Source organism: Cygnus olor, chromosome 20 (assembly GCF_009769625.2).
Source record: "Cygnus olor isolate bCygOlo1 chromosome 20, bCygOlo1.pri.v2, whole genome shotgun sequence".
Lineage (NCBI taxonomy): Eukaryota > Metazoa > Chordata > Aves > Anseriformes > Anatidae > Cygnus > Cygnus olor.
The window spans coordinates 2,617,490-2,678,437 of record NC_049188.1 but is presented as its reverse complement, the minus strand read 5'-3'; the positions used below and the strand labels follow the sequence as shown (position 1 = coordinate 2,678,437).

General features: G+C 45.8%; 2 long non-coding RNA genes across 4 annotated transcripts; one reads left to right on the top strand and one right to left on the bottom strand.

The window, feature by feature from the left end:
• Nucleotides 1–11,337: 11,337 nt before the first annotated feature.
• LOC121057900 lies at nt 11,338–13,463 on the bottom strand. The gene is made up of 3 exons (XR_005814011.1): nt 13,368–13,463; nt 12,763–13,096; nt 11,338–11,558 (listed from the first exon to the last, which is right to left on the bottom strand). It is a non-coding gene; the product is annotated as an uncharacterized LOC121057900 (long non-coding RNA).
• Nucleotides 13,464–14,415: 952 nt separating this feature from the next.
• Nucleotides 14,416–33,857, top strand: LOC121057899. Of its 3 annotated transcripts, XR_005814009.1 has the most exons (5): nt 14,416–14,685; nt 16,755–17,232; nt 18,277–18,438; nt 31,303–31,410; nt 33,753–33,857. It is a non-coding gene; the product is annotated as an uncharacterized LOC121057899 (long non-coding RNA). The 3 variants fall into 3 exon arrangements; XR_005814008.1 differs by lacking the exon at nt 33,753–33,857 and having other exon boundaries at nt 31,303–31,914; XR_005814010.1 differs by lacking the exons at nt 16,755–17,232; nt 33,753–33,857 and having other exon boundaries at nt 31,303–31,914.
• Nucleotides 33,858–60,948: the final 27,091 nt, after the last annotated feature.

The window sequence follows — 60,948 nt, the reverse complement described above, 5'->3', positions numbered from 1 at the left end:
TCCGTAACTGCTATCAGGTACACTGCGGTGTGAAGTGCTGCCCTGGTAAAACATGACAGCTCTTCCCCAGTGCTTTCAGGGCTTCAGATGGAAGAAGATGGAGAATTAAAAAGTGATCTCATTATCCTCTATTGTGCATTAACAAAACCCTGGCACTAACACAGCGAATACAGATGGATGTGAAAATAATTGCTTGGTGCAAGTCGGATTTGGATTTTTTCGCTCACTTTATTATCTGGATGCTGAGGGGAATATTAGTGAATTATGACATGGGAAAGTAGGTCAACATCAAACCTGGAATGGAGGGGGAATGTGGTTGAATAGTACAAGACTGACCTGCTTGTAGATAGGCAGTTGAAAGGCGTACTGAATTGCCACCAGAACGATCCAACGTCGCTGACTCTGCTTGTGCTTTTGAAGAGCTTGGCAGTGAAGCAGTTGTGTAGACATATGTCCTTTAAAAAAAAAAAGAGGAAGGAACCCAGTATTGATTTAGACAGAAAAGTCAAATGTTTCTGCTGCAACTGTGGCAATAAATTCAAAAATAATTCAAGAGCTTTTGGCTCTCAACATGACAGGCCAAGGGGATATGCCTCCTGGAGTAGAACCTCCCCCAGGGGTGGCAGAGAGCAGTGGGAGAGGATTAATGACTGCACTGCTGAACCATGCACAATGCACAACATTAGGAGGGCTTTGCTATAATGAAACCTTCAGCCTTCAGCTGCCTTGCAGACTCTCTGAATAGCAGCTGCCAGCACTGTGGAGGAGCTCGGCACAATAGAAAAAGGGTCAGACCGAAAAAGTGGAGCTGGAGCTAAAAACTAGTAAAGAGATAAGGGAAAAGTAAGTGTGAAGAGAAAGAGGATTTTTTTTTCTTTCCCTTTCCTTTTTTTTTTTTTTTTTCCTGTGGAAGCAGCTGATTGCAGCATTCCTTGATGAGACAGCCATCGTCCTGGGAGATGAGGTTTACATGCAGGGATCCCCATGATTTCTCCCAGCGACTGGCCAGACAGTTTTACAACCTGCTTTTAATGGCTAGAGTGAAGTGCCGTAGCTAATCCATCTTACTCATTGTCTTATCTTTATTTCTGGGCCTGCAGTGATGAAGTGGAGCCTCATCATGTGTGGTGCCATACCACCACAGACTAAACACACTCTTCCTGCTCCAAGATGCTTACAATGTCAGCGTCAGAGGAGGCAAAGGAAAGCTCAAGGAAGAAATGAGGTGAGGAGCTGTTATACCACTTGTCCTCCTTGATGTTAATAGCAAAGAGAAAGCTGCTCCTAAAACACATCAGACTCCTTGCTTTCTTTAAACCACGCTTTTCTACAGTTAAAATGGATTAGAAAAAGAGAAAAGTGTCATCTCACAGGTGATGTAACTGAGTGTTGACTTGGTTGACTGCAATTTGGAGCAGCCTTGGTGTGATTTAGCTTTGGGGAGCAGGTAAGAACATAAGGGAAATTTTGGACCAAGCCATTATGAACCCCTTCAGCCTCGTCAGGAAACTGGAAGGGAGTTTTCCCATGGCAAACCTGATAAATGAGGTGGTGCTCAGATGGTGCCGTAGTCTTTGAGATCCAAAGTCTGTTCTGTTACAGGTGCATTGATGTGCAAAACCACAGGAAAATTAGGATTTTTGAACAAAAGGGAAAAAAAAAAAGAATAAAGAATAGTTGTTAGGAGACATGGCTGCTGCATTTGCTTATTACATCTTGTTGAACATTTTTAACAATCCTCACAAGTATCTCAGGCTATTATGGCAAGGGCATTGCATGACTTGTAAAGCCTAAGAAATAGCTAAAAAAAATGCGCACACACTTCTCTAAACAGAGAGGTGAAACCCGGGAAACCTTTGGTTTCATGGCTTGATGCAATCAGGGAGCAGACAAATTTTCCTGCCCTTAAATGCAATGGCTTTCACTGGTCTGGTATTTAAGGGAATAACCTTTGACACAAGGCTGCTGCATTGCCCTGATAATAATCTATCTGCATAATCTCCTGAGGGTTTTTTAGGTTCAGCATGTTTTGCTTTGTAGGAGTCGCAGTTCTGTCTGTCTTTTAAATAACCACCTGTGTGCTCATCCCCTTGGGTAAGCACTGCGGTACTGCCCCTGAGCCAGACCCCCTCTTACCTCCTTCTTCACCTTAGTTCCTTGTCCTGTGGGATGGGAATGCCACCATACCTCTAGAAAAGTGTTTGTCATGTCCTGCGGATTTGGTGACAGTGTGTTGTGAAGCCAGCTGAAGTGCAGGTTACCAGGGTGTTGTTGGAGTGTTACCTCAATACATGCATTTTTTTTGTCTTCATATGGCTAATTGATGCTGGAAGAAGCACTAATCTGAAATAAAGTGATACAAATTTCTTATGGCTTCCTGGACAGCACCAGTGTTGCTCTAGCTTTTGCCTTACACAACAGAGATCAGAATAGGGCTTGTTCTGCACTTCAAAGAGGAGCATGATCATGTGGAGCATGGATTGCATCGGTTTAGTTTGGTTTGGATAGGATGGGATTGGTTTTCCTCCCAGCTGTGCCTAACAAAGGCAACTTTATACGGTTACATTGCATGGCAAGTTGGAATTCAATTTTGTGGACTTGACAAAGATTTCATTCAGCACAGGGATTTGCATAAAATGGCTAATGGTTTGTGCTGTAGTGATACAAAAGTCAATAACAACGTCAGGGGAAATAGGACAGATCAGTGTAAAATGAGAATGCCAACCAGGATGCTGGCAGCGTGGAGACAAGGCTGAGAAAACGCCAGCATAGACGAACAAAGGAGTCCCTCGCTGCTGGCACGGAGCACAACCCCAAACAGCACAGCAGAAAGCAGCTACCTGCAAAGCGAGCGGTGGCTACATGCCACCCCGAGGAGAGGGCATGGCACGTGGGGACATTGGGAAGCATTTAGAAAAGAAAAGTAAGATGTTTTATCTGAATACTAAGGCAGAAAGCTTCAGCTTATTTATCTGCTTTTGAATTTTAATGATCAGTTCGAGTGATAATTACAGAATTTCTATATTTATATAAAACCAGCACATAAAATAGCACAATTTGATATTTATGAAGTGCCAGTTTTCCATAAATACAGAGATTTGTTAATGAGCGCTGGGAACTATTCATTAAAATTCAGAAGTAGATAAATAATGAATAGGAATAGCTGTTTATTCATTAAAATTCTCCAAAAAAAAAAAGAAAAGAAAAGAAAAAATATCTCCTCACGTATTGTTGATGAATCCAGCCTGTTTTATAAGCGTTTTGTTTTAATTAATGCCATTTGACACTATTAGTGCCAAAATAGCAGAGTCATTTGCACATTGCAGGCTCTAAGTAGGGCTGCATTAAAGCTGCCCAAGGCCCTAGGATTTAACAAATCTGGGCCCAATTTGAGCGTCCATGACTGCTGTAGGTTCATCCCCACTGGGGTTGGAGGGGTCACACAGTGCCTGTGTGTGCAGTGCGGGGTCCTGTGCCTCCTCATGGGGCTTCTGCCCTGCCTCTGAAGGAGGTTTTATCCTTCTCCAAATGAATGCTTTGCTGATAAAATTTCTACAGAACAGTCAATTTCAGAGTACAAGTTAGAGGTTTTGTGTCAAGCTATCTGCAAACTCATCCAAAGACAAATATGTGCTATATTTGGGTCCTTGGTTTTCAAGCCTCACCCCTGTGCTCTCTAACTGACAGCTGGGCTTCTCAGGAGGGTGGACCTTGACCCAGGTCCTGGGCACAACATTTTTCTTTGGGCCCCTCGCCCTGCTTTGGGAGGGTGGTGAGCATCTCGGACAGGCATCTGTCCTTGGAGCTGTGCAAGGGCACTGCAAGGGGGTCAGGGGTTGTGGTGCCATCTGGGTCGAGCCCTGTGTACTTCAGGTTGTCCGGGGGCACACCCAGTGGAGTGCTGTTGGTAAGCAAATGGATAGATGTGTCAGAAAACGGACAGATGTTTGAAACATCCCTCCACACCATACACAGGCGCCTCTGGAGCAGGCTTTGTCTTAGCAAGGTTAGTTTGGTTCAGTGTAATTGCCAAGTTTGGAAGAGCTTTGCTGGGTCTGGAAGCCTGCATATTTATATAACACATAACAATGCATAAGCTGACCATCAGCTTAACATTCAGACCAGTGAAAAATCTGGAGCAGCGTCATGTTGTGAGCTAGGCCCGGGCTTTCAGGAAGGAAACTTTCAGACAAAGCCCTCTGGGTTAAAGTATTGCCCTTTTCTTCCTCCCTACCCGTGGCCGCCTTTTGTGCTCCCTTTCATTGCCTTGTTCCATATATACATTTGCTTCTAGGCTCTTTGAAGTGTCCTCCATGCCACAGAAGCTGCTGCTCTGAATACCGATGAGCGTCTGCCAAAGCCTGGCAACGTTTTGTTGGTTCTGGGCCCTCCAGGAGAGCTCACCTGCTTCACCGCAGCTGGCACAGGAGCCTGGGGTTGGAGCCGAGGGGGTTTCTCCCCATTGCCTTCGGGGGCACTGGGTCAGGCCCCGCGGGGAGCTGGCGATCTCATTTCTGGCTCTGGCTGTGGAGCACAAGAGGAAAAGTAACACTGTCAGTTGTGCAGCTGTCAAGAACACAAGGTAAAGGGTTGTCAGGAAGGACATGGAATTGGAAATGAGGATTCAGGGGCCCCTTTAAGAGAGCTCTTGTCTTTTTTTTTTTGAAATGAAGACAGACAAAATGGATCTTAGTATATTAAAAAAGGTCTTAACGGTATTTGGCTTGTAAAAGGTTCCCTTTCCACCTTTCATTCCTTCTGTCTCCCCTTGACCTCTTGCCTTTCCCTGAAAGTTGGATATAAAACAATAAAATGTGGGGTTTTATGTAGAATACCAAATCGGCTCCTGTGGGGAACAGAATTAATTCTACTCAGGAGCAGAAAACGAAACCCAGAAGCATCAAAGCGTAGACATAAATTCAATATCCCACTGAGCCCATCACTTAGGATACTTCACCCTTTCCTGCATGTCTATCTTTCAATCAAATGTAGATGTAGGGAAGGGGTTTATTTTAGTTTAGCCTGGTGTTACAAAAGCGGAAGGGAAAGAGCAGCAGCAGTTGCTGTCTGTTTGCAGTGTGAGGTTTATAATTTCACAAATGCCAAATGCATTAATCCAACCTGTCATGTTGCAGCTCTGTTTGTAGATCAAATGGGATTAAAAGATTTAGTTGAAGCTTTCTTGATACATTTAAATAATATGACTAGAAATCTAATATTCAGAGAAATGAATATTTTAGAAGTGCAATTTGAAACACCTGATACATTAACACCCACTGTATTAAAAAGGAGCAGAAGGGAGGTTGACCCAATCCTTGAAAACACGTCAATAATGCACACCATTTTTAGCATCGGGAAACTGGCCTGGCTCCTGCTCTAACATCACTGGGTTCATCCACCTCTGGAAATCCAAGCAGGATGCTTTAGTGCAATTACTCCTGTGCAGGGCTCAGCAGTAAACATATGCTTACACACTTTGCTGGACAGGACCTTTAAAAATTTCTACTAAGCTTGTTTTTTCCCTTTATTTTTTCCCATCATACCCATCGTTTGTTTATTCTGTATGAGGGAGAACTGGCCTAATCTTTTGTCTTTTTTCACTCCGTGACATCTGATTAAAAGAAAATGAAATGTGTCTTTTAAGTGGTGTTAAGTGCCTCTCTTCGTCCCAGAGGCAGAAAGTCTGGCACACAAGTCTTGTTAGCAGGAGCAGTAGGGGCTGTCTGAATGGATAAAGTGTTGGTGTAAAACACCTATTCAGGACTAGTTCTGCACCCAGGACATCTGGTTGCGGTGTGAGTAGACGTATACAGAGCTGCTCAGGCTTTCGTCTTGCGCTCATAAGTGGGCATCGGTGGCTGGAATTCAGCTCAGACTGTGCAGTTCCTGGACTGTAGGCAGTCCATGGTGGTTCATGTCAATGGATTGCAACATCGTGCCAGCTTGAAAAAAAAATATTGAGGATTTAGAGCTTGTTTTGAAGGAAGTAAGGTTTATGATCTGGAGAGAAATAAGGACACATCACACGGCCCTACCTGTAGTAGATGTACTGGCTTTCAGTAGCAGTTTTTGGTTAGGCAGCTGCATCTCAGTGGACCTGATCTGCCTGAATTTCTATAAAGAATGTAATAAAACAATGCAAGATATTACACACTCACACAGGTACGCTAAGCAAATAAAGGGAGAAGGCAGATTACAAATCTTTCAAGGGCTGATACTGGGGTTTATGATTTTACTATTGTCTTGTCCAAAAAGTAGATGTGAACCAACTGGCGATACAACCTTGGAGTGGGCATCAGCAATCCCAAGGTACCAGCAGCAGAGAAACATCTGGATGAAACTGGGTGAACTTGGGGATGGGAGTAAAAAAACAAGTAAAATTTAACGACACAAAGGGCCTGGTCATGCTGACAGTAAGAGGTTATTTTTAAAAATATACATTTTTCTGTTAGGCACAACAGAGTGAGAGAGACAGCTGAGTGCATTAGGCCAAAACTAGGCTAGGAAACTACAAAGTGTGGTGGGAGACATGACCCAGAGCAGTCTGAGGCAGTTCTCAGCCCGAGGGAAGCACTGGCCTCGCTGCACAAAGCCAAGGTGGGACTCTGAGGGAAATGATGCACTGTTAGAGCTCCCTGTGCTGCAGAGGGATGAACCCGCCCTGGAAGAGCTGGAGATGGGCTGTGAAGGGTGATCAAGAAGATGAAGAGCTTCACTCAGACAGAGAGCTTTGGTAGCGTGGCTGAGCAGAGATACAGTTGCTCTTTCTAAGCCCACAGGGAGGAAGGGAGTTTATGCTGCAATGGAGAAGAGCTATTGAAGAGAACAAATAGGCACAGACTGGCCATCAATAACCTGGAAACCTCGAGCTGTCACGGGGAGGAAGTTCTGGAGCAGCCTCTGTATAGCAGGAGGAGGGGGGCAAACTTACCCAGTTTTATTACAGATCCTCTTTGGGGTTTGTTTGACAGGGCTGCTTCCTGCAGTCACAGGAGACCAGACCCCCTCAGCACGGCTAGGGATGCTGACAGCAGTGATGCTAATGGTAATTAACCAAGCCCGGTCGACTCGGACTCTGGCCAGCTGAAGGTCAGTTACATTGCCAGGGGCACAGGTTTGCTAGAAGTGGCTGGAGGGTAAGAAGAGACAGTCTGGAGGGTGGGGGAGGTTTCTGCAGTGCTGGGCACTGAGCTGGGAGGGGTAAAAAGCAGAGATTTGGGTAGTGTTGCTGAATGTCATGGGAGCTGAGAAGAGAACTGCTGCACCTTCATGTTCATGGCTGTATGTTATTCTGCAGTGTTCCAGAAACTTCTAAAAGCATCAACAGTGTCCTTACCAGGAACCGAGTGCAGCTGATGCCAACTTAACATAAATACTGATGTCTTTGGAAGAATCTTAATTTGTTGGCTATTCACTCTGCCAGTCTGTCCATTTGAGACAGGCCAGTCGAGAATGAAAGAGGGTTAAAATGCTTGCTAGCTGCTTTTGTTTGAAGAAAACATATGAAGCTTTGGACAGAAAATCATTGCCATGTTAACATCTCCTTTTTCAAAATGCAGTGTAGTAGTTAATAGAACCATTGCATGTATATTTGCCAAATCAGCAGCTAGTTTAGCAGGGACCCTGCTTCTGTGTCATTTTGAAGTTTGTGTGATGTTTTTGTCCTCTGTCCCAAACTGTCCTAACGTGTCTTCCAAAGCACAGGCATTCATTATGTCATTTACCATCTCATTGCACAGTCTTGTACCTTATAAGCTTCCTGTCTTTTAAACTATGTTATATATATGCAAAGGAAATTCCCTTCTGCCTTCTGTTCTTAACCAAGAAAATAAATCACAACCAAACTTACAGACACCATCTCTTGCATGGCACAGAATAGTTCCATGTTGTCTCTTCTGCTTTTTCCCCACCTATCTGAAATTCTCTTACCTCCTGACACACTGAGAACTGCATGCTGTGGAAAATCACAGTGTCTCTGTTAGATATTTCTGACAAGCCCTGGTATTATCCAGGGAACAATCCGTTACTTATATATCAAGAAGTGAGAGCATGTGCCTTTAACTCATGTTATCTCACTGTGATTTCAAATATAAACACTTCTCAGAAGTGGGAGAATAAAACTGAAGGCTTTAGGATACTGTCATGTCCAGTTACAGTCAAGCTTCACATTGCAGCCTGCTTTTGAAAGTAAGAAATGGTGGGGTTTTTGGTCCATGCATTTTTGGCTTAGCTAAGCAGATGTTTTGTTGTTGAAATGTTTCGAAGCAGTGGTTTCTTTGCAAAATATTTTTCAGGGGTGAAATATCCGTCCAGGTCTTATAAGAAAATTCTAGATCTTAAGCTAGGTCCAGTCATAGAGTGTCTGGTACCTGGGGCCAGTTGTGGTTAAGCAGCTAGGACTAACGCTGGAAATGCCTAGGTGGATTTCTGGAGACGCTCAGATGGCCACTTCTCTGGTGAACTTAGAGCCTGTTTTCTCAAGATGGGGATGGAGGGGAGTTTCCATAATTTAACTGTAGGCACCGAGATTAGCAAGGCTGAGGTTACAGGGATGCTGAGAACTCACCTGCCCTGGCCAGAGCTGTAGGTGGGGTCCCCTCCTCTGCCAGCGCCACCTGGGGCTGGGCTGCTTGCTCCCGACAGCAGTGTGGCCTTGCTCGTAGCCAGCACTGTGAGGGCACGGGCTGCTGAGAGCCCTGTGGGCCTCATAAAGCACCCAGCTTGTGTTTAAAAGGCTAGTTGCCCTGAACTCCTCTTACCCTAAATGGACCCGAAGCACTCTCAGCTCTGAACGGAGCCGTCCTAAGGCAAATGGGCTCGGAAGCCCAGCACGTGCGTTGGATTTCAGAAGCAAAGAGGACAGATTCCCCTGCCATTGCCTCTGAGGATTTCAGCCTAAGCACCTTTGCTCTTTTGGAATTCCACCTAGCATCCAAATGCCTTTACGTCTCTGATCACTATTTCAGGAGAAAATGAGTGCTGTGGGCCAGCAAGCCCTGGACCTGCCTATTTGTACTCATAAAGCCTTCTGGGTTTGATGCACTGCTCACATGCAGAAGGTTCCTGATGCACATATGTACTCACAGGAGTAAGACCCAAAGCAAATCGAGTTATGCATGACATCAAGACACACTTGCAAAAACAATTTTAATCAATTACAACTACAATCGCATGCTGTACAAGCCACAACTGGATTGTCTTATGTACCAGCCGATCATATTGGGCATGTAAGATTAAATTAAAGTTTTCTAATTGCGTTTAGGAACATACAAAATGCTACAGTCTAAAGTGTAGCAAATTAATTCTTCAGGCATAGCCTAATTGGATGGAAATTGATTTATCATGTTTGGACCAAATGAGCCAGTAAGGCATGACTAGTAACCGTGAGGTAAGGAGAGCACCATGCGTGTGTCAGTGCTGGTTAGAGAAGAGAGTATGTCCAGAAGAAATGAAGGGTGTTACGTTGGAAAGTCTCTCTGAAGGGGGAAGAAGTGACATATTCACGGTCTCTTGTTCATCTGTACAAAGTGACTGAAAAGCCTTTGATTACTTCTGAAACTCTAGGATACAGCTAGGTCAGTAAGGGAAGGAGAACATTATTTTCTTAGCCTCTGTAAATATTATTCTGCAAAAGGAGGATTTCAGCTGTTACACTAATGCACTGAAGAAATGGGTATAAAATTTTTCCTTTGTAAGAGTCATGCAGAATTTTTGGGCGGCCAAGCAATAGGGCCAGGGCCAAAGGCATCCACGTAAAAGGTCTCATCCTCTATAGCAGGCAGCCTGTTTTAGAGTTGGTGTTGTGTCTGTTTAAACTCCCTGTAGACCTGGTTAAACTCGGTAGCACTATCCGATAGTGATGGCACAGCAAGCTTTTATTGCTTGTGGGATATTTGGGCAGAGCGATGGTGGGGGAATATGGTGCTTCCACCATATCATATGCTGTTCTGTGCCTGTCGTGCCTCATCCCGTGCATTATTGAATGCTTTGCATTGCACAAAACTTTGTGACTTAACATCCTTTTGTGGAGGCTGATGATGAGGTGGTCTGCTGGGAGAAAAAGCGTTTTGTAACCAAAGCCTGGACCCCGGCTGTGGGAGGGTGTGACCGTGGGCTTCGTGATGGCTTAGAGACAGGATGGAAGTGCTTGAAAATAATCTTTGTGAATTCAGGACAGAGCCTTTTTTATTCATTGCTTGTATTTTCTGAAGCAAGTGGAATACCAGCGTTATTTTTAAGAAATGAATGGGCCTGGTAATGACCCCCTCTCCTAAGGGTCAGTGTCACCTGCTCAGTACATCTTCACTTCTCCATTTATGAAAGACTGAATGTTTTCCATTTACCCCAGTCTTATATCAGAAAGGAGGATTTTTGAACCAAACTAACTGTTTCAGATTGCCTACTATACATGTTCAAGAGATGCCTAGTATTATTAATAATACAAGTAAAATTAAATTTGCTTTATCACTGTGAGAGGAAGAAGAATAAAGTTTATTAAATCTCCCCCCAAAAATGCTGACTTACTGAAAATAACAGGTCTCCATTAAGAAGAAGCTAATTTGCCATAAAGAATTGCTTTACTTATGTAAAGGGACCAATTGCTCTAATTGTGGGCAGCACACAAAATGTTTCCCGGAGAAGAGAAGAACTGTGCATTCTTGGATTTTAACTGCACAGGTTCTTGGAGTTCTGCTTTCCCCAAAGTGAAAAGCAAGCTTTAATCATCTGGAAAATTAGACGATGGCATTTGGGGTGTAAACAAAAACCTGAGGAGAGATGCTGCTTGCTTCCCAGTGAGAGTCCAGCTTTCACAGTAACTAAAAGGGATGTTTCTCTTGTGACTTACAGGGTGAACCTGCTGAAAAACTCACTGCTGCTCAGTATCCCTAGAGGTTAATTTTGAGGGCGAACAGTTTTGAGTGAAGAAAATCCTCAGTCGGTAAAGGATGTATCCACCTTTGATCAGAGCCTTGCAGTTACTCACAGCTGGGCTGCCTGTCCCAAAGCCTGTGTGGGAGGGAACACTATGATGGCTTTCTGTTCGCTCCTCTTCTTCTGAAGAGGACACGACACATCCAAGGCAGGGAATCTTGTTTCCTGGGCAGGTTCTTCTCACCACAGGTGTTAACCTACTCCCAAAGTCTGCTCTGATCTCACAGCTCACACTAGGTTCATTTACCCTGTCAAGCAGGGATTGGGTAGCAGAGCAGAGGAGCGGGGTGCATTGGTTTTACTTTCATTTCTTGTTGGCTTTTCCCCTGTCTGGGGGTTTCCAGAGGAATTTTAGGCAAAGCAAGTCTTTTCTTCTAGCTTCGTGGAGCACCAAAACTCTGGGTTTTATGAGGGCAATGAAGGATGCAGAGAGATCTGGTATGTCTAATGTGAAAAACCTCTACAGAGCTATCGCACCTGCATGCTGATATACTTTAAGTCTGTTTATTAAGCGTGTCGATGTCCCAACCCGTGCACTGTTGCACACAGAGGAAAGGTGGGATATCCCCCTTCTCACTTTATCACCTCTGCAGGGGTGACATTTTTCCATTGACTCCAGAGAGAACCTGTAGATAGAGATAAAAGAGGGTGGGCCTCGGGCCCCTGGCACTGCTGGTAGCTGGCAGAGGCAGTGGCATTCTCTGACAAAATTACAGTAACTCTATGTACAGCTTCACATCCAATTAAAAAAAAAAAGTCTTCGATATTCAGTGCGCCATTTTCCTTTGCTCATGGGCTAGCAGTGTTTAGCCACAGTTTAGATTTGAACAAGTGAACATTTATAAGGTATGCATTTAAAAATTTCAGTCAGTGCTCTCAAACACCCAGTATCAATTGGTAGCATTGATTTATATGTCGCTGCATGTGGCTAGAGGGCAAAACCGATTTCAGCCACGCCGTGGCTTGGAAATAGGACATGTCCTGCCCGGCCCCAGTTGTGGCTGGTGGGGAAGCAGCCGTGCAGCTCTGCAAGCTGAGGACCCAGCATGGGTATGACTGCGTGGCTTCATTGAAGCCACCAGATCTGCTCTGGTTTTTATCAGTTGCGGATCAGCCTCAGAGCCTTACAGTGTTCATCTGAGTGACTTTAAGCACATTCCCTCCTCTGGTGGATGCAGGCCAGAATGGAAATTGAAAAATGGGAGGAAAAGGCCAGAGACAGACACACTCCTGAGCAATCCAGTGCCATAAAAGTAAATCCCTGTGGAGGCTTCTGGGATTATTTAAAGGAGGTGGTAAATGACTCAGAATAAAAATATAACATAGTCCAGAATCACCAGCTGTGTTTTCCTTCCAATGGTTTAACAGTGATTGTGTGCTATGTCTAACAATGAAAACAGAGTAAAACTCTTCTGCTGGAGTTCACAGGCTGCCAGATTTCTGGGCAATGAGACACTCCTGAAAGAGAAACTACGCTTCAGACAGGGGAGAGAGACCTCCTGCTGGATTGCTTCTAAGCAGCCTAATTGGGGCTCAGTAAGCCCCAAGGATTAACATCCTTTGTAAGGAGATTCATGGTAGTGATAGTTTTATAAATGGTTAGTAGTAGCTATTTCAGAGGTGATAAATATATGTTACATCAGGTGGTTATAGGCATATCAGTAGTTAATATTGTAAGGTGTTCATAAGCAACTTATACATCTACTGGTCTCATAATAATCTGTACAAATTGATTAACTATTTATCCAAACATCCTTTAAACAACCCTTCAGAAGCCTTTTATAAATACACCCCTAATACAAAACATTCTCACTCAGCTGTTTTCCTGACCTTGGGCACAGTGCAAGAAGAATCAAGCGCATTAATTCCTCAGAAGTCCAGCTAGTGATAACCGTAAGATTGAATCTGTGTGTGGATCAGTGCGTGATTCAGTGAGGTTTCCCTAGGACCAGTAGCTGGCTGTATGTGCAATTGCTCCTGGCCCACACGCATCGCTGCACACCAGCGCGGGGCTGCTCTGGTGCAGAAAATAGGGCAGGACGCTCCCGGTAGCACACTGCTTCTCCCAGGGGCTTCACAGCGCTCGCATTGCGCTGCAGGGGGATGTCTGTCTGCTGGCACTCTGGGCTTGTTTCTGAAGCACCAGGACTGGGAATCAAGACATCTGAGAACAACACAAGAGTATGGTGTGATGCACTGACCCTTCTGCCAGTTCTCCTTGTGCTGAGACGTAGCAGTGCACTTGCTCTATCGGCTCAGCCTCCCTCTCGTCCCCCTGACCCTAATTCTAGGGTGTCCCCAGTTCCCTCTGACCATCAGTCCCTTTTCTCAGCTTTGTCAACACCCCCTGAGCAGAGTTTAGCTGTATTTATCTCCATTTCATACACTTCCCCCATCCCAACACTGCCTTTGCTGCAGCCCTCGGTGAGACTCACCGTGTCCAAACCAGTGCCATGGTGCCAGTGGTGATGGTGACGGCTGAGTCCGTACTGGGTCCAGTCCTGTTCAGCGTAGTCATCAATGACCTGGATGATGGAACAGAGCGCACCCTCAGCAGGTCTGCTGATGACACAAAGCTGGGAGGAGTGGCTGATACCCCAGAGGGCTGTGCTGCCATTCTGAGGTACCTCGACGGGCTGGAGGGCTGGGCTAGGAGGAACCTCCTGAAGTTCAACAAAGGCAAGTGCAGGGCCCTGCACCTAGGGAGGAATAACCCCAAGCACCAGTACAGGCTGGGGGTGACCTGCTGGAGAGCAGCTCTGCAGAGAAGGACCTGGGAGTCCTGGTGGACAGCAGGCTGACCGGGAGGCGGCAGTGTGCCCTTGTGGCCAAGAAGGCTGAGGGGATGCTAGGCTGCATTTGGACGAGTGTTGCCAGCAGGTCAAGGGAGGTGATCCTGCCCCTCTGCTCAGCCCTGGTGAGGCCTCACATGGAGTACTGTGCCCAGTTCTGGGCTCCCCAGTACCAGAAGGACATGGGGCTGCTGGACCGAGTCCAGAGGAGGGCTACTGAGATGGCTGGGGAGTGGAGCACCTGTCCTACGAGGAGAGGCTGAGAGAGCTGGGCCTGTTCAGCCTGGAAAAGAGAGTACTGAGGGGAGACCTCATCGATGTGTATAAATATCTGAGGGGAAGGTGTCGAGTGGTTGGAGCCGGTCTCTTTTCAGTTGTGCCCAGCGACAGGACAAGAGGCAACGGGCACAAACTGAAGCACAGGAGGTTCCGGCTCAATATGAGGGGACACTTCTTTACTGGGAGGGTGGCAGAGCACTGGGACAGGCTGTCCAGAGAGGTTAAGTCTCATCTGGAGATATTCAAAACCCACCTGGATGCCATCCTGCACAATGTGCTGTGAAGTGACCCTGCTCAGCAGATCTCCAGGCAATCTCCAGGGCCCCTTCCACCCTCAGCCATGCTGTGATGCTGTCGTTCTGTGAGTTTAGGCAAACTGCAGCTGTAATGGTCCATACTCCTCAGTGAGACAGGGGCCAGCACCACCACCCCATGTGCTTCTGTGGAAACCATGCCTATGGCTGTTCTTTGTATTTTACACTGACCTGTTTTATTATCTGATTCTGGCTGAACAGAGTGAGCTTGAAGCACGTGCATTTAACACTGGTGGGAGCACACGCAGAGCTGAATCTTCCCCTAGTGTGCATCAGTCTGGCAACACTGCCTCCTTGAGCTGTGGGAGCTCCCGTCATTTACATCAGCTGAAAATCTGTTCCAGCAGCTACACTGAAGGCTCTTGAAGGTGTGGTTTCTACTCATGGCTTCCTTTTATTTTTGCTGAGGCATCTCCATGTTCCATAGGATGGTGTTCATGCCTAGGGGAGATACTGAGCAGCGGGCTCTAGTGTGAGCTTAAAGCTCATTTCTTTTAGATACCATGAGTCATGTGGTAATAATGGCTGGAATTTGCCAGAGTGTGCAGCGTACATATATATGGTGACTATATTTTGAAACAAATACAGGGTAGAAGAAAAAGGAACTGAAAGTATTTTAATGTTAAAGGATACTATTAAAAATAAACAAACACCACACCTTAATTAAAAGACTATCCATGAATTTCAACCAGCTCTATAAACTGCTTCTGCAAAACAGCAGGAGGATTTTACTCATAACAAATTATTTTCATCAGAGATGCACAGAAATTTTATCATTTCTAGTTTTTAATAGCTCCACTGATGCAGGTGGTTCATTTAAAAACAGGCCATAACAAAGCTGTTTCAAAGACATTTCTTATAATTTTAATAGTGATTACTGCAAAAAATCACAATTATTAGTCACTTAAACTCTTTTCAGAAATCTGTCTGTGTTTTCTGTGGAGATGCTTCAGTATTGTAACACAATAGTCTCCATGTTGTCAGTTGTAGATCTTGCCTATCAAGGATAATTCTGCCTCGTTTCTGTGCTTCCCTTTACATGTGTCTGAAACCAGCCCCTGTGCTGGTATTGATTCCTTCTTCCTATTCTCAGGACTTAACTAAATAAACCAGGTTGGTCTTGACTCCTTGACATCTGTTTCCCCTCTTGCAAGAATAACCACACAGTGGCAAACCGTCTGTGATCGGCCAAGATTTATTGTTTCAGTGATTCCTGGAACTGAAAATATTAATGATGTAAAATATTGATCTGAAAAAACAAACCTCAGAGTTGTTTGGTGAGCCTCTCGTTCAGGCACAATGCTGAGATGTCCATCCATTTTCCACATTCATATTTATTGGTAAGTGAAAAATCAGGCATGTCAAGCTTTTCAATTTCTAAAGTGAAGTACTTCTCTCCCTCAGATGCACATGAATAATTCTCATTAACCTTCAAGGGATTAATGCAGTTTCTTGCAAATGGCTGCAATATACAGTATTTAATATTTATGCTTTCCATATGGCTAGTGCTGTCATACATTCTTGTCAAACATGCTGCACAGTTAATGATATTTTAACTAAATGTGGTCCAGAAGACCTGGATGTTTGAGGGACACTTGTGCCCATCTCCATTTTTATTGGTGCTATTCGAACCTCATAACAGAATTCCCAAAGAGATTAAATCAGCTGCCCTACTGAAACATAACGTTCAGCTGGCCTTAAAGCAAAGCTAAATGAAATGTTGTCAGATGGCACACTGAGACCTAGCTATATACTGTGCAGACATCCAAGTGCCTAAAAGACATAGGATAGAAAACGAAATGGGAAGACTATTCAGGTTGGAAAACAGAATAATAGAGGAGAAAAGTAACTTGATCAAAGGCCCAGCAAATCAAGTGCCAGAGACTGGAAAAAAACAGCGGTCTGATCTGTCCCCTGGTAAGACCATGCTGTCCACAGGGTATCCACCTGTGCAATACGCTGCCTTTGTCTGTTTGAATTGCCTGAGATGCTGAAGTTGCCATAGGGTCATATTCATCACTGGGACTAAGTGGGAAGATGGCGTTGTACTCATATCGAGCCCATGGGCTAAGGCTGTATCAGTCTGTCTTCAGCGTGTAGATCAGGCTGAGGGATGCCAAACGCACATATATCAGAGATGATGCATTTTTAAGCTTTTTTTTTTTTTAAATAATTGTTTGATAACCTTTTAAAAAATGTAGACATAGATTTTATATGAACAAGTTCCTTGGGACTTTTCAAAATGAACTGGGAAATTCATTGCAGTCTTCCCATTTCAAGTTTCCGTATAATCTGCTGCATATTCCCTTATGGAGAGACATCTCACTTTGTCTTTCTTCCCTTCTCTTGTCATCCCTTCCCCCAGAAATAAACATACTGAAAATTCCTATTCAGTGTCAAGGCAAATGTCAAGATTTTCACTGTCAGTTTTGACTAGGTCTGCTCAGGAGCCTTGTGCATCAATTTTTTGCTGAGGAAACCAGATGCAGCTGGGAAGCATTCTCTGGATACTTTATTTACGTGTCCATGTGTTGCTTCAGAAGGAGAGATGGTCACAGACTGCAGGCAGGAAACCTCCTACTCCTGGGATCTCAGCCCAAACACTTCTTCCTGGTTCCCATGGAACAGTTCTGCCCAATAATTCAGTCTGGTAAAGCAATCAAAATGGAACCCAAATGGCTTGTGATGGTTTCCTACTTGGTGGACTAAAATCCTCTAGCAGTAAGAACGGCAGCATTTATTCCAAAATTAAAACCTTGTACTCATGTAAAGGGAATGGACCTGTAAATCTCCTGCCCCCGCAGTCATTGGTAGGGCAGGGCCATGGATTGCAAGGACACATTACAGCACAGAGCGAGGACTGCCTGCTGCCGCAGAGATAAGTGCAAATTGGCACGACAGGATTGTCATCGCATGTGAGGATGTCTCCTGTTCCATAATAACTCAACCATTCATCTTTCAAGCCTAAAGCAGACGGACAATACAAATAGATGGGAACAGACAAAAGGGTGAAGAGGTATCCTGAGATGAGATCTACAGAAAAGGCTGAAGACTGAATTTGAGTCAGGGCCGTGGAGCTGTAGTGCTGATACAACTGGATGCTGGTGATTTCTGGCCCACCCAAAGCATCTGGAGTGTTATTTTTTCTTGGTTATAATTATAGACACACTTCTATTTTAGGTCATCCAGTGCCAAGCAGGGTCATCACAGCTTATTAAAGCAAAATTAGCTTCCCCATCTTTGCCCTTCTTGCACCAAACAAAAAATCCTGCCTGTAATGGTGCAGTATGTGGCCTGTGAGTGTGCCCATAATTAAAAGGTTGAGCTACTCTTGTAAACAAATTACCATGAACAAAGGGGTTTACAAATGCCGGCTAATTAGTTTGGATTCCCTAAAGCTTTTAGCTGTTTTTTAATTCAATAACACAGTGTAAATTCTCTAGCCTGAAAAGTCTAATAGGAATTGGCAGAAAACTAAATAATTGATATTGTCAGCGATTGCAGCAGCAAGCCCTCGAATGTTATTGTCTGCCAGTAAGCAGGACTGCCGTGATTTCCTGAGAGGATAAAGAACTGGTTTTAATGAATTAACAATATAAATGGTAGACAGCTGGCTTTCAGCAGCAGCTCAGGAAGCAACATTTAAAGTTGAGGCTGTGGACCAGCAAAAAAGATGGAGACTTGATGAAAGACGAGCTGCTCACCCCTCCACAAAGGGGGGCCAAAATCCCTTTTGCTTTATTCTCTGTAGCTGCCCCATTGAAGTTACCCTGTTTGTTTCCAAGGCTGGAGGGAACAGGAGCCATCTCTGCACCTGAGCAGATACCAAAGCGCTGGTGGAGAAAGGGAAGGATGCTTCAACCCCACACGAGCTGCAGCTGTTGGATGTGTGAGAGGAACAGATGGCATCAGGAGCAGAGGTGTGCTAACAAGGATGTCTTGTGTGTGCTCCCCAGGAGGTCCCTAGGCTGGTGCCTTGTTAAGGTCCCGTGAGCGCTTCCTAAGGAACCCCAAGCAGTCACACAATACCATGCCATGCTGCTTGCTGAGAAAGGGGTTTGAGAAAGGAAGCTGGGCTGCTGGGATCTGTGCATGGCCATGCTGCTCTTCTCCTAGTCAAGGTATTTCTCCTGTTTTTTTGTTTCTTCGTTGGCTTTTGTACTTGTTCTAAAGCACAGTGAACTGATTAAAGTCCCTCAGAGTGTAACATGGCCACATCATGTGTCTACATGTGACTTAATCCAAATCACCCACCTGTATCTTAACCCCATTGGAAACCAGCAATCTGTAGGACTCTTCACAGGCTACCTTAAGGTGTCCTGCCCCTCCTAGGTTTTCTGAGGCTGCATCCCTTTGTAGCCTTATCAAAGTACCAAAAAACAGCATCCTGACAACCTCTGTGTCACGTGTGTACTTTTTTCATGCAAAAGTGAAGTGTTTATGTTTAGTCTCTGAATGAATGAATGCTTGTCTTGGATCAGTTCCTGTGAACAGCAGCTTGCCCATGTGCCCTCTGTGATCAGCCCCACAATCTCTTTCATCAAGCACTTTCTTGTTTGTCACCAAAGCAGCCTGCCCATTAAGAGCAGAAGGTGTGAGGACGGGTTCTCAATCCATTCCTCTGACCTATCCCCAAAGAAGAGCTCACAGCACATCAGCTTAGTCTCCACCAAAAGCTTTTGTTTTAAAAGTATCATTTAGTAGCAGCTAGATCTCGACCTCGCTTCTTACTTTGATGCAAAGAAAACTATTGACTCTCAAGGAGGCGAGCTGTTAGTGTCTCTTCCAAAGAAGGTCAGAGAGATGAAACATCAAGAAAAATCAGCAAACAGTGAGGCCACTGCTCAGCTGAGTTAATGGCAAGTGAGCATGTGACAGGGAGCTGAAGTGGGCTTGAATATGTAGGGCCAAAGCCCATGCTGGTGTAATCTAGTTATGCTTTGTTGAAGGCAGTGACCTGATCCTGTGTATAGTGCTGGAGGGTCCAACCTGGAGCAGCTTTGCTAGAGAGCTGCAAGTCCTTGTCATTGCTAGTAACAATGGCAGAAAGAAAAGAGAACTCTTTATTTCTGTTTGTTTGTTGAAAAGGGATTGGCTTCCACTGGAGAAGGCTAAAATAACTTCATACAGTGAACTGGAAGCCTGGAATGTATCTCTTAATAGCCAATGTGAAGCACAACAAAAAAGGTCTGCCTATTTACAGAGCATAATGCACAGCAATGTTGCTCAGAGAGCACTTTAACACAAGTCATGAGTTCCACGGCGTTTTAACCACACAAAACGTGGTCCCATCTCATAAATGGTCTGAGACCAGTCCTCTCTAACCATTACTGAGACATACTAGAAAGCTTTCCATCATCCTTGGGAGAGGACAGTAACTCCGCATGCCTCTCCTAGTTGACTACTCTCCTGGATTCACACCTTCTCTGGTAGAAGATCAGTATGAGTAGGAAGAGAAGGAGCAAATCCTTGTAGGCTGTTTAGTTTGCAGGTGGTGATGCACCTCCCTTACAAGCCCTTTTCCCACCAAACCCAGAAGAGTGACCAAACTAACCAGTTAGTTTGCTAGCAATATGAGCACTTAAAATACATTTAGATTCTGCAGAATGCTGAGATCATGATGTCTTTGGTATTATTTCTTGTTGCTGTCACTGCTGCTCTGAAAGATGTGTGGTCTAGTCCACGAGTTGTTTTCAGTGGTATAATATTTGGCTACCTCTTAGTAGCAATTCATAACAATTATGAAAAAAGTATCTTTGAGAGGTTGGTGAACAGGTTCCTTAACTGGAGGTTGTGGATGTTTGTGCTTCTAGTTCATGAAGGAAGGAGAAGTTTGCTGGGAAGGACTCGGGTGAGTCCTCATAGCTTATCAGCGAGAGGAGCCAGGAACACTTTGAGGTGTGTGTGGTTACAAAGATGGGACAAAGCTTGGAAGTAGGTAGTGCTGAAACCTGAATCTTCCCTGGCCATCCTCCTCCCTGTGAGCCCCTTATCGCTGCAGCCCACGGGTTTAACACGGAGCAGAGGCAGTATGGCACCTGGACTGGATTTACGATGGAAGTGGTGCAAGCTGTCATTCAGAGTGAAGGCTTAAAAGCTGACGTCTGAGGTTCTCTTAATCAGGAAAAAAGTGGCTTCTCAATTAAGAAGCTCAACTTACAGTCAAATAAGGTTTGCACAGAACACTGAGTTTTTGTTAACTGCAGAAGTACAGCTTTGGGGCCTGCTGAATACCCTCTGCTCCCATTGCAAGAATTCTCCACACTTTGCAGACTTGCAGCCTAGTGGAACAACAGTTAAACTGAACTTTATTCATACAGAAAACAAATAAGCCTTTTTTTCCTTAGCAACTTGACAAGCTGCAGATTTATTCACCTTGTCTAGACATAGGGGCTTCGGTTCCCCACCAATGCTCGTGAGCCACCCCAAATGCTGCAGAACATAAATACTTTCTCTGCCATGAGACAGGGGATGTTTGTTTCAAGGTTTTAGTGACCTGAGCTGTTTGTGTTCCTGTTGTAAGATCCCATCCAAATGTTATGATCTGAGAGCAGAAGAATGCAGATCTGATTCAGATTCTCAGCTGATGTAAACTGGAGTAACTCCGCTGTCCTCAGTGGAGACATGGGCTCTGCAGCTGGGAGTCTGACCAGGTCAGGCCCTGCAATTTTCTCAGGTCATTTTCTGGGGTCCTTATATCCCATCCATCTTGTCTGAAGCAGGCACAGCCAGTTCAGAAGGCACTGGAGGCACATTATGGTTTCTCTCAGAAACAGTGTTTGAGTATGGCAGAGTGACGACTGATGGCGTAAGCAAGACCATGGTTTAATGCTCCTGGGGAACTAAATCTTGTCTGATGGAGTCTGGCACTTCTGCTGTGGACAAATGCTTTCATTTTTATCCTCCTTTATTTATACTGCTGTAAAGTTCTGAGCTTTCCCTGGCCAGGATTTAGGTTTTGTGCATGTAGCTGTCTTTATAGGGAGTGAACTGATTCATCCAGAATGGAAGGACTCAATCTCTGGGGCTAAACTGCCCTCCATTCCCTACGTGCAAGCTTCTCTTACACTCTGCTGATCAGCATGGGTGGATTAACAGATGCTCCAGGCTAGAGCTCCACATGATAGGCAGGCTGCAGATTCCCCAAAGACCTAGCTATATTGCTAGGTGACCATAACTAATACTCTTGTTCTTGCAATAGGTCTCACAGGGGAAAGCATGGCACAGGAGGTCTGGACGTCAGAGAAAACAGCAGCACTGCACTGTCAGCTTGTTCCCTTGGTTTTAGATTGCAGCTAGAGATATCTTAATGGGTTTGCTTGAATGTGTTAGCAAGGCAGGATATTCTTTCTGCTTGCTTTTATGGAGACTGTAAAAGAGAGCACACAAATGGTGAGTCTACAGGCAAGCTTACAAAATGACTAAGCAGAGGCTGGATGGACTATAAGATCCATCTGATGCCCCCGAAGAATAATGTTCACTTGCATGGCAGTGACATTTAGAGGGTCACACTGTCATTTATTTGGTATATGCACATCTGTCCAGTGTGTCCGACTCTGTCCAGGCTCTGGTTCACTGAGCTGACAGCCATACTGCTGAACAGATAAAGCAGTATGCTCCCCGTTTTTGCAGAAGGGGAATTGGAGTTCACAGATACTTAATTTCCTGCCCAAGGTTATACAGAAAGATAGTCTCAGGACCAGAACTGAACACAGACCTTGGATTCCCAAAGCTGTGCTTTAAAGAGAATGGACATATGGTTAAAATGGTAGACATAATAATAATCAGGCTGGACGCAGCCTCCCGGGTCTTAGGTGGTGCTGAGCAGAATCCGAGAAGTGCCTGGGAGAGCGGAGGAGACCCAGGTGAGAGCTGGGCTGAGCCCAGCAGCCAGCTCGGTAGTTCTTGCACCATCATCCTGGGGACTTTTCCTGAGAAAATACAGCACAAATCTGCCCGGCCCTAACCGATCCTTCCAGCAGCGCTCCTTCTGCTTCTGAGATTATATTACTTTTATGGGTGCCCTGGTGTGCTTTCAGCTAGGAAAGACAACATGCTGCTCACAACTAAAATGTCTCTTCAGACACCCTACTAACATTTCGGTGTATTGGGTTGCAAGCAAAATACTGCTGCCGCAGTGAGCTTGCGACTGAAAATAGCCCACCCAGGCACAGGAAGGAGGTTTGAAAATGGTTTGCATTTCGGGGAAACTCCACCTCTAGGCAGCTTTTAAAATAGCAGCGCTTTGCTCAGCCTGGAGAAGCAAGGGCTGGCATCTCCCCATGCTGGGATCACCTCCTGCCCACCGGCGGCTGGGTTGATAGGAAAGCATCTGAAAGGAGTTCTTAGTTTTGTTGCGTGCTGTCTGGGGAGGGAACATCTGCTTGCTGGCAAGGAAATGGCGGGATTTGATGTGCGGCACGGGAGAGACCCTCTGGCCTCCTCCGTGACCTGCTGGGTCCTTGCGCTTGGAGAAGGGGAACTGCTGAGGGGGAGGGCATGCATGGGGCAGTTGTGGGGTGGCAGAACAAAAAGGGTCAGGGAAGGATAATGGGGCATAACCAGATACGTAATCTTATGTAGAAGTGTGTGCATCAGGTGTGGGGTGAGGGACAAGGAAGGCTGCAAAAATCTCCATTGGCCAGAGCTGCTATCTTCTGACTGCTCCAAATCCACGTGGCCGGTTCCCCCGTATGTCCTGAGCAGTGACGTGTTGTTCCAGGAGATGTCTCAGATCACTTTCTTAGAGCCTTTCTTTTGGCCCAAGTGAAATGGGCGTGGAGGAGCAAGAGACCTTTGTTGTCTTCACAAGCCTCCCTTCAGTCTTGTCCATGCCAGCTGTATGGATTTATGAATTATTCGCTAAGCTAAGTTACCTTTCTTTCAAGAAGCCGTTTCTGAAACATCCTGATGTGTGATATGCTCTGGAGGTTTGTTGTTAGATTTTGCTCTTAAGGCATTAGGGGTTTGGGTGGTTCTTTCATTTGAGACATGGCTTTCCTGCTCGCCCAAGAGCTTAGAGCCAAATGAAGGCTTCCAAATCAAAATGCACTTTCAGTAGTAGCTGCAAGCAAAAGGAGAGTTTTGCCTATAGATAGAGTCTAGATGAATTCTGAATTTGATAGCTAAATTTGCATAAGGAATTTAAGGGAAACTAATAGATTTTTTTCTATAAATACTTTTTTGAGGGGCTAAAGATTTACATCATTCTTCAGAATGAACACTGTTTTACTGAAAATTCAACTTTCAGTTTATTTTTCCTCCAGAAGATCAAAAGAAATGCATGAGGGTTTTTCTTTTATGTTTGTTTGAGAGTCAGAGGGCAAACCCCATCGCTAGTATGGAAGAGCGTCCTGTTGGCTTTGAATTTGTTCTGTTGCCTCAGCAGGCAGAAGGTGGGAGCCTGACGTTATTGCAGGTAGTGGTAATTCATCCTTGTAGCTCTGAAGGTGAAGGTGACTGTGTCAGCAGAGATTGTGGCTATCATGAATATGCATAGCAATAGATGATATCTGTTCCAAGTAGCTAATAGTCAAGGTTAAAATGTCAGCCACGTAAAATAAATAAAATTAAATTAAAAACTGTTTTAAAGGACCAGAAAAGCACCTTGCTCCTGTACTTGCCAAAGGAGGCACAGAGAAGCAACAAACCAATATTCCCTAGAGGATAACACGTCTCTGGGTGTAGTATCCTCTAGGATAACGCCAGCCTTGCTCTGGGATGGTATGGGAGCTCCCCATATAGTTGGTGTCACCACCTGCCGTCCCGTGGTGTCCCTGTCTGCATCCTGCAGGATCTGCTGCAACTCTGTTCAGGTTCATTTGGGTGTTTGGCTTCGATCCTAAGACCACTGTGTTCATTTGGCCTTACGTGTGGGGTGTTTGGGAGCCATGATGAGGAGCCTTCACAAATGGGAGCTTCCCATGGTGCAAGTGGAAGCAGCCCACTTGCTGTGCAGTGAAGGTTCCTGAGGGGCAGCATGGGGCCTTCCTGGCACTTGGACCTGGGAGGGAGCGGAGCGATGAGGAATGCTGGTGTTGGGATCTGGCAGCCCCCTGGGAAGGCTGGCATCAACTCCATGTGCAGGGAACGAAGTAAAGAGCCTCCATCGTGTGGGCTGCCAACTGCAGAGCAACCAGCTCCATTATCTGCCACAAAAAAAAACACATTTCCTGTCCCATTACCAGAAAATTTGGGTTAAAGAGGGCATATCTCTGTGGGAAAAACCCTTAATATTGAGTTGAAAGCGTGGAAAATTCCTCTGGAAATCTAACGTGGGGCAAATTCCCATAATGATATGCAGTTATTTTTGCAAGGAAGTAGGCTGATTGTTTTTTTTCCTGCTGATTTTCCAAGGGACTGCGCCTCTGTTCTGGAGAACTATTGTATCTCCCAGTGAGCTTTATCTGAAAGGACATGAGAAGCACTCATAATGAGAATTAATAAGTTTCTGCTGATTAGGAAGAGATACTCAGTACTTGTCGAACACAGTGGAATTAGTAACAAGTTAATCCATCAAATCTGAGGCGAGCACCCCTAGCTGACTCTTCCAGACGGGGACACAGGAAGATTAAGAATAATTTGCTGAAGGCCGTGGAACAAGACAGGAGCAGAGCTAGGATTTTCATGTAGGAGGCAGAGGATCCTCAAAATACTTCCACTTGCTGTAAAACAGGAGTAATTCATGGCTAGTTATGACAGATCTGCAGTGGTGCAGAGACATAGATGAGAGCCATCACCACAGTTCTGGCTTGGGAGCTTTTGTTTGAGCTGTAGCATTCCATGATTTAGGCTGTAGGGACTGTGATTTGGGCATTTAAGTGCAGCTCCCAGGTCTGTGCTGTGTTGTGGCTGACAGCAGGACGGTGCTGGGCCATCTTGTCCTGTGGGCAGGCCCAGCTGCCACCACACCCCTGCTCACTGAGGCATTCCTTCGTCACATCTCGGGGCTCTCGGTCCGGTGTCAGTATGCAACTCACAGCATTAGGAAGTCTGACCAAGGCCCTCAGGTGTGTGTGTCTTTCATAGGTATTTCAGAGCTCCTCTGCAACTGATTTCCAAGGGCGTTAGGTGCTCAAGTGCCTTTTGAGAACATGAGGATATGTCTCTCTTTTCCTCATATGTGAAATGGAAGTAAGAGCACTTCATCACTCTCCTGTGTGCAGGCTGCATTAAAGACATCAAATGCTACAGGAATAAAGGGCAATAAATAACAACTTTGGCTTTTTGTTATGACACCAGCAGGGACCAGCAGCAGCAACTGGCTCTGCGTTTCAGACGTCCCCTGGGGTCAGGGTTTCTGGCTTACTTCCAGTTTTTAACAATTATTTGGTCAGTTTTACCTGTCTGGCCTTTTGTGTGTTTGATGGGAAACACAGAGGACTCCTGCTCTCCATTTGATGTGTGCGTGTGGGTAAGCTGTGTTTGATCAATGCAACATCGCTGTGCACACACTTCTGCCCTTTTAAACCAAATCCAAAAACTTGTGTTACTCCACACTGTTATTGTGCTCACGTATTGTCTAAGAGAAGAACAGAGGCAAAGCTTTTCAGTTCTTGTATTTACTGCTCTTTCTTGGTGAAGAATAGCAGGCGTCCTTTGGCTGTGCATGGTTTGAGGCAGCCTCAGATTGGATATACAGCCAGGAATCACAAAGTGTGTGCAAAACAATTTTAATATAATGACATGATAAAATAAAATGGCTAGTTAGAGGGCAAACCATGTCAACAAATACAGGTGAAGTCAGAACAGTCTCCCTGTTGTTGGAAAGTTTTGGTTTCCTTGCAGAGGAGATGTAAATGCTCCTACTCTTGTTATATTTATACCCAGAACAATTGTCTGTTGTGCTAAGAGTGTGCGCAGACAGCCAAGAGAATTCCTGCCTGTAACCACAGCAAAGGGAAAAAACCCTGGTGTGGGGCTGCAGCTGGGGAGGCAGGTCCCCGTGCGTTTCTCAGGAAGCTCTGGCACTGCACTGGGACTGCCTGACCTGCCGGTTTTGCAGCGAGGGAGCGTGGAAGAGCATCTCACAAGAAAAGGATCACAAAACCATCTCTGTCCCCTGGCAAATCTGCTCTGGACACCCACTTTATCTCACAGGGATGAAAATTTCCAAAAACGGAAGATAGCAGAATGGGTAGAAAGGAGAAAAAAAGAACCGTTATTGTCAAGGCAGAGCTGGCATTAATTTGCATTTGCAGTTTCATCTCACAACTGGCTCTTGGGGGTAATGGGTTACCTGAGTCAGAACCCTATTGAGGACAGAAATTGTTTTTAATTATAATGCAGAGTAGACTGAATGGCTTGAAGGAGGTGCCCTTTTACTTCTTGTCTGCTGGAAGCAAATCAGAATTCCGGGTGGCATCTCTATAAATATTGTGGTTTGCAGCAACGATGTGAAGCTGTTAGGTTTCTTCCATTCGAGAGCAGCAGCTATCAGTCTCCATTTGGCACTGCCTCACCTGCAGCTCTGAACTCGCTTCAGCCCCTCCCTGCCTGCTTGCTTTCCTCTGGAGGAGATTCTTCGTGACGCTCAAACTACCTGAATGGTATTTAACACCTATGCAGAGGAGATGCAGGACCAAAAAAAAAGTAATCTCGGAGAGCCAGAAAATGAACCAGGTTTAGCACCAGTGGTAAAGGTTGTGACCCTCTGAAGATGTTCGTAAGTTGCAATGCTGGAAATGTCCATTTTCTGAGCAAGGAAATAAATGTTTCATCACCAGTGGAGCAAGGACCTTCAGATCCTTACAGGAGATGTTCCAGCTTTCTGGGAAGATCTACTCTCTAAGTATTGAGGGATTCCTCTTTTGGCTGTGGGAATGCAGACACAACCAGCCTGGATTCCAAGGGTGATGTGTTGGTCAGTGGTCACCAGTGCCAAAACCACACAAACTGAACTCTGCATGACCGTGCAATCCTGTTCAGAAAGACTTTAAAAACAGCATGGAGTCAGCGAAAGTACTTCTTGTGACAGGAGTCATCCTTCCTAGCCAGGCTGTGGCAGATGATCAGTTCCTGCTGTTTTTTCTCCCCTAGGCCAGGCAGATGTGGAAAGGACTGCCACGCTCACAGTCTCCCCCTCTCTGGGGTGTTGACCAGTGGGCAGCACTGCTGTTGCCTGTAGACTTGGTGCCATTCAAGACGTCCTGCCTGGCTCCCAGCTATTACTTCCAAGGATGCAGGTCTCTCTAGGATGTCACATCCATCAAGCCCCTGCAGGTGGTTGGGACCCCTTGCAGTGTCAGAACTGAGACTAGATGTGTTCTTCAGGATCTCACATCCCTGCCTTTGTATAGTTAATCATTTCCACTCAGACCTTGTTGGCTCCTATGATTTTGTGACCCCATTCTGCTTGTACTGTGGAGGTTTACCTGAAACCTTTGCTGACTAAAAGCTTAGAAGATGAGTCTGCAGTCTGAGCACACTCAAGTGTTTGGGAGAGTCAGGTTTTCTCTGCCACCAAAGACAAGAGGAACCTAGGAGAAGGATTGGGGTCCTGGCACAGGGATGTAGGAGCTGCTCTCCTGGAATAATGATGGAAAGGAGTTCACTACATGTGCAGCATCAGAGTATTTTGTGTTCTTTCATAACTATGTGCAGCAAATGAAACATTTCATCAAGTTATTTTAATCCATTAGCAATGGATTTCAGGAAAACACCGGTAATGTATGTAACATGCACCCAGGAGAAACAACAAATGGTTGGTTAGAGAATTTAGATTTTAATTAAGTAGATAACGTATGCTTGCATTTAGTCTTATAAAGGAAAATGTATTCACTGTAGAGTAGCTGGGTTCTATTAGGTCTCCCTGAACATAAAGAGAAGGGTTGATTATTACTGATTACTGAACTATTAGAGGGTTGTGCCTTGAGCTGCTTGATTGTAGCTCTGTTTGCTTCTGTTGCTAAAAGGGCTCTTGTCTGCTACCCAGATGTGTGTGAAATAGGCAGCGTTTGGACTCAATTTGAAAATTAATTCTAGGTTACAAACCTTAGAAAATGATACAAATAATAGTGCTGGTTACTTCTCTCTGGTCATAACAGCAGGTTTTCATGGCTTGTGGAGGCTTGTAGCAGGGATGCTGCACATCACTCCCACTCCCAAGAGGCCAAGGTGAATATGCTGCTAAAAGGAGGGGTCACTGCAAGAAAAGAGCTCTTGGAAGTAAAAAGCAGACTCGGAGTTCTCCCAGGGTATTCCTGTGCTCTGTGATGTCTCTTTTGCATGGCAACATCAAAAGATTACAAGCTACGCAATACATTTATAAAACTGCTTTATCTCTGGATGCCTTGTGAATGTTAATTTGATAAGCCCAGCAACATCTTAGGAGGTATCCAAACATTACAGTGATTTAGCAGTAGGGAGACTGAGGCACAGGGTTGTTAAGTGATTTACCTTTGAAGAAAGCTATGGGAGATCCCATCATACGATGCAAATATCCCGCCTCCAGCCACCAGCTCTGCCTCTTTAGTGTGCTATTAATCCATGCCATTGTATGCACCAGCACGCAACCAAATGTTGTTCTTCTCTCTATTTCTGAGGCCAGTGATGATGCATTAAATGAAACGCGAGGTTTCGGGAGCTCCCATGATACACAGGACCCAGGTTTCAGAGCTGTCCCGGCCACTTTCACGCTGAGAGCAGTCGGAAAGCTGGGGGCTCTGCTTCACACCCGAGGTGATCTCTTTTGGTGGGTAATTGCCTGGGGGAAGGGCTTGCCCAAGAAGACGTGCAACCAGATGATACCCAGCTGTACAAGTGGCACTTTGGGCTACACCAGATGGAAATAAGTTAGGAGAGTTTCACACTACTGTGATTTGCTGGACACCAGGCAGTGGCCTCTGGCCTTGGGAGGATGGGAAGGAAAATATATCTTATTTTCTTGAATAAAATAAAACTTATTTTCTTAAAACATATTTTATTTTTCTAGTTCAGTGTAGTTTAGCCAGACTACAACTTCTAGACCAAAGTTATCTGTTTACATGCATGTTGTTATTCTTTCTTGAGCTCTTATCATTTATCCTCATCATCTCAAATTGCATTCAGAGTTCTGCCTCTGCCATGCTTCTCCAACCACCCAAGGAGGATCTCAGTTCCTGCCATCACCTTGAAGGATGCTGTTACCCCAGAAAATGCGTTACCAAAACTGTTATCTCAAGCAACAAACCACACATGTTCAGAGAGATTCATCTTCCAAAGAAAGCTTGTTCACATTTTACTTGATGGCAAAACCTGAAGGAAGTGACCATGGAAAAGTGGAAATAGTCCAAGACCTCTTCTGTCTGTGGTTCTGGCACTGTCTGAATATCCAGAGGAATGACTTCTTAAGAATTTCCATTAATGAAGGGCAAACTTCTTAAACTACTTCCATTTTTGATGGAACTCTGTTAACTTAGCTATGTTTCAGTGAATTTACTCTTTGGAGATTAATGATGTATTTGGAGCTGCAGATACTTATAAGGGACTTAGGAGAGCTCCGTCTGCTCACTTGCTCTGTAACAGGCTTACCTGGGTGCGTGAAGCGTTGACACCCCACCTCTCGGAGAGGATCGAGGCTGCAGTCAACAGAGCTGTGTTGCGTCTTGGCATCTATAAAACTGGGGATATTCACCACTGGGTATGTATATGGGGCTGAGTAAGTCTAGTCCGATGGATGTTCAGTAGACATTTGCATCCTATGATGATGACTTGTCAGGAAAATGAATACACATAAGGAGCTCTGGAAAAGATTTTGCCTTCTCTCGTCTGTTCTTGTTGAGTATGTAGGTGAGAGCATAGCTGACCTCGGAGCTCTTCATTCAGCATGTTTCACCTTCTCTTGCATTTGTGCTTCCTGTTGGGGAAAAAAAGTGAAAGATTTGGGGGAATTTTTGCCTTTGTGTATTTAGGATTGGGGGGGGAGGGGGAGTGACTGAAATTGTTAAAAGGCTGATAGTCTTCTGAGGGGCGGCCTTTCAGGAGGGAAAGGAAAACATTGTGCAGGACAAAGGCAGCGTCTGAGCCTCTAGCTGAGCGGAGAACAAAGCCTCCGCTCCTGTTACGGCGTGGCTGCGCCTGGCACCATCCCTTAATAAAGTGATATAATGCCTGAAACGAACAAAAACCCAGCGGAGTGCCCGCAGTCCCTCCCAAAGGCAGCGGTACTGCGGCTGCATTGTCCGTGTGGAGCAGGCTATCGGGTGCTGGCAGGCTGGGCCTTTTGCAGCGAGGTGCCTCAGTAATAACCCACGTGCTAGTTTGCAGCCATTCACCGTGATGATAATGGTGTGTATTATTCAGGCTTTTTAGCTTCTTGTAACAATGAAACCTTCCTCCTACCCTTCTCTTTCCTTCAATGCTGGCCCATGTGTCCAATCCACTTAAATAAGCCAGGAAAGTAACCATTAATGTCAAAGTTCCGTAATTAAATGCTAACTGACTCACCACTCACTCTTGGAACATTGTACTGTAATTTTTAAAGAATATCCAAGTTGACATTAGACTTTTTAAACAGATTAATTAGTCACATTTCATTTTAAGTGGCGCTGACTTAATAGGTACTGCCAATATACAGTATGTATTTACTTAAAGCCATTATAACATAATATTTACAGGATACTTAACGTGTATTAATTACTGTATAATGAACCTTGTGACTACAATATCACCATTCTTGCATGGCTGTAAAAGTTTTATCTTGTGAGGGGGGAGGGAAATTAAAATAAATTGCACGCACATTGAATACTTATTTTTAATAGGAAACGTGCAAATTATAAGAAAATGTAAAACAGGGGCCCCAGTAAATCACAAACAGCTAACAAATGCTCTGAGACATGCTATAATGTTTTTATGAGCGTGTTTTACAACCCATTCATTACGCTGTCTGTCCTTCTGAAAGCTGGTTATTAGGCTGACTGTGCAAAGTAACATGTGCATATCTGTGCAACTAGCCATGAAATCACAACTAAGTTGATCACTTTTATTTTCCCTTTTTAGCCTGGAAGAGGTCCTGAAATCTTTGCCCCAGTATGGCGGCTCCATGACGCGTGGCAGCGCAGTTTGTGCCTTGCAGCAGAGGTGGTGCCAGGGAGCAGCATGGAGCTGGTGCAGAGGTATGTGCTCCTGCAGACCTCATATACCGGGCTTGGTCTCTTTTTCCTGGGGACAAATAACAGTGGCTGGTGCAGACAGAGCTGAACTGTGGCCTCAGGTGTTCCTCAGATCTCTTGTGCCTGTGTTTCGGTGCAATCCGCCCTGGGAGCTGCTGCAGCACTGAAGGGTTTCTGTGGCTCACTGCTGCAGAAGGGATGGGAGCCTGCGAGGTGGCTCAGCATGGCAGGAGTGTCCGCATGGGACCTGCCTGCTGGAAACGACGATAATATCATTGCTCAAGGCAAGGGGTCACTTGAGTTTGTCAGCTGAGAGGGAATATTTGCTCTGCACTGCGTGTCAGCCGTCTGGGGGATGGCTGCAGGTTGGGCTGTCTGTCAGGGAGAGGTTAAAGGTGTACTTAAACTTGGATGCTGGAGGAAATAAATGCTCAAGGACCTCTCTGACTGCTCCTTTTTCATTATGTGTCTGATGTGCAAAATAATGGAAGCAGATAACCCTAGAGACCCTGCTGTCGACCCCGCAGACTCTTGTAAAGTGAGCACACAACACGCTGTAATAGGCACAAAGGGAAAAGCACAGGCGTTTGACAGCCAAGTAACGCTGGCGTTCTGTAATTTCCCTTCCACTGCGACATTACAAACAGCTTCATATTCAAATGGCTGCCTGTCTATGATTGTCCAATTATTCACTGCATTCTTTCTTTGATGGCACAGATGTTCTCAATTTCTTGTAGTAGTTTTTTCATCTAAAAAGTCGTTCCGCCTCAGAAATGCAAAATTCTCCACAGTTCACCAGGTTCTCTGATGGGTTTGCATAATTGGTCCTCAATTTGCCTATATTGTTTTGTAATAGAAAGCCTATGTTTAATTTCATTTTTGTAAACCTGTAGGAAGAGCAGAACATTCTGCCATTTAAGTCATTCTCCTCATTAGGATCTGAGCGGGTTGCAAACATTTAGGCTTGATTATAAGGCACAGATTGTGCTGAAAGGAACACATGCTTTCCTCTGCCATTGTTTTAAACACATTATGAGGCTGATCCAGGAAGATGTTAAACATGCTTGGCTCTCTTTGTACCTTTGTAAGAGGTGCTTAGCTCCTGGCAGGGCTAAGCTGGTAGTTTCCAGGTGTGCTGGCATGCCAGGGGTGGCAGCCCAGGTCCATTGCAAGGAGGAATTGTTCAAATCATGGACGTGGGTGGCTGTATAATTTAATTTCCTGGGAAGGGATATTTTGATCATTTCTGAGTGATGGCTGGGAGGTTTTCAAGGAGGGGGTGTCACGCTTCCCCAGTGGCTCGGTTTCTTTTTGTGTAATGGATGTCATCATAAACACACCTGTGTGGATAAACTGTTTATCAGCATCTGTGAAAGAACTTGAACTTCTTGAAAAGGGAGAGATTCATTTATATGTTGTTCTAAGATGGTATGGCAAGGTAGAGATGTGTGATACAAATGTCGGAAGTGCTACAGAACAGAGAAAGGTGTTTCTAAAATTTCCTAGGAACAACAGCAGGAAAACCCTAGCAAAACCTTGCGCTGAACGCAGCTAATGGGGAGCCCTGGGGGTGAATCTTAGCAAATCAAATCCTGGGAAATAAAAAAGGAAATTGTAAAAGATTAGAGACTTGCCAGGGTAATTCAAAAGAGATAAAGGGATGACCCAGGGAATTACAGCTTCACAGCAATCCTACGTAAAAGGATTAGTTTAGGGCCCCAGCAGCCAAGACGAGAGGACCAGCAGCAAAGTTGTTCTGATTATCCCAGTACCAGGTATAGTGGCACCCTTCACTGTCACAGAGAAATACCCTAAGATTTGTTTTGTCCCCCTAGGCATTTAGTGCAGAGCCATAAAAGGTTATTGCAACAGCTACTGACGCCTCCCTTGCGTGCCCAGGAATGCAGAAACAGTGTGGAAGGCACCAGCACACGATACTGGTGTGGCCATGCTGCATACTGCTCAGCCAGGATACCCTAATTCTCCTAAGATGCTCACTGCAGTGTCCCAGAACAGCTTTAGAGAGGCTCAGCTTCCTGCAGATGCTGAAGAAAATGTCAAGTGTGGTGCTCCCCTTGCACAGCAAAGGTGGGACCTGGCAAAGCCTGAGCAAAACCTATCACCATTTAATCCTGACAGAAAAGTAACCAGCCTTACCCTGTAATGGCTAGTTTGGAGCATGCTGTGATACCAGCAGTGGGGACAGGTCTGTCCCAGTCCGGGAAGGGATCAGTCCCTTCTGGCGGGCAGTGCATGGGTCCTGGAGCGAGGCATCCTGCACCTGCTGCTGCCAGCTTGTGTTCCTGAGCCAGGAGAGGCCGACTCCTACCCCCCTGATGTGCTAGGTGAAAATGAAACCCCAGAACAGCTTACCTGAAGGGAACCTGCTCTCTGGCATAGCGGACCTGGAAGAAAGCAGAGGAGGACCTCAGTGACATGAAATACCAACACCTGGGAGGTCTGTACATTTGTCTCCAGCCTTGTTCCCTGTATCAGATAAACTGATGCCTCAGAAACACCCCTTGTGCTATCCATCTTAGAAGGCAGTCGTGAATAGATTTACCCAGCTACATGCATGTTCTCTGAGAAGATAACAACTGCCTCCCTCAACAATACATCAAATGGCTATGTTCTGAGATGGGAAGGCGCAGGCACTACCCAAACCTCTACATCAAAGCCCAGCAGATTTCCCCCTCGGCACTGGGATTTCCAGTCAAAGTTGCAACGAACTGACAGTTGCTTTGTGTTAGATCTCAGGTGCACTGCCCAGACACAGAGCCAAAAAGCAGGCAAGCTGTCTTGTGGGTCAGGAGGATGAGTTGGTTCACTGACAGCACACACTTCCTCTTATGCTATTATCTATATCAAAGCCCCATACTTCTTTTGTGTTAGTTTAAAAATGAAGGGCGATGCTGCTGCTTTGTTTTACTTTCTTCTACCTTTAAATAAAAAATTTCTCTTCCAAACCTATCTGCTCTTTGGAGAAGAAATTTGATATTTTCCAGTCCCTAGCACAACAGATAGTTTTGTAGACCAGCTCATAGAAATTCCAGCTTTGTCATTGCTAAATGCTGGTTTGGGATCGTTTTTTCCCCAGCACAGCCCCCTTCTGAGCTTGCTGGAAAGAGCAGGGAAGAAGAAGACCAGAATGTGAGTCCTTATTTCAGGACTGAGGGGCAGTCTCACAAGGCAAAAGTGAGTCCCTGGCCCACGAATCCATGGAGAAGTTGGTGTTAGTGGTAGAAGGCAGGTCCCCAGAAGGCACCATCCCTAGAGAGCAGGTCCGATATTTTGACTATCACAACAGCTTCTTTCTCCTCACTGAAAGCTTATCACCCCACGATGGGAAGTGTGGAGTGTAAGCCTCCTATCTCTGACAGCAGCCTCCTATCTCTGAGCAGCTTGGCCAGGGTGAGTTTGGCAGAGCCAGGCTGTGGCTCCGTGGCATCGTCCCCTTCCCTCCGCGGCATCACCCTCTTCCTGTGGCTGGGGCCCTGCTCCACCTCCCCTCTCCCACCACAGGACCCAGCCCTGGGGCAGCAGCCCCTGCTCGGAGCCCAGGCCCTGCTCTGCCGATGTTTCTGCTGGGACGAGGGACAGCAGGAGCAGGGCTGGAGGGAGCCTCTTGCCCCCTGACCTGTCTGCTCGTAGCTGGCAGAGCTCAGCAGCCCCTGCCTCGCTCAGCCAGCAGGGTCTTGTTAGCCAAATGTGACAGCTTAAGGTTTTCTTGTGAGCTGTGATGCCAATATCAAAGCAGGTTGGAGACTGGTTTACAGTTACAGTCGTTTCCACTCAGCGTTCATGTCCCCAAGGGTAGAAAGATGACAGCAATTTTCCATCTGATGACGATCTTCAGCACCAGTCTCCAAAATGCCAACTGTAATTAAAATTTGTATTTATTTTCAAGGGTAATATTCCTTATTCTCTTGTTGACAATTGCTGCTTCGAGCTCCTAGGCTTAACTAAATGGGAGCAGTTTGTCTTTAAGTGGCAAGTTTCCTCTTTCCCAAGTCACTGATCTGTGGCTACACTTAGGAATGGTGCAGTTTTTAATTGCACGATCCTTTTTTTTTTTTTTTTATCCAGTATTTTTCTAGGCCCCTTCAATAACCAGCATTTACTAAAAATTCTGAGAGCTCGGGGGGAAAAAAAAATCTATTCACTCTATTATTCTAGTAGCAGACACAGTCCAAAAGCCCTTTTCTGTGACAGTGTCAATAATTGTTTAATCCATGTAAAACAAGCTGCTCGCCACGCTCACTCCGTTGAGAAAACAGCAGCCTGTGTTCTCTGGCCATCAAAGACAACACAAAAACCTCCCGGGTGTGCAGTCACAGCTCTGTGACGCTGCAGTGGCACCGTGCGAATGGGATGGAGCCGCGTGTGCCACACCACGGACTGCAGTGTGCGTGGCTGTCGGGTCTGATACAGCCCCTGAGGCTTGATTATAGCCAATAACCAGCAGGAAAAACTAAGATGAATGCGTTGTGTTGAAGATTCTGGAGTGCTCATTTAGGCGTCTGGGGAGGAATGCCGGCGGTAGGCACTGCGGGCAGCGTGTTGGTAGACCCCGCTGCTCCTGTTAAGGTGAGCGGTGCTCAGCTGATGGATGGGTTCATGCGAGCTGCCTGGCTTTGGATCAGGCATCACGTCTGCAGAGGGCTCAAGGTAAACAAGCACTAAGGCATCAAGAGACTTTTCCATGTGAGGTGGGTAACCCAGCCTGGGCACAGCCAGCAAAGTGGGAAGTAGGAGGGTGTTAGAGGCACCGTGGGCACAAGCGGCTCGGGTATATGCACTGTAATTCAGCCCAACTAGAATCATAGAATCATTCAGGTAGAAAAAGACCTCTAAGACCATCTAGTCCAACCTTTAACCTTGTACTGACAAGTCCACCACTAAGCCATGCTGCTAAGTTCTACACCTACACATTCCTTGAGGACCTCCAGGGACAGTGGCTCAGCCATGTCCCTGTGCAGCCTGTTCCAGTGCTGCACAACCCTTTTGGTATAGAAATTTCGCCTAATATCTGACCTAAACCTCCCCTGGTACAACTTGAGGCCATTTCCCCTCATCTTAAAACTTGACTGCTGCTCCTGCAGCCTGTGCAGGGTGGTACTTGTTGGATGTGCGAGTATCACCGCGGGAAGCTGGGGCCTTGCCTGGTTTGTGTCCTCCCTTCCAGATTTTTGTAGGCTTTCTGGCAGAAAAGTTTCCTTACCAAATCACTGGAGTTTGCATAGTATTTGGTGTTAGAGTGATTAGTTGATAGTATTAAATGAGTCCACAGGTAAAACTGTGATCTTGACCTGGGCTTTGGTGCTGCTCAGTGGATGTGGAACTTGTAGAGCTCACTGGGCAGCCTTCAGCCATGGTCCACATAAAGCATCAACTCATTGCCCCGCCGGGGTGACTTGGGTCAGAAACCCAGGAAACCCTCTGCAACAGCTTAGGGAGAGGGGGTCAGGGTGGCTGGAGGGAGCACTGCAGCTCCTGCAGCTCCTGCCCATGTGTGGGGCTTTGCAGACCCAGGCTTTGGGCTTGCAGGACCCCATGGGCAGTGCCCCGTAGGGCAGTCATCCCAACAGATCAAACCTCCCATGTGCTACCTCTGCCTTACCCTCCTCCTGATGAAGCAGCCCCAGTCCACATGGAAAGCTGTGCCTTGTTTTGGGGTAATCCTGGCACACACCTCCCTGCAGCAGCGGGATAGGCACGCTCTCTTTGGAGCTTGGTTTTGTTCCAGCAGTTGCCAGTCTCAGTCCCTCTGCTTTGGTTAAATGAGCAAACACCAGATGCAGGGAGACTTGGCCCATCTGGTTTAGGATTTTTTTTTACAAACCCTAAGCCTTGCTCCCCAGCCTGATGTGGTTTGGGTTGGAAGACCGGCCAAATGCATGTATGGCCGTGTGGCTGCCAGCTGAGATGAAGGAACAGAGCAGCTGGGTTTCGCTTTGGCCTTCTTGAAGCCATGCTTGAGCAGATCAGAGCCTGCGAAGGGATAAAGCAGCGCACGGCAGGCACAGTGGAATTACAAATCCACGCTCTTGCACCAGAAAGCCTGGGCAGTTGTGATTTGGATGGCGTGTGACCAGGTCCAGTGCTCCCCACCCTGGAGCTGGCTGTTGAAATCCTTCAGAGGCACCAAGCAACCGTCACATCCGCACCACCGAGAGACAGCACGTGTTCTGCACAGGCTTTGTGGGGATGTGATGCTGATGTTTGCTCTGTTTCTGGTTCCGTCGCTGAGTCCCTGTGTAATCTTGGCCAAATCACTTCACCCCCTGAGCCTGTTTTCCATTTGTAGCTGGGATTAGCAGTACTTTCCTCTCCTATTCTGACTCTGGGCTCAGAATAAGAAATTACTCCTGTTTTGCATATAAACTGCATGCATTTTGCATGCAGTCAGGCCTTATCTTACATGAGATGTCTGATGTCTCAGATTATAAAGGATAAATACCAATAACCGTAAGGATGTATTTTCTTGAAGTCTCTGTGCATACTGATGTGCATAACAGGGCTGCTCAATGCTCTCCAAAATTTCATTACAGTGGTTTCCAGTGGCTTCCAAACCTTTTCTTCTCTGTCTTACTGCATATTATGCACAATGTGGGGCACCAAGCATGAAAAATATGCAGCCTAAACTGAATTACCTTATTTCTTCTGATCTCATGTAGTCAGGAGATGCCACACTTCCAATTCAGGAGTAAATTAGAGCCTGCTTTCCTTTGTAAGTGTATCATGAGCTTTATTGTTTAATATTAAAGCTGCGTTGTGAAAAGTGGCCCATAAATGGCTAATAAAAGCAGAGTTTACAGCTTGTAAAGTGCATCAGGATTTTACCCTGGTTTGCCTAGGGAGATTTATGTTTGTGTTCACTGTCTGGGGTTTAAGAACTGACAGTATTTTTTCTTTTTGGACCCATTAAAAATAATGGTGTGGACAAACATCACTCCTGATTAACTGTGTCATATCACGGCCAGGTGTTGCCAGGAGGAAGAAGAGCTCTTCAGCGCTGCTCTTTCGCTAGCGTCGGTCTGAGGATGCAGCATGGCCACGGAAGCACTGCACAGGGCTCGCCGCAGGTTGTGGCACTGCAGAGAGCACTCTGCTTTTCTGCCCAGCAAAAAAACTCAACCGCATGTAGATAGTCAGTGACTGGAAGCAGAAACTAATCAAACTCTTGTAACCACCAAAACCCTACAGTGTAAAATTCTCAAGTTTTTTTTGCACTGTGGCTTTGGGCTTTGGTGAGAGTTTTGACTACTCTGGGCATTTATAGCTTTTAATTTATACAAGTCCAGTTCTCAGGCTCTGATAAGGGCCTGAAGGATGCTCATTGTAAGTGAAGTAACATGGAAGGAATTGCCCTTGCAGATACTTTTGTGAGATTTTTCGAGATAAAGAAAGGGACTTGTTGTTATACTCCAGATTGCTACCAAGCCCATTATATGCAGCAGTATGAAAAGCCGTCATACAGTGATTTACTTGGAACTGATGTCTGCTCTTCAATTACAAAATCTGCTTTAAGGTTTCTGTTTCCTTCTTTCCCTCTCTGAGACGCAGGTAAAGCCGTGCAGGCACCAGCATGCAGCCTGAGCACATACGCCGCTAGCTCATAAGAGGTGACCCCATCCACTGTCTTTGCCCTCATAACAGTTCATTATATTGTCCAGCATTTTTGAGCCAGAGTAAGTGAGATTTATAGGTTGCCTGGGGATAATCATTTCAAGAAAAAAGATCAATGATATGCAAGCCAGTGGAGAAAGCAGCAAGTTCCAATAGCTGCCTTGTTAGAAGGCATCAAACATCTTCATAAACTATTTAAAGGTAGAAATGATCATTAACCTTTGCTGTAGCCAATTACATTCACAACAGTGGATGCCATTTAACATGAATCAGGGTGACACCCAGTTCGGGTGTGCAGGAGTGCAGAAGTGCAGGCGCTTTCGAGTCGTTTGTACACCGGGTCTGTCCCTGAGGAGGCGCTGAACAAGCAAGCCGAACAAACAAAGGCTCACTGCTCCCCATAAATGGGTGCTCTGGCCTTCCTTTGCCTTGGCTTGCAGCTGTATGGCCTCACAGCCACTTCGGATGAGCAGCTATGGATTTCTTTTCAACCTCCCTTAGTTAATTATTACTATTTTTAATACGGTGTGAAAGCCTTTCATTTTTCCTACGGGAGAAACCGTGACCCAGATTCTCCACACAGAGGTGGGAGAGGAGCAGCCCGCTTGGGCTCAGCTTCTTTCCTCGAAGCCAGCTCGAGGAGCTGATGTCTCCGTCCCCATCCCTGTCTGAGATGTTGGCGGCTCTGCAACGTGTCCCACTCTTCTTTAAGCAGTCGTGGCACTTGCTGCTGCATTCTGAGCGGGATCTGCTGCTGACAATTGCAATCCCGCCTCTTTCGCTCCCGGCCTCTCTGATGCTGAATCAATGACATTTTTCCTAAGCTGCCTACATTTGGTGTTTTACTGCCGACTGCATGTGGCCCTCTCATTTTAATTACTTCTGCTGTGTCTAGCGCTATATGCTCTATAATGTTTCAGAGACTGCTTGCAATTAAAATAAAAAATAAGTAATACATTACAGGTTACAACCCAGTCAATCTCCGTGCATTGTAATTCACAGCAGCTTTATATGCCGAGCTTTCCAAGTGGCTTGTAGCCCACGTCATAATAATGAAACCCTGAGACACAGAGGAAAAGCGAGGGAGGGATATTGTCTTCCTAGGTTCCTGAAAGGCATCATTTCCTGATGGTTGCTTTGTTTTTCCAGTTCCTTTGCTCTTGAAAGAAAATGTCAACATACTTAACTTTTCATCTCCTGGTTTCCAGGGGACGGAATGCAATCAGTCTGCTTGCTGGGGAGGGGCTGTGGTTGCACCGAGCGATCTCAGCTGTGCGTTACTGATGCTTGGGGCACTTTATCACACTGAGGCATTAGGAAGTTTTCTAACCGCTCTAATGGACTTTGGACCAGGTCAGAAAGGACTAATCAGATACACGTTAGAGTATTCTGGCTTCACTTCAACAAAACACTTCAGCATGTGCTTAATTTTAAGCACTGCAATAGTTCTACCCACGACGAACGTGGACAAAATGTCGTCCAGTCATCTTGCTGAATAATCCTAACAATTATTTCTCATTGTTGGTTTTTTTCTCAGTCCTTCTTTCTTCCCGCAAACTCTTTTAGGCAGCCTCAAAAAGAGAACATAGAAAAGCTGAAATGAAACAACTCATGCAGGGAAGCACAAGCAACGTGGGGAATTTTTGTTTAGAAATCCAAGCAGCAGATTTCCATTATTGTAAATACTGGCTGAATTCACTTGTGACAATACACAACATTTAATTTACATGTAAAGTGACAAATTAAAATCCAAAATTCCCCATGTTGTTCTCTGAATGGACTACAACGTGACAAACTGAAAAATGCCTTGGCTCTGCCCCAGTGGCACTGCAGGTCTGGCTGTGCTGCAGCCTTCCTGTGATGTGGCAGAGCCACACATCTGTATCTTAGATCATTCTTGTAGCCTTTCTTGGTGTCTTTTCTGGTTCTATTATCTCCTTTTTTGAAATGGGAAGGTCATAGCAGCACATGGTATTGAAGACAGGCATGAGTGGTGGTATCTGCATTTTGTGATAGCTGAAGGGAAGAGGTAAGCTTGTTCAGCAAAGAAACTTGTGTATATTCTGGGTCTGCTGTGCTGTGTGGTGGAAACAGCCACTTGGCTCTACACCAGCGTGGACATTTCACACTGGCTGTAGAAGTTTCCCTGGTCCAGTGACTGTCAGCTCCGTGGTCGTGGTTCATTACCACCTCTACTACTCACCACCTGATTACTGCAGCCTTGGGAATCCTCTCATGTTGCAGCTGAAAAATAATGCTTATAGCTGCACTACCCTCAAATCATCTTGCTTTTATTATTTTACAGTCTGCAGCATGGCGGCACACGAGAATGCCCCATCACAGCTGTAGCAGTTTGCTTTTGACTATGGCAAGTTCAGGGCACGGAGAGGTGCCACTGTTCATTTGTGGTAGCAGCAAACAGCATCAGCCCAGCTGACACTTGCATCCGTGAGCTCTTTCCTCTGTAGGAATTCACAAAACAATTGCTTAATCTTTTCTGACACTCTTTTGGTGTTTAAACAAAAACTTACTGGCTTGTTCCCATTCCCAGACACTGTGATGTAGCAACCTGGAGAATTAAACTCCTGATGAACTCCTTTTTTTTAAGTGATTGCAGCAGAACATAACAGAGAGTAGTTTTAACTAGGCTAAATGAAACTTAAGTTTTCTGAATGATGCTGATGTCTTTTTTAAACAGACATCAATAGCAGTTGCCTGCTGCCCTCCAAGGCAAGCCCAGATGAACTGCTCACAACGCAGAAAACCCAAGTGCTCTCTGCTGAACTGAAATCTATCTTCTGGGGGCTGAACTCCTATCCTGATCCTTGGCTCACTGCAGTCAGTAGGAGGTCTTCCCATGGCACGGGATGGGGTGTCCTGAACATCTCCCCTGGAGCAGGAGGAACTGAGAAACCTCGACACCGCAGTCATGGGACTGTCATGGGCCAGATCAGCCCTAGAAGAGAAAGAAGACAGCCCATAGAGCACAGATGAAGCTGCGCATCTCAGTATACCTGGTTTCCCTGTATTCCTCAAACCAGACTTTTCCAAAAAGCTCAGGAGAAATCACACGACATGCTAAGGAGCCATGCGGAGTTATGTTCCAGGCTGAGGACCCCCACACTCCCCTGTAAACCAGGGCTGCCACACTTTGCTCTCTACCCAACCCTGTGCGTAGAGTTTATGATTTCTCAGGGCAGCAGTGACAGCAAGGGGCAGCTTGGTGTCAAGTGTGTCTCAGGACTGCAAACCCTCATCTCATGCTGAGGGCTTCAGAGCAGGAGGAGGTGAACAGGATCCGCACCTCTCTGATGACCTTAACGTTCAACTGTGCTCACATTCACAAGCCCCAGGCTTCTGCTAAGCGACCCAAATGCTCCTCCTGAGGCTGTACGTTGAGCTACGCTCCCACCGCAGCCATCTTGAACAGCAAATACAGTTTGGGGTTGCTTTGTTCTGCTTCATTGCTGCTGATACCAAATGCCAGCAGTAGGCACAGGGGGTGCTGCAGGGATGCTGAAGGAAGGATTCTGGAGGTAGCACGCTCACAAAGAGACAGTGAATGCATTTTGAAGAAGAAGAAAAAAAAAAAAAAAGTCTAGTGAACAGTGCCTAGCCTGGAAATGATCTTCCAAAGCAGGCAAGGTGGGAAGGGAGGAGTGGCAGTGCTGTAAATGAGGGCATTTGAGCTCCCATTCTGCATGCAGGAGAAGTATTGATCCAGCAATGGAGAGCAATGCAGATGTTGCTTCCCAGCGTAAAGGACCGTGACAGTGCAGCCCAGGGACAGCGTTTCAGAAGGCGCACCACGCTGCTGGCAGCCCCAGGGGAGATGGCTGTGGCCACCAAGGATGTGGGACTGCACGATGTGGGGTGAGAGCAGCACGGCTCAGGGGCTGTGAGCAGCACGAGCTCTGCCTTCACCCTCTGCGCTGCAGCTCCTGACGGAGGCAGCAGTAAAACGCCATTGATCGTGGGTGGGAGAGAATCAGGCAAATGCAGAGGCCCTTTGGAAACCCTGCCAGTTCTCCCAGGACTCCTCCAGCATTGCTGTGTCAGAGGTTTCTGTCTGCTTCTCATTCCTCTCCGTGCAGTCTTGGCAGGGCTGGTCTTCCAACAAGCTCCGCTGTCAGAGCCACAGCTTTTTAGAAGGAGCCTATGGGCTGTTGGCATCCCTCGAGCCTTTTTCTCCCCGTGACCTCCCTCTGCTCTCCTCTCAGCCCTTCATCCCCCGTCCTCCCCAGGGCTCACCCCACTCCAACAATAACACAAGAAGCCATGAGCTGGCAAAGTCATGGCAGGGAGATCGACCTCACACACACGGATCTGCATCAACAAAATCCCAAAGCAGCCACTACCCAGAAGAGCAAGATCCTGAAGCCCCCTGGTCCTGGGACAGGAAACCTGTCTCTTCCAGCTGCTCTCTCCAGACTGGGTGCTTGCATGGACTCAGCGCTCCCCACCCAGATCTCCCCCACACCCTGACTGATGCCCACGCTGCCTACTCAGTGCTGAGGCATCCTGAAAGAAGGATGTTTCAATGGCAACATCCATTTATAAACTTAGGATGAGGAACAAGCCCTCGAAGCAGAGCTGGGGGGAGCTTCCTGGCAGGAGGAGAGGCAGAAACTGAGCCTGCAGCAAGCTGCCCTGCGAGACTGGGCTGGGCCTGTTACCCCGATGGACAATTGTTGTTAAAATCTGAGCTGGGATTCAGATTAGCATCCCAAGGGTTTATCTCTGCTTAGGGATTTCCTCTGGATGGAAAAGGACTTGGGTTTTATCTGCATCACACAGAATTGCCTGCCTTGTATAGCAAGGATGTGTCTGTTCAAGAAGGAGTTTGGTGTCCTGGAAAGGAGAAGTTAAGTGAGGAAGGTGCAGTGGTGAAAAAGAGCAAGTGGTACCTCACAGCACTGTTGACCAACCGGTGTAACAGCTGCCTTTCCAGATTTCATTCAAATAGGAGTTATTATCCAGCACATGCTTCGTTTTCTCAGCAAGCTGAAGGGTCTGGATCCAGCCTTGCAGCAGCCCTCCTGCATCAAGGGGCTACTGGAGAGCTCGAGGGGGAATGGCCCTATGTGAAAGCAGTTCCCAGGCTGCCGAAACCTGCTGGGCTCTGCAGGGTCCTGATGTGTTACCCTCGGTTCGTGCAACAGCAGCAGCAGCAACAGACAGCTCTGGCTTTGCTGAGAGAGGCTGTGGATTTAATTTCTGCTGCTAAGTAGTGCTATTTGCAAACCTGTGGAGGGTACGGAGCAGATTTCTAGGACATGGGCTTGTATGTATTCATCCTTTTCATCTGACGCTCGTGACCTTAGGGTATAATGTATTCTTGCACACCTTTGTGCAGTGCCCTTTGCTAGACAAGTGAGGCGAGAGGATGAGCCAAAGGTTGTGGTACTGATCTGGATTTGGGAGACATGGGTTTAATTCCCTGTCCTTACACAGACTTCTTGTGACAAAACCTTGCATAATAAAACCCTTCAGGAAGTGAGGCTCAGTGAGAATGACACAGAAACTGCAAAAAAAAAGCATTTGCAGAAGGTACAAAACATCCTAAGGCAGCTGGTTGTTAAACTTCAAGTGCTGTGCCTTGCCCAGAGGTCTGCAGAGCTTGTGTGTGTGTGCGCGTTGCCTTCTGGTCTGATCAGCTGCAAACAGTCTGAGTAATGAAGCCGGACATTTTTGTCCACATGGATCAAATAGCAGCGATTGTGACTGCAAATTAATAAAAGAGGGGGGAAAGTAAGAACATAAAAGGCTGCTTTGCCAGCGCTGGCTGCCAGAATCTCTCAAGAGGCCAAAGGTGGGTCAGGCAGGGCAGCAGCAGGGTCAGGATAAATCCTCCTGGGATGTCTCTGCTCCCATCCACTTACAAATTCATGTGACGGCTGCACCTGGGGAACACTGAGAGCCCCAAGAAGATACAACATGATGAGCCATTTATTTATTTATTTCCCCGAACTCCAGAGACACTTTAAAAGGATTTCCTAATGTGGCTGGAATCATTTCCACAGGCAGCCAGCTCCAACTTAATTTTCAAGGGTAATCTCCTTTTGAGAGATGGCAGAGGGATTATTTTAAAATGGTGTAATAAGCATGCAGCAAAGCGACTGCATTTGTTGCCAGTCCGGTGCAGCAGCCTGCACAGCCAGGGCGGACGGGGCTCCTTGGTTGTCCCTGCAGAGAAATCAGGACTGAGAGAGTCAAAGAGGCTGAAGACAGTCTTTGGGGAAGAGCGACATTTCTTTCTGCAGCAGGAATAACCCACTCCAGTTCTTCAGGTCTTTGCTTGTTGGAGAAGAGGAAAGCCAGCACAGCGCAGGAGCATCTTTCAGTCTGGCAGTTTCAATGGAAAATCCTTGCTGCCTTCACTGCAGAGGGTCCTCCAACCCTGGCCGCCATTCCACCACACGTGTATGATCTGATCCAGCCACAGGAGGGGGACAAAGATGCACTTGGTGAGAAAGTTTTGTCGTGTGGAAGATTTAATTTAACCACCGACTACAAGCCAGGGGGACTTCCCTCCTGTCGGCAGTTGCAGACCCTGTGCCTTTCGGTCCTGCATGGATCAGTCTTGCTGTGCATAGGGTAGGACCTGTGGTGTCTTGTTTAACAAAGGTCTTGGGGTAATCTTGTCACTGGGCACAAGGTGAGTAGTAACACCTAACATCTCACCAGTGCTGACCAGTCTGGGGCGATGCCTACGAGCAGGGCTCTGCTGGGAGGCAGCGAGCACTGCCCAGCCCGTAATGCCTTCGTTGGAAGATGCCCCGACCTGCACGATGCACACCCTGCCCACAGACACACAGCATGGCCAGTGGGCACGGCAGCGCTGGCTGGAGCAAAGGCAGCCTCCTGCAGGGCTGCAGGCAGAGCAGCAGGCAGCAGGGCTGGGATGGAGCGAGCTCAGCAGTAGGGAAAGCAGGTGGCCGAGCAGCAGGGAGGGATACTTGCCAACCATGCACATCACTAGGATCCTGAAAGGAAACAATTTGTTTAACTAGTTTGCCAGATAATATCTATATTATGAATGCACGAAACATTGCTTATTCCTCCTCACTGGAGGGTTCTTGCTTCCAGGATGAGCATGTTGTTTTCTCCAGTTCATAGCTAGGGGAAGATTGGGCAGAGCTGCTGAAGCCCAGCAGCTGCTTTGCCAGGAGCAGGCAGGTCTTTGCCGCCAGTGTCAGCAAAGGGGGGGGTGGTTCTGCACCCCCATAAATCACCCCGCTTTTCCATGGGGCCAAGGCTGCTCAGGGTGTCCATGAGCCCTTATTTATCTCCCCTCACCTCTAAGTTTGTACCTGTTTGTTCCCATTCAGGGTGCATGGCAAACACCTGGGGAAGCGCTGCCTCCCAGCGCATCCTCTGCAGCTGCCACTCGAGCCTGATGCTTTTCCTAAAGTCCTCAAGGGTGGGTTTTCAGGTTGTCCACGGGCCAGGTTTTAAAAGGAGTCCAAGTTCAGTTTAGGGTGCTAAACTACAGCTAAATAGAAATTGTGCAGGGAGAATGGAGCAGAGGAGGATTTGCCAAAGCGTAAGGTTGTGCTTTTGACAAAAATCAACAAAATGGAAGAATGCTTTACATTTTTTTTAATAAGATGCAAGGTTTTGTGTTTGTTTGTTTGTTTGTTGTTTTTTTTTCTAGGAAAGCGAGTACTTTTTGCGAAGAATATAGTTTGGTCAGGCATTGTGTTTTCTGTGGGGAGGAACACAGAGCTTTTCAGAAGTGAAATTGGGACATAAGGCCCCATGGAGGAAATGTATCTGTAGGGACAGGCAGTATCGCACGAATTTGACTTCAGCTTTGCAGTTTTATGAACACTACAAACAAACCGAGGAGACAAGAATTACCCTCCCCATCTTCGTTTGCCATGTCTCCCCCATAACTGTACCAAAATTGCTGTTTTCTTGTCTTGAGCCATTCAATGCAGGTCGTGCCCATGCTCTAACACTGACCAGTGTGTGTCGGGGGGCTGTCTGAACTGAGCTATTGGGGGGCACAAACATCTATGGGATGGCAGGGAAGGGGGCCAGGAGATCTGCAGAGGTGTGCGGGTGCTGCAGAGCTGTATCAAACCCTCGCATTGCGGTAACAGAGCATCTGCACTCCAAATCCCTTGGAAAACTGGAAAGTGAACTGTCCAAAACTAGATAGTGTTCAAGCTGCAACACATTTCTGTGATTCTCCTGAAGTGACAAGGTTTAAAAGGAAAATGGATGAGGAGATGGATGTGACGCGTGACTGACAAGGGCATAAGTGTGACTCCAGACAAGAATTCATAGCAGCATCAGACAAACACAATGGAAGAGTATTTACGGATCTACACGGACTTAAATGGTCACCAAAACAATTTCCTTTTCTGTCCCCCAGAGGAAAAAATGAAGCTAGGAACTATAATAAAAACTGAAACTTCAGTGCTGCCTCTTGCCTGGCGTTTGTTGGCTTTCTGGAGTTTGAGAAACCGTGAGTGCACCTGAGCACAGACAGTGCCAGGCAAGTGCACACTTGATGCTATTTGCAGGAGCCGAGGGGCTGTTCCTGCTCTGGAAATGTGTTTGGGACAGGTGACGTGCAGGTGGGCAGGAAGGGAAGGCAGGGAGAAGAGCTGGAGGGTTTGCAAGTGGCATAACCAGGCATGCAGCTTCCCTCTCCCCCCAGTTGCCTTTTCCCTTCATTACTGCAGAGATATTTTCCTCTAGTGCTTCAGCTTCACTTAACTAGCTCTTTGATCAGTGTTTATAGTAATGGAGCTTGGTATAAGCTCTAATATCCCTAAATGCTATAAATATATATCTATAAACACTAAACAAAACATTCTCTATATAATAAGCAGAGACCAGAACTGTGAGTTAAGGCCCCAGACAAGGCAGATGCACAGCAACAATTCTCAAGGACTTTGAAGTTAAAAGCCGTGCTGTGTAAATGTAAGAGCTTTTGTAAGTCAAACTAAAAGTCTCATTAAGGCGAAACTTCCATGATCAGAAACCTGACTGGTTCAGTGAGAGTCCCCGAGGACAGGAGTATTTAGCACACTTTCTAATTAAAAGACGGGAGTTATGGTACAGCAGTTAAAATATGGTTTGTACTTGTCTCAGAAGCAGCCGATCTATTCAGTAGGTTGTGTCTGCGGAGAGAGACTGTGAGGGCTCTGTGCAAACAGGACAGAGGAAAATGAAGCTACAAACAGGCAGAAAGGGGAACCTGGAAGTCTCCTGTGGTTTTCTCTGTGCGCTGGGATGTTGTCAGCGTGGGTAAGCAAGCAGCATTGAGCTGAACATGCTTTGGGTGCTGCAGAAAGTCACTCTTCTGGACATCTTCTGGATGTATCCTGTGCACAGCAAGGTGTTAGGAAGGGGCTGCCCTGGTGTCTGGAGAAGCCAGCTTTTGTCCAGTGCTGGGGCATCCATCGGGGAAGCCAGCTTTTGTCCTTCCGTCACCTTCCAGGGAGTGTGCATTAATCAGAGCCAGGAGGGCATTTCTGAACCAGAAATAGCCAAACACTTAACAAAAACATTTCCTTAGGGGGGCAGTATGGGGAGAGTGAGGAGGAGAAATAAGTTAAAAACAAAGTGCATTTCAATATTTATTGTGATAATTCAGTTCTCTTAAAAACTGCTTTTGTTTCAAATTTCCTGCTGTTTTCAAAAGCTAAGGAAAGGGTAAGAGCTCCAGTTAAAAAAGGATATTTTGCTTAGAGCCAAAAGAAAACACACATCCAAAATGCCATGGATTTTTTTAATGGATTTTATAAAATGCTTGTCCAATATTTAAAACAAAATCAAAAACAAAAACACATCATTTCAATTTGATACCAAATGGAAACCTGTCCCCATTTTCCCACGTGCCAGCAAACTGAAACATCATTTACTGTATAGTTCAGTGTCAGGACTGGTGTCCTGGTTAAATTCCTGCTGAGAGCTCGTCTGAATTCAAAAGCAAAACTCCTGCTGAGTTTAGTAGTCTAAATATTCTACTTTTTTAGGTTAGATATTCTACTTTGTGTCACTCTTTGTTGTTTGCTTTGGGCACAGTGGTCTAACTTTCTGCCCTAAGCTATTTTATTCTCTTTTCTTGGCTTCTTAATGCTCTCTGCATCCTGCTGGAGAGCAGCCCATGTGGCTGGGTGGAGAACCCATATGTCGATGGAGGCTTTTGTCAGCTTAGAAATCTAGCAATCTGGGAGTGAAGCCTGCTTGTCTCACCTCAGTAGTGTGCAAGTGAGATGCACGTACTTGTGTTGTGGTATGCAAACCCGCTGCTCTGCCTTCCTGTCGTATTGCTGGGAAACACCTTGATAATCACCGTGTGTGCACACAAAGGATCAGAGTTACGAAGGGCCTCCTTAGATCTCTTGAAAAGTAAATACCCATTAATGCAGCTATATGGAAACAGGGCTGTCAGGAAAGATCTAGCCCAATTTTTGGTTGTGGGATGACTTGAAAAGCCTACCATGTTTCAAGAACACTGTGTTCAGAGTCAAGTCCTGAAGCTCATGCTTCCCCAGGCAAAGGCTCACTGCCTCCAGCTGCTGCTCAGTCAAACCTTGAGAAATAGGTCAATTGAAACTCATTTAAGTTTGGCAGGTGCGTGGCCTTGAGTGCATTGTCAGTGCACCCAGGATTACAAATATTCACACATGCTTTGTTTTCCTTATACTAATATAGCACCAGTTTTTGGAAACAGGAGGTTAAATTTTTCATTAACCCTTAAATAAAGAACACCACACTCATTTGAAATGTGGTATTTTTAGGAAAAAGTTTTAAGAAAAGTTAGGGGTGGGTAGAGGCGAAATTTCGGTATCTAGAAAACAAATGAGTTCAGGTGGCTTTAGATGAACGGGCTAATTAAAATGGAAAAGCATGTGAGGCCAGCAGGACATAGGAGTGGGAGCTGGGGGGGGGGGGCGGCACCTGTTGGGTGAAGGGTGGGTGTCCCAGCAGGTGAGCTGGGTTTGAGCACTGGGTGCTTGTTGCCTTCCCAGCTCAGTGCCCTGGGCTGACCCTGCAGCCTTGAAGCTCCCCTAGTGCTCTGTATGGAATAACCAGGGCAAGTAGAATTATACAAAAAATAGGTTTTCATTTTTCTTTAGCACTAGCAGTATTATTATTTTTAATGAGTAGTTTATTCCTGATTATTAGTGCTCGGTTTTATTAGAGTGCTGCTATTTCTTTAAGGGACAGACTTGTGATCTGTAAGGGAGGAGAAGTGCATTGCCCTGAATCTGACTTCAGTTTACACTGGTGGGAGTCAAAAAAAATTGACTTTTTCTTTTGGTGCAATTGGCACAAAGATTGGTATTTGAAAACATAGATGCTGCCTACATGGTATGAAAGGTGTTTCTGAGGTGTATTTCCCTTGAATTTGGCAGAAAGCAGCATTTTTATGCTGTCAGTTTGATTGGGTCTCTTAATGAACAGCTGTTCCTCACTGGCAACAACCAGTTTCTTGTGGATTATTTCTGAAACAGCAAGAGACAGCAGCAATCCTTTCTGTTACCCTTGACTAAAGGCTGCCTGTCAAAATGTTTCTTTAGTCTCTCGTAGCGAGAATTAGGATATTTTTCCCAGCTCATGAGAAGTAGGTGATTTCAAAGGATTTCCCAGCCTGCTTCAGGTTTCCTCCCAAAATTCTGATTTGTGAATTTTGTGAACAAAGAAAAGAAATCTCTTTCAGGTCAGATCAACAGAAACCTTTCTTTTAGGTGAGCCTAAATGCTTTATCTTACCTTTGACGTCCTTTAAACTGCCTCTTTTTTAGTGTGAAACGAAGACTATATTTTTAAAAGTTATTTCAAAGCAGAAAGTTGAAGGTCTGTAAGTTTCATTTTGAGAACGTGGAACTAAGATGCTTTGACGACATTGAAACTCTTTGGGAAGTAACTGTAAGTGGAATATTTATCAGATGAGACCTTTCTAAGGGTAGTTTGGGTGAATGACAGGACCACAAGCAGCTTTAAATTAAATGTTTTGCATGGTAGAAATGTTAAAGGAGTAATATTTTGGGAAGCTCCCCTCTGTGAGAGCTGCTGCTGAAATCAGGAGCTTCTGATCCCTGCCACGTGGCAGTTGTTTTGATGTAGGTAACCCTGAATCAAGGTTTGGGACTGATGTCCTGTTTAGTTTCCTGTTGTAAACTGTTGTAGCTTACCATTTTCTCCTTCCACTCTGAATATTTTTAATCCAGGAAAGAAGGAAGAAAACAGCGTCCACAGGGCTAGATGAAATTTAAATAATAGACACCTCTAGGTAAGAAGGAAGGACAGGAAGGCGAGTGTGAACCAGAATGTTAGCAAAGCTTTCCAGGCATTTCTTGGGACACATAATGCTAAAAATCTGTTGTTCCCTGCTGAGGAAGATGCTTACACAGTATCTGTTTGCTGCTGCCAGGTGTTTATCAGCTGATATCCCCCCTGGGCAATGTTCCAGGAAGCATCAGTGCTGTTTGGAAGGTCGAGGTGCCCAATACTGGTTATATCTGTTCTTTTTTCGTCCCTATGAAGCTCCTGAGTGTCTTCAGCAGCCAGAATCATTTTCAGTGCCTCCTCCTCAAGTCTCTCTGCTTCACTTTTCCTATGTATGCTCTACATCTGTCTAAGGCAGTTTTCTTTCTGCTAGTATTTTCACAATATAGATGAAAACTCCAGCATAATTAAATAAACCAGTGCTGAAACCCCCCAAAGAACAATTATCTTTTCTGTGAAATACTCCCGGCAGAAATCTTGGAAAACTTACATGTAATTAGTACATTGAGCCCCGCTGCAGAATTCAGTACAATGCATTAGGGCTTGTAATGCTGACTTCTCTGGGACTCCAATTGACCAGTGATAGCAAATCTGTGGGCAACATGCAGACTGACTGCTTTTATACACTTACACGTGGTTAGTGTAATGATTTTTTGAAGCTGTTTGAAGTTTACGCTACCCCGGTCTCCATTACGCTTGCTAAGCTGTTCTCCCAGTGTGCCCTCACCCTTTAAATGGCTTTTCTCTGGATTCTGTGTTGTCGGGGGAAGAAATGGTCTTGGAGGTGAGAGCGCTGGGCCAGAACTTGGCAGAACTGGATTAATGGCATGGCTGGGCTGTAGGCTTCTGTGGATGAATCACTTTGGCCCAGATCTTGGTGTCCAGGAACCTAAAGTGACAGACAGGATTGTTCCAGGGTACGTGTACATCCAGCCCTCGTTGATTGGGATTGCATTAGGTGCCTGAAGACATCCCACGTTGTCTGACGAGAGGGGCCTGACCCAAGCTATGATGAAGTCAGTGGAAAGACAAAAGGAAATTGGTGGCTTTATATTAGGTGCTTATTGAACACGGAGCCATCTTATTTGTAAGCGAGGCTCAGGGGAGAGCTCAAAGCCCTGCTGTAAAGCCTGGCAGCGTTAATGGTGGAGGGTGCTGGGCTGGCAGCTCTTGTACTTCCTAAAGGGAAGGGTTTGCCAAGAGGGGTCACAGCCCTAGAAGTTGTTAATTCTGAAACAGCAGGTTGAGTTGTCTTTTGTTTTTCCAAATATTTCCAGTGCTTCCACAATACAAAAAAATATATATGGACTAGAAAATCCTATAGCTCTGCACCATATCAGTTAATACGCCAGCTACCTGGGGGAAAGAAATAGTTCTGACAGGGAGTTCTCATACTAGATACATATTTGGAGTCCTTTTTATTATAAAAGAGAAAGAAGAAGCCATGCTTAATTCACGACTGGAAAGTACCCAAGTGCTAGGATGAGAAGGGAGATGTCTGAAAACTGATGTAAAGCAGAATATTAACACCAGTATGTGAGCACTGCTTTATCTTGAAAGGACCCATAATAAATATTTTCAAAGGTATAGGATGATGTGCGTCCACTGGGTATTAAAATCTGGAGGGGGACTAGTCTGAAGACGAGCTTTGTAAGGAAGATGCTCCTCAGGGACAGTGGTTATAGGTTTGGGATCTGCTTCTTGCCTTTCCTGCAGGTGTGAGCAGAGCTGACACAACCCTTCATGGCAGGGTGCCCATGTCCTCAGTTCCAGCTGCTTGGCACTACAAACTGATGCAGGCTTGTTTCCTGTGACGTTGGATGAAAGTGGTGGAACTGAAATGGGAGTGCAGGAACAGGGAAGGACCGCAGGGAAAGCTTCGCCCTGGGGCAACCACGTCAATCTTTGCCATCATAATTTCTCACGACAGCCTGCAGTGGCACGGCCAAACCACAAGACCTGCTGCTAGTCTCTCCTCCTGGGAGAGCTCTTGGCTTTGGTTTGGGCTGTCATGGAGTTCTGCTGTCCCTTGGAGGATGGAGAGCTGTTCCCTTGTTCCTGTGGGAACATCAGAGGGAACGAGGATTTGGCACTGCAGGTTGTCTAAGGTCCTAACCTAGGTGGCTTACAATTGATAGAGCATCCAGCAGGAGCAAAAATGGCAATGGATTCACTGTTGGGGTAGGGGTTAGAAGTCCTTTGCCAGAAAAATTGTGTGATGACCTTTTAAATGGAACTGCCCGATAACACGGTTGCACAATGGAGGAAACAGGCGGGTCTGGGCAGTCAGGTGCAGCTGCAGAGAAGGGAGAGCTGCCAGGAGGGCTCCACCTCTGCCTCCTGCCCTCTAACAGAGTGAGCCCAATGTGAGACCTCCAGCACCCACCAGTGAGCAGTGACTGAGGTCACCGTGCTGGGGTTGCCAGAAGCCAGCTGGATGCCAACCCCTGCTACGCTTCAGGAACAAATCTGTGTGTGGACAAGGCCTTTTGCACCATTTCTGAGCACGAGATCCCTGGCCAGGCCTCTGCAGGAGCAGCTGAATGTCTCCTGGGCTCTCTTTGGCCCTCCGATGCATGAACACAGAGTGGCAGTGAGGATCCAGCTCCTCTAACCTGTTAGAGCTGTGGATGAAAATGCACATTGCTGCCCTTGAAGAAGTGGAATCAGAGGAGTCTGTGATAGGGGAGCGCAGCATGGATAAAAGAAGAATCTGAAGGACTTTGAACATGTGAGAGAATGTGAACAGGGGTGATCCCAGAAGAGAAATTCTTCAGGGAATCAGAAGGAAAATAGATGTTAGGGAGGCAGGAATGAAACTGTTTGAAGTCAGAGGGGGGAAGCTGGATCTTAGTTTTGATCAAGAAAAGGCTGAGAGGAGGCTGAGTAATCTCAAATCAAAGTACGGGGGAAATCAAACCTGAACATTAAACAATCCACAAATCTTCCCCTTGAAGAGATGAGATCCAAGGACCCAGAAAAACGAGGTGAGAGGTTTCCTTAGATCCTTGCAGAGGGACAGCCTCCACCTGGAGAAGGGGCCAAAATTCCCCCTGGTCTGACGGAGAGGGGGAGAGGGAAAGTGGTTGATGTGACCAAGAAAGTCTGCAAGCCTTGCGGGGCCAGCAGATTAGCACCATATCCCCGGTAGAGCAGAAGGGAGATGTGCAGTAATTTTTTTTTCTTTTATTTCCTAATAGGAATTGTGTTTTCTGTCCTTGAAGTGCCCAGTTCTGGCACCATCTATGTGGCTGAACCTTTTTCTCAGATGATGCCCTGGCTTGGGCTGGCTGTAAGCCACAGCTTCTCCAGTGAGCCTCCTGCTCAAGCTGTGTGAGTGCATGCGTGTGAGCCGCCCTGCCAAGCTGATGGGCCGGAGCTTCAGAATTAACAATGTTGACTCAGGCCTGAAGACTTTAAAAGAATTTCTATCAACAGATTTTAAAGATCTTAAAATATACAGTTCGAGTAGCCTTAGGTTTCTCAGGCAGCTGCCAAATCAAACTGAATAATAAAATAAAACCGAATAATAAAGTGATCACACAGTGTAAGATCAAGACGGGGCCGAGTCAGAAGCACCTCCAGTAATTGCTGGATTGGGAGCAGCCTCCTGACAAGCCTTGAGTTTCTGCTGACATGCAAACTGAAAACAGCAACAAAACTTCCCCAAATGAAAACAGCTCTTCCCTCCTGGCTCCCTGTTTACTCTCTTTGCTCTGTGCTGTTGGCATGAGCTGGGTAGCCGAGGTGCCAGGTGGGGCAGGGAGCCCAGGAAGAGGAGATGCTGCTTTGGAGAGGTGGTGGCAGGGAGGAAAAGGAATGTGGGTGACCAGGGCCAGGATGTCAAAAGAGGATCCTGAAGAGGATGATGATGATGGAGGTGTGAACCTGGCACCAACCAGCACTGATCCGTGCTGTTACTCTGCTGCCCACACCTAGGAGGTCTGTCTCCTATTGTCCTCTCCCCAGAGCTGCCACCACAAGTCTTAGCCACCAGCATCACCCACAGCAGGACAGGTCGCTGCCTGTGCCCACGCTGCCCTAGTGTTCCCCACCCGCTTTGCACAGAGCCACAGCAGCTTCCAGCCTTCCTCCTCCTTTTATTGCTGGTTCTGTTGAAAAGCCAGCAAAAATCAATATTAAAAGCCTGGTGAGGGGTTTTACTAAAAAGATTAAATTGCCTTGAAATGCTCGTTCTTTATGATTTGTATTGCGGTAATGCTACAAAGCCCTAAAAGGCCCATATAGGAAACTAGAGTTTGCTTTAGAGCTACATATGTTTTGTTTGGGGACCTGGAGGTTTTTGATGAAAAGATTTCATTTTTTGATAAAAACATTCTGGGAAAAATGGAGCTATTGAGAAAGAAGAACCAATTTTTATTCCTTTTTGGTGACATTTTTCATGAGATAAAATGTAATTCCTGAAAATCTCTAACTCTGGTCCTTTTTCATTCTTTCTCGCTCGGCTCCTGGCTTCTATTTCCCATTGTCCTTTCAGAGTGCCAGGGCAAATATATCTTTCTATTTTGGTATTGTCAAGAGGTAAGGCTGTAGGGAAAGGTAATATCTTTTCTTAGAGCAACTGATAGAACTGGAAAAAAATGGACTTATTTTTGGGTATAGAAGCCCTGTCTGCCTCTTTTGTTTATAAATTACCCTTCTGTTCTCCTGGAGACCTTCCTGTCTCTACACTGAACTCTTTTAACTCTAGCATATATACTCAAAAAGGGTGCTCATCATTTATCTTTACTGCTCCTGCAATCTTCTCATCACCTCTGCTTGCTTTCCTCCTTCAGCTACTTATTCTTCTCCACTTCGCAATCTTCTCAAGTGGCATCTGTAGCTTATATTTTATTACTTGTGTACGCGTCTTTCTAATCCTCCATTATTTGGGGAATATCCTTTGTTATCTGTGTTAGTCTTCTCTATGCCCTGGGGATGTTTATCGCTAATTGGTTCACATAAATGGGAAGGTAAACATTCATTTCTCTTAGAATACACATTTTACTTGTAGCGGTACAACACGTAGAGTTGTTATTCTTTCCTTCTTTCCTTTGTGGTGTAATGCACAGCTGGTCAGAGCTGCAACGCAATAAAGCACACCTCTGGCAAGGTCTGCAGTGCGCTGAGCAGGGGGTGTAGGATGAGTATTGCTGCCTTTGAAACCCGCTGACCTCGCTGGGAGATGTGAGTGCCTGCAGAAGTCAGGGTTATGCACAACTCTGTGGGGAAACACCCCCTGTAAGCCCTCAGTTTAACAGGAAGAGGGAGACTGTAGAGGGAAGAGGGAGGCAGTAGGTTCTGCTCACCATTTTTGTTGGCAGCCTGGATAATGGAATAGGTAGTAAGTATGCTGCTTAAATTTACAGATAGCACCAAGCTAGGAGCGACTGCAAATCTATTGGACAACAGTGCGAGAATTGAAATCAGTTCAACAAATTGCAGGAATGGTTTGGAAGAAACAAACAAAAGAGTTACAGGCAAGTGCAAAGCACGAAACTTGGGCTGGAATAATCAACGTACAGAAGAAGAGGACAGGGCAGCGGTTCTGCAGAAAGGGAGCCGATGAGGAGAGAAAAGTAAAGTCTGGACCAGAAGTTCAGCAAGTCTCAGTGCCATGCTGGGGGAATAAAAGGCATAGAGAAGTAGGGCATCATGTAACAGGATCCTTTTACAGCAAAGTGATGGAGGCTGTGTCTTGGAGAGGCTTTTTGTGGGTGAGCAGTGCTCAGGGTGAGGATGCTGAGGAAGAAGGTCTGCCCAGGCTGAGGCATGTGGAGATGATGGAGCTGTGGGGCAGGAGCTTGAGGCAGCGGCTCCCCAACATCCTTGAGCCCCTTGCCTTGTGGACATGCTTCTCACCCAGAGCTCTGTTGGGTCACTGCCCGGAGGCAGGGGCAGCTCACCCTGCCCAAAATGTTGCTCTCAGATGTGAGTGTCGGTTTGTCTTGGTAATGCACGAGCTGCCTGTAGGTAGGCCAGGGAAGGAGGCTTAATTTTTTTCACTTCACTAGACATATTCTTGTGGTGAGAGGAGGATAGGAGTTTAACTATGCTGTTGGCCTTGAGGCTTTAGGTATCAAGGAAAGATTATTTCAGACATCAAACTGAATGCTGATTCGAGGGAGTAGCTCATCCCTTTGGAGTGATCCAGAAGGAAAAGGGAACATTGTCAGTTCAATCTACTGTGGAATTTATAGTATTAATGATCTGAAGAACACTTTAGGGATTTCTGTCAGATGTCTATTTTAATTTAAACTCTTGGGTGTTTAACTACCCAAAATATTGAGTTCTAGTCATTATAAAAACTAATAACTGGCTTATTTTGCTGCTAATTCAGAAACTGAGGTTAATTATCTATAGTGAAAGGATGTGGTACTAATCTAAAGTCTACCTGAATAAGACACTGTGGTTAATTGATTCCCCATGAAATGACAAAAGATTCCTTCAGAGTAAAGAGATGTTTAATATTCAGGGCATTCTCAAAGGTACTAAGTTTTGCTTCTCATGAAAGGTTTTTTTGTTTGGCTTTATCAGTTGTACCTTACCCTTTTATTATTCTTATTGTTGCTTTACTTTTATGAAAAATACCATAGGGTGATTATACGTTTTCCAGGTGGAAGCCCGTCTACTGTGTCCCTTTGATTTACAATAAACCTTGTCTACAAGATGTTACCCCACTGAAGGTGGTGGGAATTGCTGGATATTCAGTCCACAGATGTGGAGTTGCACCAAGAATTTGGCACCTGTGTTTGGTCCAAACAGATGTGTGCTCCAGCAGAGCTGCATGCTTGCGGGTGAGCATGGTCAGGGTTTGGCCCTGCTAACTGTTCCAAAATCACAGGCACATTAGCCTCAGAGCTGAAATTCTTCTTTGTGCTCTGCCCTGTATTCTCTCTGCTCTGCCATTCCCTTTCTTCAGGGCTCTGAATCTGCCCACTTTCCCAGTAGTTTATTTAATAAAAATTACTTTCTGAGCCAACTGCAAGCAGCTAAAAAAAATTAATTTAAACTTCCCCTAAAGTGTATTTGTCACTGTCCACTGCTGTAATTCATTACGTTGTATCCTAGCATACCCTGAACATGGCAGTGTCAGAACTCTGATGATGTAGTGCAGTCTCCATGTATAATATATCATGAGAGCAGTTTCAACTTGGGTGATATATTAAGCCAGCCTGGAAGGATTTTGAAAATAGACCTAAATTTCTAGAATTTTTTTGTGTAGCTTTGAGTGGCTGAAGGCTTCACCCAAAGCGTTTTACTGAATATCTAAATCACTTCTCCCTTGCCAGGCACATGTTGGAGTTAGGGATGTCAATTAACCTAGTGGGGCTTTGTGGCTGGCTGACCGAAGCCTACGTGTGCGTCACGTCTACTTACCGAGCTCATTTTGCAGTACTGCCTTGACCTGGTTATGTTTAAAACAGCAAATATTAAATATGTTTGCAGTCTAAACCGAGCAACGTGCGGTTCAGCTGGGCTTGCAAGTGACAGGAATACATGTGGGTGTGATGAACACGACTGTCTTCCGCTGCATGGGATCGAGCCCTCCCAGCAGAATGCTGTGCGGGACAGAAAGCACCAGGCTTTCCTGATGAAAAGAAACAACTTGTGAAGGATGGACTGGGTGGTGTGGCTGGATGCAACTGGATGCCAAGAGGGCAGGAAAGGGAGAAAGAGCTGAGAACAAAAGCTGGAAAATGTAAACTGAGAGTAAATAAATAAGAGGGCAAAAACAGCAGGAAGAGGAAGGAAGAAGTGGGAAGGAAAATGGGAACAGCTATTAGGCTTTGCTTACAGGCAAATAGCTTGTTATCAGGGCAGGTCAGGACTTTCTTTTGGAATTGTTTTTCAGTGCAAATAAAAATAAATTTAGAAAAATAATACAAACATGAGCAGAGATTTTCTACCTCCACTCCCGCCCACTTCACGTCAAAATGTAACTTCTCCCCCCCCACCTCTTCCCAAGTTTTCTGTTCTTTTTGATAAAACCTGCATATTCCAACCAGATCTTCTTTTAAGAGACTTGGGGTCTGACTGAGCTTGTGGGGTGTTATAAGGTGAGCATGAAATGGACTTTGCACTGTTGTGCTCTGTCCCATCAATAGGGCACAGAAGCAATTCTTGCCCTTTTTGAAGTAACTACCTTCAGCTGTCAGGGCTGTGGCAGAGAAAAAAAAAATCTGCCTGTATGCAGGAGCTTTTTAAATGTTATCTAACAGTAGTAACCATTTAGCCCAACTCAATGTTCAAACTTAATTACCAGGAAAATGCTATACATTATGAAGATTTAAATCATTTAACAAGCCTTGTGCGAGTCTTAATGCTTTTTTATTACTGCCTTTTTCATATCCTTTTTATTTGATAGGACAAAAGCAATACTTAGCATAGATTTCCAGGGTAGGGATCGCCTCATGCTTTGCAGAAGGCATGGCACGCTGAAAAGTAGGAGAAAAAAGAAGTTTGCTCTGATCATTAAATCTGGGACAGGAATGACGGAGAGCCCCTTTGCAGCCAGGCTGTTTCCATACAAATTTTGGCAGGGTCCAGAGTAGGGAGGGTGCACCCAAGGAATCAGCTCTAGTGTGATAACTCCTGATGTGCAGTCAAGTTAGCAGCTCGTGGTGGTTTACTTTTTGGCAATGTGACGGTTTACATTTTGGCATCGTGCATCCACACCTAAAGAAGAGGCTGTAAGGGGCAAGAAAGAAGAAATACTTTAGGCTGAAAGAGCAAACGGGACAAAGAGGTAAATGCCAGCCTAGTGCTTCTTCACCCCTCATCTAAACTGCGCCCCTTACTAAGGCCATGGCTTGATGAAAAAGGAAATCCAGCGTTAGGACCTAAAATACTCAGTCCCATAGTGGCAACACACTGCTGTGGCAAAAAATGTGCTCATGCAAAACCTGCGAGGAGCTGGAGGACCAGGCAGGGCCCTGTTCACTGCAGCTTCCCCTCACACTGCACGGATTCTCTGTGTTAAGCATGGAGCAAAGGTATAATATGTGTGTCTCCCTGAGCAGTAAAGTCCTACTTCCACCTTCTGCTGAAAGCCCAATTTAGTCCGTAAGCTTTTCTGTATGGCCAACCTTTGGAGAGTAAGCTGGGATGTGAGCCTACTGAATTTATGGATTTGGTGCTGAGGGGTCCTTTTTGTCTTTTGCTCTTTAAACTAGATATTATCTAAGGACTTGCACTTTGATCTTTAATGTCTTTTTGGAAGCAGTTTTTATTTTTTAATTCTTGTGATCCCTAATATTTTCAATATCTGGAAGAATACTCGGTCCTTCTCTGACTTCTGTGTGAGATGAACATTTCTGATGCCTCCTGTGGCAGGCAGTTCGATGCCTTGCGTGTCCTGTAAAAATGATTTTCTCAGATCAGTGGGAAATGTTAGATTCTCGTTCCAGTCCATGAGTCCTCCGCAGGTGGTTGTTACAATGCCACTGGTTAAATTGGCCCCAGTGCAGCACCCAGTGCAGGTCAGCAAACTCGTGGTTCGAGGATCACTGTAACAGAACAAAGACAAGGCAGAACTGCATTAACAATGAATTCATTAAGCATTTGCATTTTCATGGAAATCTGATGCTATTTCATCTAATCAAAGATTGTACTTTTTTCCCCGAAGTCTTATGTCTCAATCTATAACTGACACACT